Below are 60,948 nucleotides of genomic sequence, written 5' to 3'. Positions count from 1 at the left end.
CAAAGCCCACCCTTTCCAAGCAAGGCTGGGAGGTTCACCTGGATCAGACCACTGGTCTTTCCCAGAATCAGTGTGGCTGCCAGTCATCCCTAAGGCCCATCTTTGCAGATAGGGCAGAATGAACTTCTTCTGAGTTACAAGTGCTGCTTTTGCAGAATTGTTTACTTTCAATAAGGGAGAAGCTAGTGAAACCGGTTACCTGGACAAGAGGTGTACACCTAACACATAACAGCAGAGTCAACACAGGGAACCTGACAGCACACATTTATACACACACAGTGAGCTGTAGGAGGTGAGAGGAGACCACGGCGTGCTCCATCTGCATATCTTCTCACAGTTCCATCATTAGCACGTGCCATGCTTGGGTACGGGTGAATACTGCTCACTATACCTGGTCCTCTGGAAGACTACAGGGACCCTGGAAATAATCATTTCAGAACGTGTGTTGTGGGAAGTGGCTGGACATTGAAGAGAGTGGGGATGAGTTGTCTGTGCTCCTCCGTGTAAGATGATGACCCTAGGAATCTTCTATTGTATGACAGCATCTCCATTAACAGTATGCTGGCAGTATGCAATGGCAGAAGTAAGAATTTAGTTCTGGTTTTGTTTGTCCATACAGGAGAATTTAATTGGAGCGCTGGGAGAGCTATTGTTAGTTTCAAGAGCTTTCGTTGGATATTTCCAACATCCCACTCACGTGGCAAGGAAAGAGATCATTGGTTTTCTGAAATATTTTGCCTTTCTGGTCCTATCGTCACTTTTAAGAATATAAATTAATATATAAACTGTTTTTTTTTTCTTATGAAGCTCTACCACTGTCCTATAATGAGCAACGCAAATTCTGGGCATATTTCTGGACATGGGGGTGTATACCAGGAAACCCAGCACTTTAGGAGACTGAGACAGAAGGATTGTTTTATATATAGAAGGCTAGCCTGATCTATATGAGTTCAAGGACAGTTAGAGTTATAAAATTAGACCTTATCTAAGAGCAGTCATTACCACCACCACCACCACCACCACCACCACCACCACCACCACCACCCTATTATTGCAAGTGTGATGGCTGTTCTTGGTTATCAACTTGACTATATGTGGAATTAACTAAAACCCAAGCAGCTGAGTACCCCTGAGAGGATTTTTCTTAATTCAATCATTTAAAGTGAGAAGACCCACCTTTAATGCAGATCTTCTGAAATGAGGAAACCTCCCTTAATCTGGGCCACTCCTTCTGGTGGCAGCCTATGTAAAGGACATTGAAGAAGGGAGTTTTGCTCTTTCTCTGCTTCCCTTTCCTCTCACTGGCAAGTTGATTCACTCACTGGCATTAAAGCCAACTTCAGGATCATAGCATTTACCGAGACATCCAGCCTTGGGGACTGAAAAACTACTGGATTCATGAACTTTCCTCTGGTAGACAATTATTGCTATTGGACCATAGTTTATAAGTCACTCTAATAAATCATATATATGCATATGTATGCACATATATACAGATATATGCATATAGTTGTATAGTGAATTTGACAAAGAACTAAGTAAATGACACGAAGCAAATATTCCTACATCATTTTTATCTTTCTTGACCAGAATCAAATAAACATCCCACTCTGACTAATTACTTCACAGCAAAATGCAGTAAATAGATTTAGACCACCAAAAGGTAGATTCATTCTAGATTTATCCATTTAGATAATAATTAGAAACATGGACAGATAATGAAAAGATATGCCTATTCATGAAACAGTGGTATTAATATGAATGGATAACCAATCATTTTACGATTGAGTTTAAGGTCTGCTCCACAGAATGGCACTTTTGCTTGGTACTGTATACCCGGCCATGAACCCACGTCAGGGGAGGTCATAGACCATACAGTAAAACCTATTACTATTATTTTGCTAAATAGACATAAGATCATTTCTATAATAAATTCTTATGATAACCATAGATTAGTGCAGCTCTGAGATGTCGTCAGAGAAGCCTCTGTTTGCAGAGGATGTTAGTCAGTGCTGAGACACTTTACCGGTCAACGTTCGGAGAGTAAGTCATAGCGAAGGGCTCAGCTACAAATGAGACATCTGTACCACACTTCCTCAGAGAACACTGTGGAAGAGGCAGTAGAAAGACTGTAAGATCCAGACATCAGGGCCGACTGATGCAAAACAGTGTCTTCTACACATGACAGGGCCACAGCACTCACGAATGCTTGGCAGCTTTTAGGTGCCTGAACAAGACCTGAACAAAAGCAAGCCATTCAAAATCGCAGCATGCACCCATGCTGTACACAAGACAGAGTTCACAGCCCCCAATTCTAGCTGACTTTCGTAACTTATTAAGGCTCATAGCAGTTGTTAGCTGTTGGCTGTTGGGGAAATGAGAATTAGTTTTCTTCAGGGGTATGGCCCCTGATTGGCTGCTCATACTCAAGTGGATGGTCCTGCAAGCATGCTCGTACAGGCAGAACTAATTAGACTCGGTGAGGTAGGAACTTCTTTTTAAGTACATGAAGTTGGGTATTCCAGCCAAGGGTTTTTTGTTTTTTGTTTTTGTTTTTTTTCCCCCAGGTTTTGTTGTTGTCCTTTTTGTTTGTTTTTATCTTTTGTTTTGGCCAATATGTATTACTAACTCAACCATAATCATCTGAGTAAATTATGAAACTCATTTATATGCAATTCCTTCCCTTTCCTTTGCTTGTTTTGTTTTATTGTGCTGGGATCTACCACTGAGCTATAACCAAAACATATTTCTGTGAGTTTAAGGCCTGGTGGGTTACTTTGTGAGTTTCAGGCTAGTTACAACTCCATGGTGAGATCCTATATTAAACAAAAACAAACTAGAACATGAAATTATGAAAGTGGGAGAGGGACACAGTTTAGCGGGGGAAGGCTGAAGAGTTGGAAGAGGGCAGTGGAGGTAGAGATGACCTTGTGCACAGGTGTGAAGTTCTCAAAGAATAAGTATGTGTAAAAAACGTAAATAAAAAGACTATCAGAGGAAAAGGCACACACTGAGAGATCTGGAATAAGCAGGTATGAGTTTCTAGGTGTCTCCTAGTGGAGCCCCAGGGAATACACATAATTCCCGTAGAAATAATGTGTGACAACTCTTGCAAAACGTGACAAACTACAGGCGGTTCATCCTAGCTGTGACAGCCAGCATCTTGCTGGAGCTCACTTGTGTATCCTGCCAGCACCAGTAGGTTAACCACAGCTGTTCAGATTCGTATCCCTTCCCTCACCAGAGCAGTAGGCAACTTCCAGAAATACAGCTGGTCCAAGACTTCAGGTATGCAAAACACTTCACACTTATTTGGGTGGAGGACTCTGAGGGAGCCGGCTTCAAGCTGGTCTTCCTTTGAAATGTATAGAGTTCAAGAGGCTGAGGCCTGCTGAGTCAGTGAATGGGATCTGGAATTGGAGTACAGCAAAGCAGTTCTGTTGGGCAGCCGGTGACAGAATCTGAAAGGCTCAGGCTCCTCTTAACTTCACCAATTTTAAAAGAGTTAAAAGCCCATAGCACTCTCATGGAAGAAAAGTAAAAACAAGCAGCCAGAGGGTGGCACACGCCTGTCACTCTAGCACTTGGTGCTAGATGAGGTAAGAACTTGATTTCATGGCCAATTTGGGCTACACATCAAGGTCTTGTCAAAACACACACACACACACACACACACACACACACACATACACACACACACACACACACACACACACACACACACACTGCTGCTGCTGCTTTGGTTATAGCTCAGTGGTAGATCCCAGCACAATAAAACAAAACAAGCAAAGGAAAGGGAAGGAATTGCATATAAATGAGTTTCATAATTTACTCAGATGAGTATGGTTGAGTTAGTAATACACATTGACCAATTTAGATATTTAAATATTGTTTATTCGGTAAACATCCATTAGCTACTTAAAGTTTGATGGGGGCTAGAAAAGAGCAGAATGTTTAAGGATTCCCTTCGTGGAGTTTTGTATATATTTTTAACTGGTTGTGAGAGAGTGACAGCACCTGGGAGTCCATGTGGTGGGGTGGTGATGGCAGGTGCGGCTGAGTGACAGGCGTGGCCAGGTGACTGCTCATTACCCACTATTCCAGCCAAGGGTTTTTTTGTTTTTTGTTTTTGTTCCCCCCCCCCCCCCAGATTTTGTTGTTATCCTTTTTGTTTGTTTTTGTCTTTTGTTTTGTTTTGGTTTTAGTGGCATTTGTTTTGTCTCACCATGTAGCCCAGTCTTGCCTCGAATGTTCCCACATTGGGCAGGCTAGTTTGAACTATCCATCTGCTTGGATGCTCTGGCTTCCTGAGTACCAGGACTGTATTCCTGCATCACCACCCTATGCTGAGTCTATCCACTGGATTCATTCTAGTCAAGGTGCAGCAAATCGAAATTGCATGGCTCTATTCCTTCCAGTGCCTAGGGTTGAACCAGAGCTTTACAGAAGCTAGATAACAACTGTACTACTGAGCCACACACCCAGGCCCTCACAGACCACTTCTGAGTGGAGGGATAAGAACATGCATATGTTCTCCAGGTACCCTCCACCCTGTGGTGAAATAGAAACTCCTTGGGTTGCTGCTTGGCATGTAGAGGACAATTTGCTCAGGCAAATTTTTTTATGTGCTTGAGTAAACATTTGCACTATTTCAAATGTACAATGTCAGGGTCAAATTTACTATTAAAGTATGATTTGCCATGTCTGACTGGTACACTGCCTACCACAGACCTAGAAGTTGGGAAGGATTAGACTAGAAGACATCACATAATTAAACATATATCAATGCTATTAGATCAAAGAGTACTAGAAGGTCAATAGGAAGAGAGTTTGAATTTTGAAAAGCTTTGCATATCATATTAAGGAACTTTTATGTCGACAAGTGTTGTTGAGGACTTTAAACTAGAATGGCAATCAGGGTGAATTTTACTTTAAAGTGATCTTTTTTTGATCCCGAGTAGGGAATAGATGGGAGGAAATGAAAACCTTATCTAAGGAATAGAGCCTCTCAGGGCTGAAGGTGGCAGGCAGCAGACAAAGAGTATAAACATGTCTCTTACACGTCTCTTACAAGGTCTCAGAGGAGTTCTACAAATGTGTTTCCATAGTTCAATGTTTTGTGAAAATTTGCAAATATTGAGAAGGCTAGGCTGACTCCATGACAGGCTTCCAGTTGGCAGTTCAGAAAACTAGACTTAGTAACTGGGCAAGCCCAGACAAGTCAGTTACTAGAAAAAAAGCCAAAAAACCCAGGCTTCAGGCAGCTAGTCAGAAACTGCCCTGCCATCAGAAGCAAGGGTAATGGGGTCACATCAGTTTCCAGACCTCTCCAGCAAGAGTTTTCAGCCCCTATGTCCTTATAATGGTTCTGGAATGTCCTCAGAGATGGAGCAAGATAAAGGTCCCCACTGCTGGAACCCCCTAATGCCTTTTAAACCAGGCCTGGGAGCTCACTTGGTTGCCTCCATCATAGAATGGGAGACCCCAGTATGCTCAACTTCTGCAGAATAAAGCGCTCTTTGCTTTTACAAACTATTTGAGTCCAGGGTATCATTCTTCAGGCAATCATGGACCCTTACAGTATAAGGTTGTATGTGTGCATGCGTGCATGCGTGCATGTGTGCGTGTGTGTGTGTGTGTGTGTTATAAGCAGTTGTGGAAGCCAGCCAGAAAGATAAAGTTGAATGCCCTGTTCTTTCACCCTCCTGGTTTTTGTCCTTCCCTTCCTTGCTGGGTGTGATTTGGTCTGGAGTAGGAAAATGTTATACAATTAATTGAGTGATGTCTTGGAACATGCAATATAGAAAAAGCAAGACCACACCTAAGAAGCTCAACCACCATGATCTCTGTGCTAGGAGGAGACTTAAGTCATGAATGAAAAGCCACCATCTCCTATTTTAGCCCTCCTGACTGAGGTTTCAGGATAAAGCTAAGAAGCTATTTTGTTTACAGCCCATGAGAGCCTTCAGGCTTCTCTGACCCCAGCCTCTTTCTGATTCAGTGTTTATAACTTTATTTGGGGCTGGTTCATTGGTAGCAGTGAACGGCTAGAATAAAGTCACCACAGAGTTAATAACAGTGGCCACAAGCTCTGTTATAACTCCCAGCAAGAGGTTACTTCGTAGGAAATAGTGGAAGTGCTTAGGAGAATGAACTAGAAAGACTATGAGTTCAAGGCCAGACTAGGCTTTGTAACAAGACCTTGTCTCTAAAAGAGAGAGCATAGGAGGCAATGAAAAGGCTGGGGGTTGCCTAGCATGTACAAGACCAGTGTTCTATCCCTAGAAACTGCAAAAGTAAATAATTGAGGGCTACGATGTGGCTCAGTTAGCAAAGTGCTTATGTCACACACGCAAGGCTCTGTGTTTGATCTCTAGCCCTACTAAATTAAAAATAAAAATTGAACACATAAAAAAGTAGGGTTTTTGTTGTTGTTGTTGTTTGTTTGTTTGTTTTTGTATTTGTTTTTTAAAAGAGGTTGGGTCTATTTCCTCTCTTGGAATTTCGGCTGACCTATTGCCAGAAGTGGTAGGGGTCGACTGGAGGCACAGCTCCACACCACAGCCGAAGCCTGAGGAGTTGTTTTCAGAGATCCCCACTTAGGTAAACTGGATTCTTGACTTCACTGCAGAAAGGAATTTCAGGATGTCAGTATAAGATACAGTTCAGGCTTATTAAAACAAGTTTTTAGCATAGATTTAAACACAAGGGTTCATATTACCCAGGAAAGAGTAAGGCATTCAAGAACGTGAATGTGAGCTTCTCAAAGAAGTCGTCTTAACAGCCATATAGGATTTATATGAGGTGCTGAAGTTACTATCCTTAAAGTGTTGCTAAGAAATATGTGTGAGATCAGAAGGCAGCTGCTGAGGTAAACCTCAAAGGATTCCAGTTGATGAGGTCATTCCCTAGATCACAAGACTTGCAGGGAAAGTAAAGTTGTTTTTACTGTAAACAAAAGCTGACTATCTTGGTTGAGTGGTTCCCAGGAAGCGTCTGGGGAGAGCCGTCAGGGTGCACTGAATGTGGCATATGCGCAGGCCTTAGGCATGGATCATTTCCCTTTTAACATTTTCATTTGAAAGTATCTTCGTACTCAAGGGACATGGTTTCCATGGAGGCAGTTCTTATGGCAACCATTGATTGTGCTGGAATTCTTGATTCTCAGTTGGAAAAGGCTTTACCCAGACTTTGGGTGAAGGGTCCCTTTTTTTTCCCCCAAACCCTCATAATTTTCTGTACTGTGACTCACTCTGTCTATTTTGCCCAGTAGAATACAGAAGAAGAGATACAGTGTCTATGTTGTGTTTGTTTGTTTGTTTGTTTGTTTTGGCAGTCCCCCTTTGTGCCTTAGTTTCCTGTGTAGGAAACCCAAAAACCTCAATGGAGAGATCATATGGAGAAGGTTAGCCACACCATTTTGAAAAATCCCTCCATTTTCATTGAATGCTGACAGTTTCTTGAAAGTATAGTGATAGCATTCTATACTTGTTTTCCTCAATTCCTGTCACATATCTGTAGAGCCCCCTGGCCATAAGAAATGTTTATCATGTGATATTCTTTTACCACTGTTCTCCATTTGGGGATCACTCCTAGAAACAGCCAATCCTTGCCTAGAGAAGGGAAGTTTTCAATGTCCTTTCTTTCCCCTCCACTCTGTGTTATGATTACCCCAACTTGTAAGTCAATAGCAGGCTGTAGCTCTTACAGAGACCCAGCCCTCTGCAGGTCTGTTCCCCAAATAAGGGACAGAACGATTTGCCATTGCTCATTCCCTTGTTTGTCTGCCCTTTGCCTGCCTTGCAGAGAGGTTTTGAGAACATACGGATTTCATACGGGGAAGGTTCCCAGTCGGGCAGGTTTGACCTTCCGGACCAGCCTGGAGGTCACTTGAATACCTCTTCGTAATTGATAGGAAGTAGAACAAGTAGTCAAGTATTGCTGAAAATCAAGAGCGATCATAGAATTACAGTGTTAAGTTGTTAAATTTAGAGGTCATTGTAATGTAGAGTTAAATAATGAGACTTCCCCAAATTTATATAATGTTACCTAGAGAAACTGTGGCTCCAACGTGTAAGGCAGAAAGATAACCTAAGCTAATGGCCATAATTAAAGGGGCTGTGACTGGGGACGTCTTTCAGTGGTAGAGTGTAGATGCAAAGCACTAGGTTTAATTCCCAATACTGTAATAATAATAATAATAATAATAATAATAATAATAATAATAACAACAACAATACTAATAATTGTTAGCCAAAAATGGTGGCATATATCTGCAGTCCCAGTATGTGAGAAGCTGAAACGTTGCCTTAGTTAGGGTTGTACTGCTGTGAACAGACACCATGACCTAGGCAATTTTTTTTTTTTTTTTATTAACTTGAGTATTTCTTATATACATTTCGAGTGTTACTCCCTTTCCCGGTTTCCGGGCAAACATCCCCCTCCCCCCTCCCCTTCCTTATGAGTGTTCCCCTCCCCATCCTCCCCCCCATTGCTGCCCTCCCCCCAATAATCTAGTTCACTGGGGGTTCAGTCTTAGCAGGACCCAGGGCTTCCCCTTCCACTGGTGCTCTTATTAGGATATTCATTGCTACCTATGGGGACAGAGTCCAGGGTCAGTCCATGTATCGTCTTTAGGTAGTGGCTTAGTCCCTGGAAGCTCTGGTTGCTTGGCATTGTTGTACATATGGGGTCTCGAGCCCCTTCAAGCTCTTCCAGTTCTTTCTCTGATTCCTTCAACGGGGTCCTATTCTCAATTCAGTGGTTTGCTGCTGGCATACGCCTCTGTGTTTGCTGTATTCTGGCTGTGTCTCTCAGGAGCGATCTACATCCGGCTCCTGTCGGCCTGCACTTCTTTGCTTCATCCATCTTGTCTAATTGGATGGCTGTATATGCATGGGCCACATGTGGGGCAGGCTCTGAATGGGTGTTCCTTCTGTCTCTGTTTTAATCTTTGCCTCTCTATTCCCTGGACCTAGGCAATTCTTATAAGGACAATGTTTAATTGGGGCTGGTTTACGGGTTCAGAGGTTCAGCTCATTATCATCAAGGCAGGAAGCATGGCAGCATCCAGGCAGGCATGGTGCAGGAGGAGCTGAGAGTTTTACATCTTCATCTGAAGGCGGCTAGCAGAATACTGACTTCCAGATAGCTAGGGTGAGGGTCCACAGTGACACACCTACTCCAACAGGGCCACACTTCCTCATAGTGCCACTCCGTGGGGCAAGCATAGACAAACCATCACAGACATAAGATCATCAGATTAGGATGCAGACTCCACAAAGGAACAACAGTTCAGACAAGGAGGGTAGCTGCTGTAGCAGGCAGCTCAACCTGAGGATTTCAACAGGCAGACATAAAGTAAGTGTTCTGAGTAGAAAGCAGAAGCTGACAAAAGCCCCATGTATTGTATTCCTTAGGGCTTTGGAAATTTTGTAGTTTTCAATCACTTACTTGCAGACATTTATAATCTGTTGGCTTTTTCGCTAAGGTATTTACTTTTGTACCCAATCTTGGTTTTGTACATCTTAAAGTAAAGAATTTCTGAAAAATTCCAGAATTTTCAGTCAAAAACAAGATTTTGTGACTTTACAAAGAAAAAGGCAAAAAACTTAAAACAACAACAACAACAATGAAAACCCAGAGTATCAAATATCAGTTTCTTTGAACTGATAAAGAACAAAGCCTTTTCAGCTTCTAAGAGATAATTTCCAACCTAGAAACTAGGTAGACTGTAAAACTTTCAGTGAAACCAGGGTGGAGGCTAATATAGATTCCTCAGTTGTTATATAAGGCCTCAAAATTGTTGGTAAGCAGTCCATTTGGGCAAGTAATAAACAACATGTTCTAGTACACTTGAGGTTCTGTAAACAGGATATGATTGAGGGCTGATATTCTTTTATTTCAAAAAAAATGATGTTTCTCTGCCCTAGATTGTTAGACTGTGCCAAAAATATCACAAAGACAAAATTGGCATTTTGGTGGTATTTAAAAACACTTTGACAAAGGCCATCGACCTATGAAATTTCCTAGTAGACAGCTACTGTTCTAAAGAAAAGGGAGTATAGGAAACTGTCTGGAAAAACACAGGTGGTTTTCTTATTACTTTCCTCCAATAGCATTGTTTATATGATTCAAGACTCAGATTATTGGTACATTAGGCTGTAGATAATCCCTACCTGCCTCCTCCACATACCTATCAGCTTTCCCAGAGGAATTGCAAGGTGATAGCCTACAATCTCATCACCCAAGAGTGAACTCTAGCCCTTCCCTAGACTTAGAGGTTTCTAAATGTCCTTCCCCAACGAACATGCACTATTCTCTGGCCTTTAGTGGTCATCAACCTCTCACTGTTGTGAATAGTTTCATCATGAACAAGCTCATACATTACATGTCTTTGTATCTCTGGCTCCTTTTACTCAATTCCATGCCTTGCAAGACACAGCCAAAATATTGAGGTGGTGTGCTTTCTTGTTCCGGTACTATGTAGATTTTCACTGGGTGGATGTACCAGGATTTGACTAGCGATTTCTGCTGTGGATGGATATTTGAGATGTTTCTAGTTTGGAGGACTGCCAGTATACCAGGAGCTAATCAGACTACATCCACCTTACTTTTAGAGTGCTTAAGCTGTTCAGAGATAACAGGCAAAAAGATACATCTCTTCTAAACTATGCTTCTTAGTGGGTTTTTTTTTTCAAGTTTTCTTCAAAAGTTTGAAAATATTTAGCCATCCTTAGTCAGTGCCCCACTCACTTCTTTCTCGGACAGGACAACACTCTAGACAGACTCAAAAGCATCAACCTGATTGCGTTTTTCCCCCTCAGTTTTCTTTTTAAAGGCAGAGAGTGCAACTCATTGCATAGTCAAGGTTGCCTTTGAAGTTTCGATCCTCCTCCTCCTGCCTCTAGAGGGCTGGAATTACAGGTGTGCTCTATGACACAGTTTTCTGCAGTGTAGAGGACTGAACTTAGGAGTACATGCCAGGTATGGACTCTACCACAGAACCACATACCCAGTTCCTAAACATTTATTATTACTCTCTGTTACATGTGAATTAAGCTTGCATTATTAGCTTTTATATTAAAGAGCGCAGGTATCTTTTGAAGCTGCTATTGGATAAATGAATTTAATAAACATTAACCTACAATTTCAACAATAGAAAAAGATCTGGACAAGTAGTACATGCCTTTAATCCTACTAAACAGAGGCAAGAAGATCTCTAAGAGACTAGCATGAGTTACATAAGAGGTTCCAGACACGCCAACGGTACATCTTGAGACCCTGTTTCAAAATACTGAAAAAGGATGGGGGAGGAAGGGTGGAAGGGAAGTAAGGAAGGGAGAGAAAGGGAGGAAGGTATATATGATATATATATGGAGATATATATGTAGGGGGAGGGAGAAAGGGAGGGAGGGATGGAGGGAGGGAGGGAGGGAGAGAGAGAGAGAGAGAGAGAGAGAGAGAGAGAGAGAGAGAGAACTGGAGATGGCATTCAGTGACAGAATGTTTGCCTAGCATGCATGAAGCCCACAATTTATTTCCTAGTAATGAATTTCCTGGTAAGTCAAGTAAATAAATTAATAAATAGAAACAGATTCAGGTCTCAGAATTCAAATAGGGTATGTTGGTAGGAAATTATTTAGGTGTGGCAGAATGTTGAGGAGACTGTCAGCTCACTTGAACCAGTACTCTCACGAATGCACTGCTAGCATGGATAGGAAAGGGGGGGAAAGGAAGGTGTGGAGAGGACATAAAAGGAGTAAGCGCTTACCTGTTTTTCAAGCTGTCTCCCTTATCAAAGGCTCCAGATCAGTGACCAGGCTGGATTTGATTGTTCATGAAGCCAGACTTTCGAATTCATCCCTGGAATTGCATGTAACACTGCAGAAGTTACCATGTCACTAGAAACACTCACTCAGAAATTCAGGAGCAAGATGTGCACGCTGACATTATACAGCAAGATCGTCATCTACAGCAAGTACAACCAGGACTTAGCTCCACTGACATAAGGAGAGCCGTTTGCATATGATGAAAAGCACACACACACACACACACACACACACAGAGAGAGAGAGAGAGAGAGAGAGAGAGAGAGAGAGAGAGAGAGAGAGGAGAAGAAGAGGAAGTCTTGACTTTAAATTTGTGGCTAGAAGGAAAACATTTTTAAAAACAAAGTTCTGGATCGAAGTATTCTGGCATGAATAGTGAACCATGTTGTGTAGCAAAAGGAGTTAGAGCATTATTGTAAGAATGGGGAACGGGAACGTGTCACATTAAATTGCTAAAATCTGGCACAACATAGAAAAAAAAAAGGCTGGTGGACTGGAAGGATGTGTAAGTGGTTAAGAGCTCTTTCTGCTCTTGTAGAGGAAGTTCTGGGTTTCGTTCCCTGCACCCACATGGTGGCTCACAGCCATCAGTAGATAACTTCAGTTCTAGGACATCTGGTGCCATGGGTATAATATACTTTATACATTCATACACATACAATAAAATAAAAGGTCCACTTAAATAAATAAGTAAATAAGATTCCCAGTACCCACATGTGGTGGCTCATAACCTTCTGCAGCTCCAGCTGTAGAGAATTCAACATGCTCTTCTGGCTTTTTCAGTCACTGTACACATATACACATATAAATACACACATAATAAATCTCTTAAAAGTGGGCTAAGAAAACAGAGAAATTACACAAGATCTGGATGTAGAAAGAGAGAGACTTCTATCCTCTGTGTCCCACTGTTGGGCAAGGAAGTCCTCCCTGGTGTTTCACTCAATATGAAAGTCTGACAATCATCACAGAATGAACTCTGATAACCTTTTTTGTTTCCTTAGGAGACTATCATGGGAATAATGGGCCTCCAAATTGTAATGAGATTTGTTATTAGAAATAATTTAACCCTATCAATTGCACTTAAAACATCGAACCTATAAACATGGTAATTTACATAGTATTAATATTGTAAAGATTATGGAAATAGTACCCTGGGACTTAGACATGGCACAACAAACAATTTGAAGTTACTATAGCATTGACATGTTGCACGACTACAAATGGAATGTGAATAATTTTATGTTTATCTAGTTCTGTGTTCAGACTTCTGAGAAGCCTAGAAAGCATTGGAGTATCAAGTCTAGTTAGCACTGCGGGAACCATTTTGCTTAGCATTAATTAATTAACATGTCAGAGTGTATGTGTGTGTCTTAGTTAGGATTTTACTGCTGTGAACAGACACCATGACCACAGCAACTCTTATAAGGACAAGCTTTAATTGGAGCTGGCTTACAACAGGTTCAGAGGCTTAGTTCATTATCATCAAGGCAGGAGCATGGCAGGATCCAGGCAAGCAGAAGCTCCATGGTACAGGAGGAGCTGAGCATCCACCATCTTGTTCTGAAGGCAAACAAGAGAAGACTGGCTTCCAGGCAACTAGGGCAAGGGTCTTAAAGGCCATGTCCAACAAGGCCACACCTCCAAATAGTGCCACTCCCTGGGCCAAGCATATTCAAACCACCACAGTGTGTGTGTGTGTGTGTGTGTGTGTGTGTGTGTGTGTGTGTACATACATGGGTATGCATATGGAAATCAAAGGACAATTTGCTAGAACTGGGTTTCCTTCCGTAATGTGGTCCTGGGGTACCTAACTCAGCTCATCATTGGAGCAGGAACCTTCAATCACTGAGTCATCTCACTGGCTCTCCTTAGGGTGTATTGAGCAAAACTGAATCCTGATGTTGAACTCTTTAAAAAGAAATCACGACCAGGATGGAGAGATGGCTCAGCCATTAAAGGCAAGGTTCACAACCAAAAGAAATGCTTACCTTAAGCTTAAATTAATTATTACATTTTTCTGAGATCATGCTGGGCTAAAACGATAAAGTGCTTTTTAAGTAAGGATTATTAACACCTGATTAATCCAAGATTACAGATTTCTTTCCATGATAAAATTATGACAACAAACATGAATGAAGGTTTGAACTGTGGCTATATATACAGTATATAAACGTAGCATATATAAACTCTTTCTTTCTCTGGAAAATGCACTCTTCAGATCCACTGTGGGTAGCCTAAGGAGACAGATCCCATGCTCTCATATGAAATTATAGATAGTGCTGAGGTGACTTTTCAGCCGATGTCTGACTTATTTCACAGAGATGTGGGGACTTCTGAGTTTGGCCAAAGACATTCTGTTGGCCTAGGTATTCATTCATTTTCTGTTGTCAGTAGTACAACACCACAACTGGGTGAGTTTTAACAAGAGAGTTTATTGTGGTAATTTTATATATATCTATATAATAATATATATAATAATATATAAAATATTATATTAAGATAATTTTATATATATATATAAAACCAAAGTTATCATATATATATCCTCTTGTCCACCCTTTCTCCTAATGAACCCCTCAATTTTTTAAACAAATTGCCCTTCTACTTTTATGTCCTTTTCTTGCTAATATAGTGACTCACTGAGTTTTATTGTTGTTGTTGTTGTTATTATTATTATTTTGTTTCAGCTGACTTTAATCCAGACTTGTTTGTATGAACATGAGTAGTGGAGGTTTTTACCAGATCAAGACAATTTGCCATTGAATATTTTGATTTCCCCTCCCCCAGCAATCATCAACTGCCAACAGCTCCTGAGAGGGCAGTGCTACCTCGAAAGCCCATCCCCCATCCATGATGGAATGTGGATGAGGCCCCAGCATGTGCAGGTCACAACAGCTGCTGTGAGTTTATGAGTGCAGCAACCATGACACATCCAGATGACAGTGTTTTGCAGCCGTAACCCACCATCATTTGGCTTTTACATTCTTTTTGCCTGCTCTTCTGTGACAGTCCCTGAGCCTAGGCGTGGGTTATGCAGCTGTTTCCTATTTAGGTCTGAGTATCCAACAGTCACTTTCTCTCGGGTCTTTCACCAGTTATCAGTCTTTGCAGTAACTGTCACACACTGTAAAAAGCAGCTCCTCTGACCAAGGTTAAAGCAGCACAGTCTACTGTAAACGCACACAATGAAAAGGCAATTTGAAGTCATGTCCATTTAAGGAAACTACAGTTGCAGCGCCTCTCCCACTCTAGGGCCCATGACCTCCACAGCCTTATTTTGATCAGATAAATAACACTAACCGTATATTCCCTCCTATAGAAAACAGAGCCTGAATACCACAGAAAACATTTGTTTTCTTCTGCAACAGTCTGGCCTCAGTGGGCACACTGTCCACCTTGGCTGGCAGGCTGGTGACATAGCTCACAGAGACCACAGCTGGATAAGATGGTGGATGGCTTTTCTTCCCCAGTAGTGTACATAGCACAGTCTGGCTCTATTGAAGCTAACTAGAGGAGAGGAAGTTTTCTGATCAGCTGATCTTGAGTTCTTTATGTTCTGCAACCAAAGTTTCTCACTCTTTTGATAATGCCATTAAGGTTCCAACATGGTGGTTTCATCCCCACGATGCTATCTAATCTGAATCACCTCCCAAAGGTGAAGTTAGATTATATTTCCATCTTCTTAATACCTCACAATGGGGAATACTTTTCAGCCCACGGGGTCTTGGGGAGACACTAAATTGTATTCAACTATAGCTATCTTTGTAGATCTTAAACTTGTGCTACATTCGGACTTTCTTCCTTTCTTTCTGACCTGTCTGCCCCGTTCTTTCCTTCTCCCCGCCCTTGCACAGGCACACTTGTGTGGTGCTGGTCTAGCCTTCCCAGACTCCTGTTTTTTTCCTTGGGTCCCACACTGAGGTTTTCCTCTCCAATTAACCTCTTACACCTTTAACCCAGTCTTGGCATGTAGACTCTTGGAAGATCTGGAAAGATTCATAAGAATTTGTCTTTGCCGTGGCACAGAATCACATCCCAAACAGCTGGTGGGTGTAGCCCGTGTCTGAATTTGCAACACCTGGAAGAGGAGGCAGGAGGACACAGTCTGATGTTAGTTTGGGCTATATATGTAGATAGCTCTGACTCAGAAAACAAAATAAAAAAATTAATAACAACAAAAGCTAGACAGAGAGAAAAAACGAAGAGCAAGTGGGGCAAAGGGAGACAGTGAGGAAGGAAAAGGGGGCAGGAGGAGGCAGGAGAGCAGGTCTGGGGGTAGAAGTGGATTTAGCAGTCTCCTCCATCTACTGGGTAGGAGGCAATCACTTCAGTCCTAGTCTACTGAGGGTGGCATGAGGATTCAGTTCATTGATTTCTTCATGAAAGGATCATATCCTTCATACCAAAACACTTTTTATGAAGCCTGCCTCCATATCCCAGTAAAGAACTCGGCTGCTGTGATAGACAACAGTTTTAAGCAGTAGACAAACAATGACTTAAAGCAAGTTTTCCTTTTGGGTGTGTACATGCACTTAGGTGCGAAGGTGTCTGCACGATTATGTGCTAGAGCACGTAAGTGTGCGGGTGCTCAAGCCCATGTGTGCATGCATGAGGAGGCAAGAAGACAACCTGAGGTACCATTCAGCGGGCACTTTCCACCTACTTTATGACACAGTCTTAGTGGCCTAAGAGCTTGCTGCATATGCTAGAATGGCCACTGGCTGGCTGGTGAGCCCCAGGAATCTATCTGCCTGTCTCCACCTCCTCGGCATCGGATGTCTTTCCTTTTAGTATTTAAAAAGATTTGTTTTTTAAATTCATGCTATTTCTGGTAATGTGAATATATGTGCACTTGAGTGCAGTGTGCACTGAAGCCAGTGGCGATAGATTCCCCTGGAGTTGTGGGAGTAGATCCTGTCTTCTGCAAGAGCCACATGCAGTCTACTGCTGAGCCAATCTCTCCACGTTTGTCTTCTTTTCTTTTTTTTGAGATAGATTCTGTTATTTCATCTAGGCTAACCTCTGACTCGAAATGCTCCTGCCTCGGCTTTCCCAGGGTTAAGATTATAGCTATGTACTATCAAGCTCGGCTTCTAGATACAATTCTCTTGCCCATCCAAATCTTTCAGAATGTCTGAAATACAACGAAGTGTGTAGAAAAGAAAAGCTTGAGACTGAAGGAGCTACTTCCGCCCTAAAAAAATTGTTTACCCTTTGATAGGGTGTTGGTGCTGGATTTTCTTGTTGACACTTCTTTGTAAATGGCTTAGTTTATTTTCACTTATGTAGTTTAAAACAGTCTCCCTACACAGCTTTGACTAGCCTGGGACTCACAGAGATCTGCTTGCCTCTGCCTCCAGAGTACTGGGATTTAAGACATGCACCACTACACAGGTCTTTAAAATCTGGATTTTAGAAAGAAAAGTAGAGTAGTATAGTTTGGAGTGGAGGGTCGTTTCCCATACTAATTTTTAAAAAATGTTTCTGGGGATATATGCAAGATTGAGAAGGATTACAAAAAACATAAAATCCATGAGTGTTTGTATGGTGAGATTTAAAGAAGTATGAAGAGGTTGGGGTATTTGAAGAGAATGTATTTAAGTAACTTGTTTAAGTCAAATTTTTTTTTGACACATACATTCACCTAACCATGTGAAGTTTTTAGGCTCAAAATGGACAGTGAATTTGAAAATCTTTCTTTTTAAAAGATCTAGTTTAGTATTTTATGAGTGTTTTGCCTTCATGTATACGTGTGTACCATGTACAAGCCTGATGTCCACTGAGGTCAGAGGAGGGCACTGGATCCCCTCGGACTGGAGTTACAGACATCGTGAGTGCCATTTGGGTGCTGGGGTCCTCTGCAAGAGCAGTAAGTGCCCTTAACAGCTGAGCCAACATTTCAGGTCCTTAAAAAGCTCTTTATAAAATCTATTGGTAGGGGGTTGGGGATTTAGCTCAGTGGTAGAGCGCTTGCCTAGCAAGCGCAAGGCCCTGGGTTCGGTCCCCAGCTCCGAAAAAAAGAAAAAAGAAAAAAAAATCTATTGGTAGAATTTTTATTGGTAGAAAATACTATGAAATAACGAAGCCTTCTCTACCGGCTTAACAGTTGGAACACAGTAGGGAGTGCCTTAAAACACATCAACTGGACTGATCACATCTGATACAAGACTTTATTCTATGCTGGGGGGGTCTATCAAAAACTGCACGATATATTTCTAATATTCTTGTTAGAGGTGAGGAATCAGGATTTAAGATGCAGCAAGTAAAGTAAATAAATTAACAGAGTCTGCTATTGAAAGGCTTCCTAGCTCTTACTCATGCAAAAACCAGCCGCTGAAATTCAGGACCCCACTACAAGAATAAAGGTCCTTGATTTCTTTTGCACATATGCATTCATAAGGTTTATTAGTATTTCTCACTTGATCTTAGCCAAAAGGCCGAGAAGCGATTTTATTAGTATTTCTCAAACCTCTGTAGACTAAGTCCTCTTAATCTGAAATCTGTCACAATCACTGGTTACATTTCTTACCTATGTTGAGAGAAACGGGTTTTTATTTGCTCTTTTTAGTCTTTCACTTCTGTTTTTCCTTTCATTGCCTCCACCCTTGTTCTCTATAAATCCTTCTTATCTTCTTTCATTCAAACGAGGCCAGGTGCTTCGATTTGTTTTATCATCTCATTCAAAATGGTGCCACGTCACCCATAGGGCAAGAATGGAGAGAGGTGTTGTCATTTCTCCTGCCACCGTGGAGCCCCGCCCTCTGCTGCTCACCTAGGATGGGGGGCGGGGGATGGGGGGAAAGAAATGTCACGGAGGCCTCAGTCTCTGGAGCCGGAGGCTCCGCTCCCTCTTGACAGGCTAGGACCCCTCCTCCTCCTCCTCCGCAGAGGTCCCCGCCTCTCCCGGATCGAGGCCTGACGAGCGCATTGATTTGCATATCTCTACCTTTGTTCCCTGGCAGTGGCCAATCAGAGTGCAGGGCGAGACGGGGCGGCGGGGCGGGGCGCTCGATCGGCGGATCTGCTGCGGCCGCAGGTTGCAGAGCGGGTGGGAGCCGCTGCGGGCGCGGCACTGCAGCCCCGAGCCTGAACCCCGAACCGGAGCCCTGAGCCCAACCCCGGCTACAGGCCCAGAAGGCCGGGATCCAGCAGCTACTCGCCCAGCCCTTCGGAGGACGCCTCGACCCGCAGGCGCCCGCTAGCCCACGCGCCACGATGGTGTGCGGGGGCTTCTCGTGCTCCAAGAACTGCCTGTGCGCGCTCAACCTGCTATACACCGTGAGTAGCCCGCGCCCGGTGCCACCTGCGGGGGCTGTCGGCCTCCTCCGGGTTTGAGTATTCGCCTGTGCCCCATCCCGCACCCCTTGCGGGCTTCCCACGCCCCAGCTTCGCCCGCAGCCCCCGCCCGGGACCCCGAGCCTGCTTGTCGCAGTCTCCGCCCGTCCTTCATTGTGGCGCTCGCTCGCCCCTCGCCCTGCTCTCCGCAGCCCCTCACTTTCGGGTCCCTTCCCACTCGCCTAGTCCTCCCCACTCTCTCATCCCTCCCCACGCTCCCATCTCAGTCCCTCCAGCCGCACGCTCTGGGCTGGCCATCCCATCTGGAGAGTGTTCGGAGGCTGGAGAGCAGCCCTGGCTTAGGGGACAGGTTTGCCTGATAGCGTGGCCTGGAATGGACTAGGCGGCCTGTGGATGGCGCGCTTCTGGCTCAGCTCTGAGAGCTGTCGTTTGAATGGAGGCCATCGAGCAGGTTCACAGGATATCCGCGGCTTCCGAAGTTTGTTTCGTGCTTACATAAAGTCTCTTTGTTGATGTTCCTGCCAGTGAAGTCGCAACTTGATGCTTTTCCCATGCTATCTCCCTCCCCACCTTTTTCTAGCTCCATTTTAGGTGAAGTCCTTCAGTATATAATTCTCCACCCAAGTCGTTTTTATTTTTTTTTTTCTCCCTGCTTTAACGTGGAAAGCTCAGTTTGATTTTTTTGAAGCGTAATTGTGACTGGACAGCAGGAAGATGAGGTGATGTTTATTGAAAACCTTCAACACCCCAGCCTTTTCATTTGTCATTTTGTTATTTATCTGTGGCAAGCGGAGTTGTCTAAATTTTATAACGGTAAAGACCAAAAAGAGCTTTACTAAGTTTTCATAGCTGGTGTAGTCTGTGAGTCTGGGCTGGAACCAAGCTGTGGAAATCTAGACATTTCTACAAGCTGTCTACTGCGTGGAAGAAACTTCCTTTTGGTCATCTCATTCCATTGGAGACTTGTTCTCTTCTATAAATACACCTGGTGCTTGCAGCACCCACCCTGAAAACAAACCCAGTTTCCCCTGCATTAGCAGAGCCAGGCCATCTGGGCCAGCTTAGGTTACATCTGTGGACAAGAGAGGCCGCTTGTGGTTGACAAGCAGAGACACCAGGTCACGGGTCATTTTACCTTTTTTTTTTTTTTTTCCTGGTGTTTGTCTGGATACGATGGCAAAGCTTTGAAGGCAAGTCAGAAATAGGCATCGATGGCGTATGTTTTTTTTTTTTTCTGGTTAGTTCTTAGGAATCCAGTCAACATATTCACAAATGGTACACTTGGAAGAAAAATTCTAGAGCACAGGGTGAAACAGCTCCTTGTAATTGAAGATACATGTCAAGTTTCATACTGAAGTTCACCTGTCTGGTGGCAGGCATGCTTACCAGATTGCTATATTGTAAATTCCCATCGGTTCCTGAACTGTTTTCTCTTGTTAACATGAATGGACTGCTTAGAACGTCACATTCTGTTTTGTGCCTGAGTCCCCTCCCCCCTTCAGTGATTCAGTCGTCTGTTTACCTGATTCTCCATCTTTCAGTGTCTGCTTACACCCAGCACAACGTACAATGGCCGCTTCTGTGTTTCTTCGGTTATTTGTAGACAGCAATGTGCAATATATACAATTTCTTTTTAAAAAAAGAAACATTTTTTTCCAATCAAGTAATATTGCTCTCAAGATACATTATTTCTAGCTGTGTTTACAGCATGTCATGAATGCAAGGAGAAAGAAAAGTTGACCCTAAAGGATGTTAGGATTATTTAATATCTGTCCTAAACTATTGACCTCTAAAGTGTGTTTTATTGATTTTTTTTTAAATCAGGTATGCAGGAAAGCTTAATTAATTGGAAATTCGCAGGACTATAAATATGGTTAGGCCTTTAAAGCCCTGGACTGTTTTAGACAAAGGGACAGTAAGTTGTTATCTAAACATTTCCTCTTAAACATTGCAAATAGGTTATGATATAGTGAATGTGACATTGAGAGGTGAATGGAAGGTAAAGGTAGACTAGAATTTTATACATAAACATCTGTCTTTCCTGTCTCTTCCTCCACATTTTAAGATAAAAAAAAAAGGTGTGATTGCTAGCAGAGTTAAATTTGGGGACTAGGGGGTATATTTTTAGGACAGGACTAAAAAGATCATCTGTAGGTTCTGCTCTGGCTCTGGTAACTGCCTAAGTTCTCCCCAATGCTGCAGGATTAAAGATGAGGTCATTTCTGCAAGTGTTAGAACCGGGATTGCCGGTGGAAAGGCCGGTGCATGCCTGTGTTAGACTTCATCGCTGTTGGTTTGAAGCATTTCCTGAGGAACTTGGAGGTTCTAGCAACCAAGCTGTGTGCATCCTCAAGCGATCTAGCTAGCCAGAGATTTCTCAGTACGGCCAGTTTAGAAATTGAAAGTGGGTCCCTAAAACAAGTTGGGAGGAACATCCCCGAATTTGTCTTGGGAATTCAGTGAGCATATAGTGGTTCATGGTGGGTTTTTCTTTGAACTGAGGGAACCCCAGCACTGACATAACCTTGGGTTACGGTAGTGTGCGTAAACAATCTGTACGAGTAGATGAAAAGAGGAAGTCCCGTCAGTGTGTGGCAAGGCAAAGACCACTTGCTTTAGGACTTCCCGTATTTAGAGATGACAAGTTTCTTTAGTCAACAGTGTTGGTCGGAATGTGATGACACGAGTCTCAGCCTGGAAATGCAGTAGCAAACCAAACTGGACTGTGAACAGAGGTTTTGGTGAGGCTGTTTCTCGTTTACTGCATATGGTCTTGAGGACTATATTCTGCCAGTAAGCTTTTGTGTATCTTGTATGCTACTGAAATCCATGGGGAATGGATACAAATAGATGCTATTTTTTTGCCCTGTATGAAGGATCTAGTTGGGGGATATTAAATGATGTGTAAGGTCTTAGACACCATAACATTTAGGACTGAGTAAAATCTTTGCGGGTTAGGAATAAAGAAGGGTTGTTCGAATTGAGGACGTTTGGGGAGATGCATTGTGAGTCTCTTTCATCTCTTTAGGATACAAATATAAATTAAAATTAGTTTGGGAAATTAATTACTTTGTTTATTTTGAGACAGGTCTTGCCTAGCCTGGGCTTGAACTTCACTATGTAGCCCGGGCTGCCCTAAAACTTGGAGTCTTCCTGCCTTGGCTTCTTTTTTCCTTCATTATTTAGCAGTTTATTAAAATGGTTAACCGAATACATAAGTTCCTATTCTACAGAATCCCCAAATTTTAAGGGTAAAAGGATAAGTTTTGCTTTCAGTTATGAAACAGAATTATCACATATCTCAAATTCAAACTGGTAGCAGTTTAAAACTGTCTCCGGGTTTCATAGGAAGAGCCAGGGAAGGTTTCAGATATTTAACTATGGTGCCAGCCATTCAGATTTCCCCTGAAAACCGTTATTTGAGAATCCTCCGTATCTAAACTTCTGGATGCTTCATTTGCAAGTGATCTCAAAAAAGTCATCACTCTAGTGCTTCTTGTATTCCAAATCACTGACTTAGTTTCTTAAGTGCCAGGATGACAGAAATCCACCACCACACTCTATAATATGTTATATTTTTACATTAGTATGTTTATTTACATGTATGTGTTTATACATAAACATGTCTGTGTACCATAAGTACTCAGTGTTGGAAGGGGAGTGGGGTCCCCTGGAGCTGCAGTTACAGATGGTTGTTCCTGGACCCTCATGGTGGAAGGAAGTCACCATGTTGGATGCTGGGATTTGAACCTGTTCTGCAAGAGCAGCCAGAGCCTTTGACCACTGTCATCTCCCTAGCCTCTGAAAACATTTTAAGTAGAAATAGTTTCATCAATATTAATGTTAAAAGTAATGAAAAACTATAGTCATGCATGGGAAATCATAAGAAATGAAGTAAATGTATTAAAATATTTTGAAGTTTACTTTTTCCTTCTGGTCCTAGCAACTAATGCCAGGGCCTTTATGTACCGTTGTTGAGCATATGCTTCTTCACTGAGTTATGTTCCTAGCCCTCCATTTTGAAAGTTTATAGCACATTTTCTGTGATTAACTGCAAAAGAGAATGTGACTTAAAAAAAAAAGTATTCAGGGGTTGGGGATTTGGCTCAGCGGTAGGGCGCTTGCCTAGCAACCGCAAGGCCCTGGGTTCGGTCCCCAGCTCCGAAAAAAAAAAAAAAAGAGGTTTTGAAAAAAAAAAGTATTCAAATAGGTGATTTTGTAAAATAGAATCAAGTAGAAAAATATGACCAAAAATGTTCTTCCTGTACTCTGGCCTTTCAGCGTTGCCCTGCTGTGCTGACTGGAGGCAAAGGAAGGCACTATGACAACTGGAGTTAGCTCTCCTGGGCCCACATGGTAGGAAGAGAAAATGGACTCCTCCGAATTCTCCTCTCACCTTTATAGATATGATGTGATGTGTGCCCCTCATACACCCAGATACATAAATGAATAAACATTAAAAGAAGCTTGCACTGCCAGCTTCTGGGTGATGGTTCATTTCAGTTAGCACTTGGAAGGCTGAGGCAGGAGAATGGTCGCAAGTATGAGGACAACTTTAGCTGTATAGGGAGACTATGTCATATCTCCAGCCCCAAACAAAAAAGAGAATTGCGTGGCCATTTTATATCTATAGAAATGGTATGGCTTGTTAATAAACATTTTTAAATTTAAACTATAGTGAAGTGTAAATAAATATCCAATAAAAAAAGAAATTTAAACTATAGGCATGGTTTGATTTATAATAAAAATGTTTTAATATATATGAGCCTTAACTTCAAAAAATAATATAAAGTTAAAATCAGAAATTACTGTTTTGTGTGTGTATATATGTTCTTTTATCTAAAAATATTACCAGGTTTTCTTTTCTTTCTCTGAATCTGAGAATCTTCACTGTTTAGCTCTAGTTGGCCTTGAACTTGCTATCTTTCTGCTTCTTACCATGCCTAGCTTACTTCTTTTGCTTTCTTCTTTCCTTGGTAAGTTGCCCATTTTACAGTTTTTTTCTTCTACATAGTGGTTCCCACCCTTCCTAATGCTGCACCCTTTAGACCATTTCCTCATGGCGTAGTGATCCCAAACCATAACATTATTTTTGTTGCTACTTCATAACTGTAATTTTGCTACTTTTATGAATATAAATATCTATGTTTTCTTATGGTCTTAGGTGACCCCTGTGAAAGTTGTTGGACCCCCAAAAGGATTGTACCTCCTATCTTGAGAATCACTACTCTATATCTTTGCTTGCTTTGGGAAGAGTTCTCCTGAAATGTTAAAAGTTGCCCTGATCTCTATCATTTTAAGACATAAGTGATGTCTGTTTTAACATGTCTAAATATGAATGTTGTCTTAAGAGAATCCTAAGGCCTGAGCTCGGTCCCTGGACTCTCATGGTAGAAGGAGAGTCCTGTTTCTTGCAAGTTATCTAACTGTCACATGTTATGTGACATGTGTGGCATGTGTGTACCCACCCACCCTACACAGTGAATGAACAGATGCAATTAAAAAATAAAATTGGGATATATTTTATAGTAGAATGAAGAAAAGTTCATTAGCTGATAGAAAAATGTCCCTGGATTTATTCAGGAACTCAGCTTTTCCAACTCTACCCCTAAACCAAGCAGCATTTTTTTTTAAATGTACAGTCTTTTCATTTGCAAATTGATAATATTTTATTCTTCCCTCATGGGATTGTGGCAAAGATAAAATAATTTAGCCTGTAGAAAACACTTAACATGTTACCACAGAACTAGAATTAAGTCCCCACAGCTTCAAGTCTGAAAGGTAAAGTATTTGAAACTTTTGAATTATAAACCTGTGTGTTATAATCAAAGTTTTTCAAGCCATTGGGATTTTGACACATACAGGTTGCTGTAAAGTCAACGTGTTTCGGGAAAGAAGAGTTCATATCCACGGTAAAAACAATAGTGTTTTACTTGTAAGAAAATAATGACTGCCGGACAGTTGTGGCACATGCCTAGAATCCCAGCATTCATGAAGCAGAGGCATTTGGATATCTGTAGTTAGAGTTTTGGGTTCCTTAAAAACTCATTATGTTGTGCAAACATGTTTTTGTTTTAATCCCAGGTGAGAGCTATGAGGCTGCTTCAGATTATCCACAGCAGCAGATTATTTGCCTCGTGTGTGTGTGTGTGTGTGTGTGTGTGTGTGTGTGTGTGTGTGTGTGTGTATGTGCACAGTGACTTCTGCTAGTTGCAGATAGTTTAATTCTGAGGACTCTGGAGAAGTTATAAATGTCAAAGTCCAGAGAGGGATGAGAGTTCTGAAGAAGTAGGGATGGTGGGGGGCACTCAGAAGGAGAAGGGGAGGGAAGAGAGGAAGAAGAGGAGGAGGAGGAGGAGGAGGAGGAGGAGCAGCAGCAGCAGCAGCAGCAGCAGCAGCAGCAGCAGCAGCAGCAGCAGCAGCAACAGCAGGAGTAGCTGTTCCTCCCGTTATGCCTACTCCTGTGCTGCTCTTGTTGGTTGGAGATATCCTTCCTTAGATCACAAGGACACTGGACTTGGGGCATAGGTCATTGTAACAATCTAGTTTGTGAAGTTTCTGAGAAAGGGGAGCACAATTCTTCTGTAGTAGTCTGGATCGTGACGTCAAAATCTCTGGCTGTCAGCCTCTGAGAAACAGAAATCAAGAGAGTGAGAGGGATTTTCTTTTCTGATGCCCTTCTGTTTCCAAACCAGTCGTCTCCTCAGAGTGATAGAAAGACGTGCACACAGAAACACCGGGGGCGGGGCTGGGACTTACAAAGTTACTGCTGTAACAGAAGCTTGGGGGTAGAATGCTAGCCATAGTTAAAGAAACAGACACATTCTGGGCCTGTTTTGAGGGTGGGACCAAGATAATTTCTAATGGATTGAAAATGGGGTGCTAGAGAAAGAAGAAAATGGTAGATGGCTCATGGTTGTGGCCCAGTCCCCTGGAAAGATGGAATTGCCATTAACAGATCAGAGCAGGTTCAGTATTAGACAGGACGCCAAGAGATCCTCCGGCATGTTGTTAGCTAGCCTTGAAGACCAGCAGCATTGAGCTTCAGGGGAGAGGGCTACCAGGAAGTACCATTACGGCACCAAGTGTGTAGAGAATGTTAGCAGAGTTGTGGTCAGATGAACCAGTAAGTCAGTGAAAGTAGCTGGAGAAGGGCAGTGGCCCACTGACATTGCAAGGTCTAGGTAATCAGGTGGACTCTGCAAAGGAGCCAAGGAAGGAATATCTGTTTAAGCAGGAGAAGAACTTGATAATAGAGTTTGTCCAGGAGATGGGATTGAACCCATGTTTCAAGTGGTGCTGATTGAGGGATTAAGACCAAGTTAGCCGTTGAGTGCAGCTACTCCCCACCACCCCTGGGTTATTCAGCGTTGGGGACAGAACCCAGGGCTTGGTGCATGGTAGGCAGCTACACTACTGATCATGCTCATTCCCTGGGCACTGATGATTGGATTTAATATAAAGTCTTTGAAAGAAGCTGTTCTCTCCCCACCCCATCTTTATTTAAAACAGTAACGTCAGTAAGGACGATGTCTCCATTATTTTCTGTGCTGAACGTCCAGCATTAGTTATTGAGAGGCAGCTAAGCTTCCTCTATCCCGCTGGACCCTGTATTAGTTACTGGATGCAAAAGTCAGCACAGGAGGTGTGCCAGTAACCCCACCTATGTTTTTTGTAACTGCTGCGGAAGAAAAAAGGGTGTGGGACTTCATCAGCGGCCATAGTTGCCACTTCAAAGTAATGGACCCTGGAAAACGGTTAAGTCAAGGGTCCCTTTCCTTTCCCTTTTATATAATTTCATTACAGGAGTCAAATGCGTTGTTTTTGTGCCCCCTAAGCAAAAACAATGGTCCTATAGAGAACAACCCCAAGATATGTGCAAAAGCACTTCAGTCTGTGTCATTCGAGAAATCACAATGCAGAACACTGGGATTCTGGCTTTATACTAAATGTGTGGCTGTTTAGCAATATTTGGATTATTCATGGGCTTTTCACGTCTTCAGCCTGGTGTTCTGCCTTATAAATATGTCAATGCGCTTGATTTTTGAAATCACAAGTTCATGCAGAATGGTTGAAGCCTTAAGGGAGGTTGGCTTGAGGCCTTCGCTTACTTAAAAGTCATGTTCTGGATGGCACTGTCCATAGTACTGTCCTACTCTCAGAATAATATTTTAAGGTTTATTGCCTGATACTTTACCAGAACTACTACTACTACTTGTTTATTTTGAGACAGGGTCTCACTGTGTAGCTCTGGCTGACCTAAACTTACTGTGTAGAGTAAGGTTGGACTCAGACTCAAAGGAGATCTGCCTGCCATTGCCTCCCAAGTGCTGGCACTGAAGATGTGTGTCACAATGGCAGGCTGGCTGGCTGGCCTCTTTTTCTTCCTTTCTTTGTATTTTATATTTTGGTGTGTGTGTGTGTGTGTGTGTACCTCATGTGTGGAGGAGCCTGTGGAAGCCAGAATAGGGTGTCTGCTCCCTTAGAACTGGAGTTATAGAGGGTGAGAGCCAGCATGTTGGTGCCAGGAATCAAACCCAGCTCTCTGGAAGAAAAGCACGTGCATTTAACCAATGACCAATGTGTCACTGGGGGTGAGTCTTAAGGTTCCAAAAGCCCTGCCTGTTCTCATATAGCTCCTACTTTTTTTTTAAAAAATTATTTAAAAATGTAATTTGTTTTTATTTTATGCATGTAGGTATTTTGCCTGCGCACCATGTGCAGCATGTCTGGCATCTGAGGAAGTCGGAAGAGTGCATCAGGTTTTCTATAAGTGGTTTGGACCCTTCATGCGGGGTACTGGAACCAAATCTGGGTCTTCTGCAAGAGCAGCAAGTTTCTTTAACCACTGAGCCATCTCTTCCATTCCCCTTCCCCCATTTTTTAAGATAGGGCTCTGTTAGGTAACCATGACTGACTTGGAATTCAATATGTAGACCAGGCTAGCATCAAGTATATGGTGCCTGTCTTGCCTCTGTCTTCCAAATTCTGGGATCGCATGTGCATACTTGCTCATTTTGTTCTCGAATGGTGTGGATATTTGAGGAAACAACACAACTTTATGTATTACGTATACAAAGAGTAGGCTGGAGCATGGCTGGACTGAGATTCTTTCCCTGAAATAATGTATAGATGGGAGTATAAGCATTTCCAGGAACCGTGAGAACCCTTCGTCCAGCCGCTGTACTGACCACCTCTCCTGCTCTAAGCATTTAGCCAAGTGCCTGGAATAGAAATCAATACCTGCATAACTGCAGGCACCTGAGGTGTATAGGCTCCTCTAAAGAAGACAGAGATGGCTGAGGCTGGGGAGTGATAGTTAATGACTCACCTCTAGGCTGTTCACACCTTGGAAGTTAAGACCAGAGGAGTACAGACTTAAAACAAGGTTCGAAGGATGCCACCATGGGAATGAGCTAATTGTCCTGGCTTCAAAGGCCTTAATCCTCACATTAGTGCCTATGGTGGTTTGAGTGAAAATGAGTCCCTAGCTGGTAGAACTGCTTGGTAAGGATTAGGAGGTGTGGTCTTATGGGGGAGAGGTGTCATTGGGGTGGGGGTGAGCATTGAGGTTCTAAAAGCCCTGGCTATTCTCAGTTATCGTACCCTTTCTCTCAGCCTCCTACTTGCCAATAAGGATGTAAACTCTCAGCTGCTACTTTAGTGCCATGCCTGCCTGGTGGCGGCTGTAGTGCTTCCCATCGTTGCTCATGGGTTCACCCTCTGACCAAGTAAGCCCTCCATGGGCTCTTATGTTTTTCTACAAGTTGCCTTGGTCATGGCGTCTCATTGTAGCAATAGATGAGTAGCTATGTGTTGCTTTTGTTACTGTGTATCTTAATCCATTTCATGTTACCCTAATAGAGTATAACAGACTGGATAATCAGTAAAGAAAAGGTACTCCTCACAGTTCCTGTAGGGTGCAACGTTTGAATCAAGGGGCTGACACGTCACTGTATCATATGGAGAAAGGTCTCACATGGCACGAGAGCAGTGTGCAGCTCAGGGCCCTTCTAATCCATCATCCAGAGCTGGCCTCCAGGACCACATCTCACCTGAAGCCTTCAAAAGCCACTCTATTTCCTTTAGGTCTCTGACTGGGCACTGTGTGTGGTGCTGTTCTTTGGCCAGTGCTGTCCTGAGCCTTAGCTGAGAACGGCTGTGTGCCTTTGTGGTGCAGTAGCCGTGTCACGGCTTAGTCCTCTCAGGATTTACCCAGGGGAAGCAACGCTGGATCTGGACACTTGCATAATCTTGCTGTTGTGTGCTCTTATAACTCACTCTTAAAGCTCTCTTTATATATCAAGTTTTCTTTGTCTTAAAGAGCAAACAGGAAAGGCTGGTGCTTCCTGCTCATAAAAACACAACCCTCAAGGAGTTAACAGAGCTATAATCTGTTTTTATCATCATTCGGCCTCCCAGAGGAAGGAAACTATTTGTCATAGGTCTAAATTTACATGCCATTACAATTGCTTTCATAAGAAAACTGCTATTATTCTTTAACAAAAGAATCTTTGCACTTGCTTTGTCTACCAAGGCCCAGTGACAGGCTGAGACTTTTTAATTATGCAGCTAGGATTCATTTCGTCTGAACCCGTAATTTTTAGATTACTAACTTGGGACATATCATCTCCACTATCCTTAAAAATTGTAAACCATGGTAACATTTAATTATCACTGCTAAGAAACAACTTGTTTCATTATCGAAAAGTCTCCTTTTAGTAAAAGTTAAACGTGATAATCCTATCTTATAGGTATACTAAATATCTTTAGGTATTTATATTTTCTCATTATATTTATTAGGCATTAAATTAGACCTAAATATATTTAGATATAATCGCAACATTAACCGTGATTATTTGGCACATTTCAATCATATGTTACAAACACCAGTTTCATACATAAGCATGTACATTGTTTTCAGATCATTTAAATTAAAAGTCTTTAATTTATTTGGGGTTTCTGGTTTTCTTTTTTTTTAAAAAAAGATTTACTTTTATTTTTAATTGTATGTATGTATAAGTGTCTGAGTTTATATCTGAACATTCACATAGAGGCCGGAAGAAGGCATTGGAGCCCTGGGCCTGTTGTGAGCTGCTAATATGGGTGCTAGAAAGTGAACATGGATAGGAACAGTATTGACTCTTAATGGCTGTGCCATCTCTTCAGCCCTTTTTTTTAAAAAAAGCTTTTTTTTTTTTAAATTTTTACCCTATATGTATGAGTGTTTTGTCTGCATTTGTATATGTGTATCCGCTTACGAAGTCCAAAAGAGTGTGTCGAGCCCTTGGAACTGGGGTTACAGATGGCTGTGAGCTCTTACATGGGAACCAAACTTGGGTCCTCTGCCAGAGCATCAAGTGCTCTTAACCGCTGAGCCGTCTCTCCAGTCCCTGTTTTGGGGTTTTAATCAGATAAGTTGATTCGTTCAAATTAAGTTCATGTTCATGTGTCTCACTGTTTGCAGGGATAGATGCGGAATTTGGTTTGCATTAGAGGGATCGAGTCCACATTCTTTTTGGGAATATCCTTTGCAAATGATGATGCGGATTTGTGTGTTTGTGCCGGTGTGTGCATGGGAGGGGCCTGGGGTGGTATCTCGGTTCACATTTCAGACTGTTCAGGTATGATGAACGGAGGGGAGTTCATTTGTTTGTTTGACAATCTAACTCAGGGCCTTAAACACTCTGGGCAAGCACTTCCGTTGAGCTGTCCGCTACACCTGGGAAGTGCTTTTTGACTCTTGGAGAGTCAGGAAGCTATTGCCAACGGCATTTGAGTGCACATCCCTTGTTTGCCAGCTTTCTTTCCTCTTTCCTCACTGGAAGTGAAGGAATGTGGATGGTACTTGATGACTCGTAGTGGGATCGACAGAAACTATTTGAAAGATTAGTGGAAATATTTTCCCTGAAGTGGTGGGCTTGGGAGGCAGTAAGCGCTGAGGCTGGATGAGGGAGAACGGTCTAATTTATAGGAGAAAGCAAAGTGGAAGTTATTAGAGCTGTCGCCCGTAAAAGAAGGTGCCATTAACATTTCAGAGTTTCCTAAATTGTCTCTCCATGTACACAGAAGATAACATGGTAGAGTCCTGTGAACTTAGCAGCCGAATTGAACAGATTTGTAACAAGCACAAGGTAGTTTGTGTTGATGAAGGTTGCACAGTGCACGGGACCCCTTTCAGAAATAAGGACAGTTCTGATCATGGAGGTAAGGCTTGAAAGGGAGGTAAGCAGCTCAGGACTTGGGGGATTCAGGTGAAGGCTGGCTCCATGGAATAGTGAAAGTATGATGACTTTTTGTTCTGGGTTTTCTTTACCAGGGAAATTTTGTGGGATTTACTTTATTCTTCAAAATTAATGTGTTTGGAGGGTGCTATCTTTTCCTTCTTCTGAAAAAAAATCTTTGTCCCTTTCGCTCGCTAGAGTCTCTTGGAGTACAGACAAGTTGATTACTTCATTATTTTGTGTTTCCTTTAGCTGAGGATGACCTTCAACTCCTGATCCTTGTACGTCTGAAGTCCTGGGACTGTAAGTGTGCACCATCATAGGCACGCTCTTGCTTTGACCCACGTGTCTCCTCCTGATCGCTATTTTTAAATTCAGTTTTAAAAATTATGTTTATTTATTGGGTATGGGCATTTGTGTTGGTGTGCATGTGTGGAGGTCAGAGGACAACTTGTGATTCTTGGTTCGCTCCTTCCACTATGTGACCCCCAGGGATTGAAACCAGAAGCCAGGTTGTCAGCTTGGTCACCGTTACTCACTATCCCCCCACCCCACCCCCATCCTCTCCTTTCTTTTGCTTTGATGTATTTGACTCCTTTTCAAGTCTACATCTATAAAATATGACCCCCCCAAATTTGTTTTTTTTAATCCCTTTAGTTAAATTTTGTTTTGGGGCTGTCCTGGAACTCACTGTGTAAACCAGGCTACAGAGCTCTGCCCGCCTTTGCCTGTCGAATGCTGGAATTAAAGGCATGCACCACCGTGCCCAGCCCTTGTTTAGATAACTTAAATGTCTTGCTCTGTTGCAGCTGGTTCTTGGGTGCACTAGTACTGTGTGCCTTTCTCGTAGATTTCCTCTTTCTAAGGTGTTTTGAGAATTTTGACTGGTAACAGTTAAGCTTGTCATTTTAAAACCTGGGCCTGGTTTGGGGGTTGGGACTTCTGTATCTCTCAGGAGTCATTTTAGTTTGCTTCTCTGAGCTTTATTCCCTTCACCCCTCAGTCAGTACAGCTGGTAGTCAGCATTTGTCTGAATTGTTTGGCCTGCAGATTCCTGGGTGTGTGGGGATTCGGTGCCTAGAAGGCTCGATGTTTCTTTTTCTCAGATAGCTTTTGAGGATCTCCAGAAATCTCTACAGTCTTCCACAGTACTTTACCGTGAGAAAAGAGCTTTCTGGAGTTCCCAGCTGTTCCTGGGTCTCAGTTCCACTTTCCAGTTCTGCTTGGGCTAAAACCAGAGTCTCCTTCCCACTCTCTGCTCTTATCAGTCCCCTGCCTCAGTCAGCTGTATTCTGCCAGCTTGGCCAGGGCAGTGAAGGCTTTCAGTCCTTGCTTTGGGGAGGCCTGTGGGATTTCCTGTAGTTTCTCTGAGTGTACTCAAACCTTCTTTTTTTCATCTGTTTGAAATATATTTGAGCAGGAAGAGCTGTTGCTTGATTTTAATCAGTTAATCAGTTAATTGACATATGTTTATGATGCAGTGTGAGTGTGCTCAGGGCTGTTGTGTTAGGAGGGCCTTTGAGAGTTTTCTCTCTTCATCATGACTCCCCGGGGAGTGTAGGGATTAAGCTCAGGTAAGAGCTTTTAACTGCTGAACCCACTCCCACATCCACCCTCACCTCTAAAAATGTTTTAGTTAATCAATTAATTTATTTTTCAAATGTTTTGCTGGCCTGTGTGTCTGCATACCACACATACATGCTAGGTGCCCCTAGAGGTCACGTGTGCATTGAAGATCTCCTGGACCTGGACTTACAGATGGTTGTGATCTGTCATGTGGATACTGGAGAATCAAACCTGGGTCCTCTGGAAGGGCTGCAGTGACTGTGAATGAGGGAGCCATTTCTCCACCGCCATCCCTTTCTTGTTTTATAAAGGCAGGGTCTTATAATGTAGGTCTGCCTGTTATCAAAGGAAGGAAAATGCTTTGTAATACATGAAAATTGATAAAGAATTTACAGTGTAAAAAGAGGTGTTGATGGTTGGGTTGGCACAAGCATCTTGGGAAGCGAAGACAAGAGAATCATGACGTTGAGCTAGCCTGAGCTACCTTACCTTATCTCCATCACTCTAAAGCCCTTCCAACAAAGATGAGGCTAACCCTAAAACAATGACAAACAAAACAAAGCAAACAAAATGTCAAGACTTCAGCCAAACAAAGCCTATAAACAGAAAAAAGATGAGGCAGCCCTGCTCATTCCATTTGTACCGGGTGTCTCCGGTCTGTGTACAGTAGCAGAACAGGTCGTGGCAGGGGCTGTGATGTACCCAACCAGGTTAAGTGACAAGAACAATTTCTGACTTCCGTTGAGACAGGTATGTGCTGTCTTTAACTTACTGTTTAAAATTTGAAGTTTACTAACTTAATACCTAAGAATATTTAACTTTCAACATTCTTTTTTAAAAAAATATTTATTTATTTATTATGTATATAGTGGCCTGCCTGTATGTATGTGTGCCTGAATGCCAGAAGAGGGTACCAGATTTCACTCTAGATGGTTATAAGCCACCATGTGGTTGCTGGGAATTGAACTCAGGACCTCTGGAAGAGCAGCCAGTGCTCTTTGAGCCATCTCTCCAGCCCCCCCAACTTTTTGACATTGTTAATGTTTAAGAATCCCATTATTGTAGTCAGGATTTGGCATGATTTTGGAAGGATTCTTTAAAGCTTATGTGCACACACACATATGCTACCCGGTGTTCACGTGGAGACCAGAGGATTGGTTTCCACTTTCCACCTTGTTGACTTGGTGTCCGTTTGGTTTCTGGTGCTGTGCGTGTGTACCAGGCCCCTTGACCTGAGCCCTTCCAGTCCACCCTCTTGTCTCCTGTCTGGTGTCTCCTGGTACGAGTGCTCAGATTACAGCTGATGCCAGTGAGGGCAGCATTTTACTGGGTTCCAGGATCAGATTTGGGCGGCAGGCTTGTGTGGCAAATCCTTTTACCTGCCGAACCATGTTCCTAGCCCAGAAGGATTTGTTACGTTAGGTGAAATGCAGACTGGTAGTCTTGCCCCATGAGTTTACTTGGATTAGTAAATGAACCTCTCGTCCAGAACTTGATGTTGGCAGGTGGGATGTATAATCTGAGTTACCATGGACACAGGGTGCCGTGATCCTCAGTTGTTTTGGTCAAATGCTAGTGTAGATACTGCTTTAAGGGTGTTTTGTACTATAACCAGTAGTTACAATCAGTTGATTAAGACTATCCTCCATAGTGTGGATAAGAAGCTTTACCTCCACTGAAGTTTCCTTAGGAAAACAGGTTCTGCTCACTTTCCAGTGTTCTGGGCCCTGCCGATCCTAGTTTGTCTTGAGCCTCATTTTCTTTTGGGGGGTGTGTGTGTGTGTGTGTGTGTGTGTGTGTGTACACAAGCTGCTGTGGTGGTGTCACCTGAAACTAGCTCTGTGGTCCCACAGATGGTTTGTTTCTTTCTTCTTCTTTTTTTCCCCCCTAAGTTTTGGTTCTTTCACCAAGACTCAAAAAAGAAAATGCTTTTGGGGGTTGGGGATTTAGCTCAGTGGTAGAGCGCTTGCCTAGGAAGCGCAAGGCCCTGGGTTCGGTCCCCAGCTCCAAAAAAAAGATCCAAAAAAAAAAAAGAAAATGCTTTTGGTAAAAATAGAAATAGATGCACAATATTTAGCAGTTTTGTTTATATCTCAATACATGTAAATAACTTTTTTAATCAGTGCATATAAACCGTGTTTAATAATTGCTTTGCACATAAATGGGGGCACATATGAGCAGGGACAAAGTTAAATAGTAATTTATATGTTTCCAAACAGAGTTTACCAGGCCTTTCAGCAGTGCGATGCTAGAAAAATCTCGTTTTGAATTTTGTTTTTTCCAAATTGGGAATTACACTACGTCATTTCTCCCCGAGATGTTTGACCACATGTACACGGAAGGCACTCAGAACTGTTCTGCTCTATAAACCCTCCTCCACCCCTTCTCTGAAACTATATTAAGCCTTCTGTGTCTACGAGGGTTAATTATAATCCCTATGTGGTTTGCCATTTATTTGTGTGTGTGTGTGTGTGTGTGTGTGTGTGTGTGTTTTTAAGTAATTATAGCTGTGAGGTTTGCTAGCCCTACCTTACACACAGGCGTACTAGCTCTTTAGGTAGTGTTTGATAAATCTATAAATAAAATTACTGGAACAGGACATGATTTCTTCTTGATCAGCTGCCATTTCATTTCAAGTAGCAACCTCTCCTACCCTATTTTAGTTTCGATGGTTCCAATGGTCTCTGGCCCGTCTATGGTTTTACATACTGGAAACAGTTTTCAAATGTTCTCCAGGGCTCATGCCCCGATAAGTTGCAAAGATACAGGGAGTCTAACCGCTTACATTCAAATTGCCTTTGGCTCCTGGAGAGCCAGAGATAGGAACAGATTGTAGTACAAGGAAGGAAGTAATAGCTTCACATCTGAGGGACACAGCTTGTTCGGTGAGGGAGGATTGGCTCAGGCTTTTGGGGAGCGGGAGAACAGAGGGGGCTGCGGCTGACTGGGCTGTAAAGCAAAAGGTAATTTTCATAGGAGCACATCAGAATGGTGGACGGCTGTGCTGCTGCCTAGTTTTACATGTGCTGGTCCTGGGCTAGCTTACAGTTGATCCTGTGTAGGCGTCGTAGTCCAGATGACCTCTGAGACTGCATGGTTGCTTTCTGGGTTATTGTTAATCTTTTTTTTTTTTTTTTTTTTTTTAGCAAAAAAAGCATAATTGAGGATTACTTTAAATTTATTAAAACAGTGTCATCAACTGAGCCTGTGGGCTTTAGTCAGCTTTCTCTATGTATGGGTTTCACATTCATGCATTTAACCAACTGGTTCAGAAATTGTTTCGTTAGCCAAGATTTTTTTCTTGTCGTTCTTCCCCTGACAGTTTGGGGTAACATTGCAAGGCAATTGGCCTTGACATTGCACTGGCTAGTCTAGGTCACCCAGAGATGGTTTGAAGCTTAAAGGATATCAGCAATTATATACAAATACGTCACCACTTGGATGGGGTGCACGTGGCAGGTTCCACAGCTGACACCCTAGGGATCCTGAGGGACTCGTGTGCTGAAGGAAAGATGCTGAGATGTAAATACCTGAATAGTGGCTCTGTAACCCCGAACCTCTCCCCATCTCTCCACAGCTGGTCAGTCTGCTGCTCATTGGAATTGCTGCTTGGGGCATCGGCTTTGGGCTGATCTCCAGTCTCCGAGTGGTGGGCGTGGTCATCGCTGTGGGCATCTTCCTGTTCCTGATTGCCTTGGTGGGGCTGATTGGAGCTGTAAAACACCATCAGGTGTTGCTATTTTTTGTATCCTTTTAAAAATCAGACTTTTTTGTTTTTTTAACTTCAATCAGGTGAAGTTCTCATTATCGAATATGTGATTATGTTTCAATGGTAGCTACTAATTTAATATTATCATTAGGAAAGCAACTCCTAGAAAGACAATTTAGGAATACCTGTAAAGCTAAAGTCTTATGTTTGTTTGTCCCCAACCCTTCCTCATCACACCCTAACCTAGACGGTTCTACAAGTCAGGCACAGATCTGATTTCCTCTTGCAAATTCAGAGTTGAATTGAACTCATTTCATGACTTATCTAGGCCTTCCTAACACGTTAATCTCTGTTTGTGATTTCTACAGTGTATTCTCTAGTCTTAGTTTTGAGAAAGCTTATACATTTGTCTCTATCTTTTATTTTTCAGGTATCAGGATTTGTACTTCATTTTGGATGTGGGTTTTTCAAAATTCAATTATCCGTCTACTTCTTTTGTTGTTGTTTTGTTGTTTTGTTTTGTTTTTGAGACATGGTCTCTGTAGACCAGGCTGACCCCGAGCTTGGACAGTCTCTCTGCCTCTGCTTCTTAGGCAGATTACAGGTGTCACCCTCCATGCCTGGTATAGTCATCATTTATATTTTTCTAAATGGATTTATAGTTATCATATTAGCAAAATAATAATTAAGTGTATCACTTTGACCGTTTGGTAACATTGTCTAGTTTCGGGTGAATTGCTTTGAGTGTACCTGAGAGTTGTGTCAACACTCTTGCTTTATGCTCTTCCAGAACGTTTGCAATGTCCCTGGCAGCAGGTAAAGATACTTGCTGCCAAGTGGGATGACCAGAGTTCAAGCCTCAGTACCTACATGGTAGTAGGACAGAACTGACTCCTGAAAGTTGTCCTCTGCATGAACACCATGACACGTATGTACCCTAATGCACAGGCATATATACTCACAATGCATACCCCCAACCCCACACACATGCACACATACAGCGAATAAATAAGTGTAATAATAAAAAAGTCCTTAACTGGTCACTCTCAGTATATGATCATTCTCCTACTCGTATTTATTGTCCAGTTTTCGGTATCTTGTGCTTGTTTAGCTCTGAATCGGGAGCAACAGGTAAGTAAAGGGTTTTTTTGCTATTGTTTGTTTTGGTTTTGAGATAGGGTCTTCCCGTGTAGCTCTGGCTGTCCTAGAACTCACTATGTAGACCAGGTTGGCCTCAAACTCACTGAGATCCACCTGCCTTTGACTCCTGAGTGCTGATATCAAAGGCCTGCGCCACTATGCCCAGCTAAGTGACATTTTTATTTGATTCTACTTTATTATACCACAGAGCATGAATATGAAAATGTTGGGCAAATGACTAGAGAATAAAACTGTTTCTTCCTGTCAAGGATGCCATTTTACTCCCTTTGCTAAGTCTTTTACTGCTAAGTGGCTGGTGGAAATGATTGCAGGGAAACATGACATCGGGTCTTGGTAATTTGTATCCATAAATAAGACAACTCTCAGTGAGTAAACTTTACTGTTGTTAAAAGACAGTTTCTGTCTTTCCCCACCGCTGTGCAGTCACTGGAGGGTCTGTGGTTTCCTTCTATCAGCTACTCCTTTCAGACTCTTAATTTATAAAGAAAATATGAGTTTCTGTCTCAGAGCAACTGAAACTCTGCCTTGTTACGTTTATGCCTTTGAGCCAACTACGTTTTTAAATTGGTTGTGGAAACCGGGACCTCTTCATTTGTAGGCTAGAAATAGTACCTTAACTTTTTTCCAGATCAAGAGATAAGCTTTTAAAAAGCTGTAACAGTTGCGAGGCTACTGATTTTGTACATGCTCTACTACTAGCTGCGGGCTCGCCTCTGTATTTTACATAGGGATGCCATGCTTTAATTCCGTAGGGTCAGCTCCTGGAGGTTGGATGGAACAATACAGCAAGTGCTAGAAATGACATCCAGAGGAATTTGAACTGCTGTGGCTTCCGAAATTATAACCCAAACGACACCTGCCCGGCTGTGAGTCCAAAACCTTTTACATACAGTTTAATAATGTTTAACACAGAAGTGATCTTTCCGATGCTGAATTATGTTTCGAAATTGTTTGGCATGTGCCTCTGTTATATTTTTCACATGTAGTCCTGCCACATTTGTTCATCTGTGTCCACTGAGACACATCATATTTACCTTTTTTTTTTGCTTGTAAAAATACACTGTTAAACAAAAAAGCACTGCACCAGAGGCCTGTCTCCAGGTGACTCTAGATTTTCATCATGGTGGTCGCTGACAGTGCCTGTCCCAGCAGAGTCAGTGGATTCTGAAATTCACCCAAGGCTTGCTGACCTCCACCTTGGTTGGTGGTTTTTTGTAGACCTTGACTCGTTGCAGTAGGGTTACAAGCCCTGTTTGCTTAGTGGCAGTCAGCTGGCGTCTTGGTGACCATTAGTTGTCACCAATTAACCAGCATTGCTGTGAGGAGACACTGTGACTGAGACAACTCTTGCAAGAGAAAGTGCTTAATTGGGGGCCTGCTTGCAGGATCAGAGGCTTTCTATTGTCACCACAGAAGGGAGCCACAGAGCATACAGGCATGGTGCTGCAAAAGTGGTTGAGAGCTACATTTGGATCTACAGGCAGTGTGTGTGTGTGTGTGTGTGTGTGTGTGTGTATGCACAAGCGCAAGAGAGGGAGGGGGAAGAGGAGAGGGGGGAGGGGCACAGGGAGGAGAGGGGCAGAGGGAGAGGGAGAACCAACCCATGGACTTTTGAAACCTCAAAGCCCACCCCAAGAGACACATTTACTCAAGCAAGACCACACCCCCTAATCTTTATAATCCTTTCAAACAGTTCCGCTTCCTGGTAACCAAGCATTTAAATGGGGTGCCATTCTTGTTCAGATCACCACAGCTGGGCATCTCACTGAACAATGCAAACATGTTAGCATGAGAATCCCTGTTCCTTGAAGGAAATCTTACACAGGGCCATCTAGACCTCTACCAGTCTTTTCCCAGTCTCTAGAAGGGGATGGGCTGGTGGATCCTACAGAGCACATACAGGAAAGGACCATCTCAGAAATTTGCACACAATTTAAAATTCATGCCGGAATTGGATGGAGCTTACTAGGCCTCAGTTTTGGCTGTGTTTTAGGAACTCTGAGGTAACAAATCTTTTGTTTTCTTGATACAGAGCTGTGCTAAAAGTAACCAGAAGTGCTCCTCGTGTGCCCCCATAATCGGAGAGTATGCTGGAGAGGTTTTGAGATTTGTTGGTGGCATTGGCCTCTTCTTCAGTTTTACAGAGGTAGGTGGCTGGGCTTGGGCTACTTTGTGGGTGATTCTTTCTTGCACCCCCTTTTCACCCTTTCAATCCCCCAATACTAGATAGAAGAGGAAAACAGGTTAGAGGGGAAAGGGGTGACTCTTTTCAGACCTGGGACAAGTTGACGGAGGTGCATATTTTACATACCAAAGTGGACCTGACCTCCAGGTTCTCCCAGCATCCCTCAGGCCCTGTCTGTTACTGGACTGACTGATACCCTACCTTCTATGCTGAACTTTCCAGCCCAGGGCCTAGGCTTCCCCCAGAAGCTCTTCCTTATATAATTTAGACATTCTTCCTTTCCTCCCTTCCTCCCTCCCTCCTTCCCTCTCTCTCCCTCCATCTTTCCCTCCCCCCCCTCTCCCTCTCCCTAGATACCCCCTCTCCCTATATTTGCTCTTGCTTTATCCTTTCTGTCTCCATGGCGACTTCCTGGCCTCATTCCTTGGGACTGATGAACCTGCCTTTTTTAATTCAGTTTGAATTGGCTCATTTTATCGGAGGAGAATACCTATCAGCGACATTATCGACATTATCGTTAGACTACTTCCTGCTGATCAGGGTGTCAGTTTCCTTGGGGCAAGTTTGATCTTTGCCCTCAGGATGTCTAATTTTTTTCTTCTTGTCATTCCTTTGTGCACAGCTACATAACGAACCACAACCACAGCAACCAACAACCCACGCTGCCTCTCAGGGCCCTAGCATTTATGTACCCTCTGTAAAGTCCCTAGAATTCTAAATGTCATACACTCCCAGAAACCGTCTGCAGCTGCAGGTGGCAGGATCATGCCTCCTTTGCTAGAGCAGGAGGTAAATCACTGTCAGCTGCTGCAGACAGTCTGAAGCGGCCCCATGTCCCACACCTGGGATTAAACTCATAGGGAGTCTGTATGCCTAGAAGACATAGCATTGTACTTCAGCATAAAACATGATACTCGAAAGGTACCAGTGCTCATTTTCCTTGAGGTCATTTGATGTGATGGGAGTAGCCTTAGCTCAGAATCAGAACATCTGACAAATTTGGCATGAACTTTATGATGAGGTGACATTCTTGATCTGTTTGGACCTGTGTAAATTATAATAAATAAAATCAGATTAGCGTAGAATAGTTCTGGACTTTTCTTTCTAGAGTTACACGATAAATTATAGTTAAGTTTTGTTTATGGAGAACATGTTAATATATGTTGATATGTTATATATGTTAATGTATAATGTATTATATATGTTAATATATGTTAACATATAATACACACACCATGCATGTGTGCGTGTAAAAATTCACTTTTAAGAATTGCCTTTGTTGCTGGGCAGTGGTGGTGCACACCTTTAATCTCACCACTCAGGAGGCAGAAGCAGGTGGATCTCTTGAGTTAACACCAGTCTGGTCTACAAAGCAAGTACCAGGATAGCCTGGGCTACATAGAGAAACCCTGTCCTACGAAATAAAAGGCTGGGAGCTGAGGAAGCTGGGAGCAGAAGAGGTGAGGTGAGGTGAGGTGATCTTTCCCGGAAAAAAAGTACACTAATTGGTTTTCCAATACCAAATGGCAGCCACATCCCAGAAAACATCCACAGAAATAATATTATGCGGACCAAGAAGGGTCTATTTAGGAATATACATGTATATATTTGTGCATGCCGTAACAATGAATGTAAGAAAATGCCATGAATTTGAAGTAGATAAGGGAGGATTTGGAGAATGAAAAGAAAGAAAAAATGTTGTAATTATAAAATATTAATAAAGTAAAATGAAAAGAAGTATAAAAATACATTACTGTCAACATTAAAAATGGGCTCTGAAATCATCCCCATTTTCTTCTCACTACCTTTCTAGAATCTGTATATAAGTACTGTTATTATTTGTGTATGTTTATATCCATCAGTATATTTATACTAATGAGTAGACTTTTATATATTTGTAAGCAAAACCAGAATGCTACTTTTGTATTCTGTATTAAATTTTCAATACTGGGTTGGTAATGTGTATCAAGAGACGTTTTTATTTTTGAGATGGGGTCTGACTATGTATAGCCCCTGCTGGTCTTAGATTCCCTTTGTCTTAGCCTCCTAGGTGCTAATGTTACAGTTGTGAGCTGCCATGATGGTCTAAAAATTCTGTTTTAACTAAAAAAGTTCCATGTGTATTCATTTCATGGAAATAGTTGTACAACAACATAAAGTGGATACACAAAGCTGTTTATAAGCAACTTTTAAAGATTTATTTTTAAAGAAATATATGTACGTGTATATATATATGTGTATATATACATACATATGAATATGTGTCTATTTGTAGTATGTATGTGCACATGAGTATGGATGTTAGGGGAGGCCAGAAGAGGGTGTGAGGACTTATGGATCTGGATGTGTAGATGGTTGTGAGTCACTAGATATGGGGACCAAACTCCAGTGCTCTTCAGGAATAGCAAGTCCTCTCCTAACTGCTAGTAGTCTTTCTAGCCCTCAAGACATTTATTTTTATAATAAATATTTGGGTCCCTTTTACTTCTTGACAATATGCTGGTTGGGTGAGATGTGCGATGCAGGAGCGAAACATGAAGCAGGGTGGGAAACTGAGCGCACTTGCTTACTAATTGTGTCCTCTGGGGACGGTATTTAATCTTACTGACCCTCGCACATCTCCTTCAAATCTTGTGTCTCACCCTCTGAGAAGGATAGCAGCAGGTAGCTGCTCTCCTGTGTTAGGACTAAGGAGCCAGTGCCTGTAAAACTTGGAATGCTTTGAGCAGTACTCGATATATGGGGGGGTTTAGTTATTGAATGTAGCCACTGATGAATATATTAATATATGACATATTATGCCCTATTGGAAAAAGACAGTGGGTCTTATTATTGACACATGAGATGTCCACATCACACTTCTGTAAGCAGGTAACAGGAATATGAATCAAATAATTCTTTCAGCAGAGTTTGTATGTATAGCCATAGAGGCCTAAGAGCAACAGATGTCCTTACAAAATTGGGAAAATTCTGTATTTTATATGGTTAGAATTTAACCATAGCTGGGATCACTTAATTTGTTGACCATTTAATTTTCTGTTTTAAAAATTACATTTCTTTATCGTGTGTGCGTTGGGGGGCAGCATGCCTGTGCCATAGTGGGCGTGTCAGGAACACAAGGGCATCCTCTGGATCTGGTTCTCTCATGCCCCCCTTATAGTTTCTGATCGGTAAACTCAGGTCATCAGGCTTTGTGACACATGCCCTCACCTTCCCAGCCACCTCACCCAACCTTTTCAAAAAGTTAAACTTGCGTATTTACCTTGTGTGGGTGCACTTGTGCCATGATGTACGTGTGCAGGTCAGAGGACAACTTTTGGGGAGTCCTTATACCCTGCGGGTCCTGGGAATCAAGTCAAAGAGCTCAGGCCAGGAGACCCTAGCAAGGACCTAACGCCTGCTGAGTCATTTTGTCAGGCGTATCTCGTAATTCCTTTTAATGTGATACTATTTATGCATGGTCATTCCCATCCACCCCACCTTCCCCTGGGATGCATTCAGACATGGTATGGGAAAAGCCAAGAGATTTTGATATGCTGGGGTTGCTGCTGCACATCTTATTCATGGCACTTTAGAAGCAGAGGCAGGTGGTTCGCTCTGAGTTCTAGGCTAGCCTGGTGTACATAGTGCATAGCCTGGTGTCACACACACACACACACACACACACACACACACACACAACAAAACAATAAATTAAATTCTTTCATCTGAGAAAAATTTACCAACATTTGATTTAATAACTAGCTCTAGATATTTTTGTTATTAAAAATATTTGACAGGGTCAGGGATTAGTAGTTTCTGTTGCTTAGGACATCATCCCGTAGAGGAAAATTGAGGTTCACAACCCAAATTTAGTTTCTAGCACCCAGGCCGGGTAGCTCAGTCACCTCTCAGTTACCTGTAACGAGGGGCTGCAGTGCCTCTTGGGGGCACTCCTACACACGCACACACACGTAATTAAAATCAATAAAGCTAAATGCGAAAGCCACGCAGAGTTCACATTTGGCTATTTCTCAAAATAGAAAAGTCAAGCTTCTTGCTGTTCTAACTTCAAATCCAGCTGTCTGTGGGGAACCTGCAGTACTTGCTCGCTCTTCTTGCCTGGTCAGCACACCTTATCTCTCTGTCTCTCTTTGCCCACGTTGTCTCCTTATCAGCACCGCAGAGACTGCACCTTTGAGCCCCCGGGATAACCTCTCCCTAACATAACCACGCCTTCAAAGGCCTTTTACCTCCTGAAGAAACAGTTGCAGATTCCAGGCTTCTTCGGGGAAGGAGCGTGCCTTCTAACACCTAGCACAGTATTCAAACCAGATCTATTAGTGCCTGTCCTTTGATGCGGCCGAGTCTCCTCTTTGAACAAAAACCAGGCAGAAGTAGTTCAGAAGTTTCATTTATTCTGTTGAGTAACTGAATCAATTCAAAACTTGTTTTTCCCTCTTTTAATTCCAGATCCTGGGTGTTTGGCTGACATACAGATACCGGAACCAGAAAGACCCTCGCGCCAACCCGAGCGCTTTCCTTTGACGAGAAGACAAGGAGAGGCTTTCCTGTGATCTTGTTCTCTTTCTCCAATCTCAAGTTAAACTAAGTTGTTCATATGACGAAGGAAATGGTATTTGAAAACCACATTATCAATGAGCGAGTTAAATATTTTACTCTTAAGTTTCTCCAAACAGTTTGTTCTTTCCATTGCTGAAAAGGCAGTTGATGTCTCCAGTGTTCCCTGACCCTCAGTGGTCCCTGTAACCCTACTGTTGTCCGTTTCTGGCTCTGTCCACTGTGGCCTTTCTTAGCATTTTTACCTGCTGTAATCTGTGTATGACACCCCTGGGTAGATGATATTGTGAGCCCAGATCTTCATCTCACCGGGCTAATTGTCCAGAGTGCTGTGCGGGCAGCTTCACCCTAGACAGTTGATGGTTTTTGAAGCCAGAAAGGAAGAGACTCTGTTGTGTTCGGTTCATTAGGAGAAATCTAAGTTCCCAATCCTTTTTGTCTTTTGGGAACGCTACATTGTAGTGAAAAGTGTTAGCACAGAAGTAATAATTTAGTTCTAGTAGTCTGTCAGTTACATCCATGTATTCTAGAGATAGCTGTGTCTTTAGGAAAATGAAGTTCAGTTTTTGATCTTTTTAGTCAAGGGCAAAGAAATACCATTTGGGAAATGTTTTGTTGTGTAACATTTATCTTCAGCTCTCAAAATGGGATGAATTTGAGGAAGAGAGAGTATATATCTACATAATCTGACATTTTTTTTTTAAAAAAATAGGAAGTTCAAAACCCTATATATGTAAACAACTTTCAGTCAATACATTGGCCCAGGCCCATGTAACAAATAGATATTTGATTATCTTTAAAAAAGTAACTTTTTGTTTCAAGACAGGGTTTCTTTGTGTAGCCTTGGTTGTCCTAGAACTAGCTCTGTAGACCAGGCTGGCCTTGAACTCACAGGGATCCGCCTGCCTCTGCCTCCCAAGTGCTGGGATTAAAGGCACGTGCCACCATCACCTGTCAAAAAATAACTTTTTAATAACATTTCTTGGTATTGTGACAGCAAGTTGTCATATCCAAATATATTTGAATGTACTACCTCCCATAAGTTGAGAGAGAAATGATGTTTGTGGCTCTGTATACTACATTAAAAAATAAAAGCTGAAAACCTTCCTTTGTATATAGATGTTTGAATCAAAAGAAGGTAGAAACATTGACAAGGTAAGAAGGCATCTTTCCTTCTGGTTTTCCCTAGCCTTTTATTTACCTTAAGATGGTGTTTAACTAAGCCTTGGAAATAAATTCTCAGCAATGATGTCTGTTGGTAGTTATCCCCACATCCTTTCTTAGGTTAAAAAAATAAATATGGGGCTTGAGAGATGGCTCAGAGGTTAAGAGCACTGTCTGCTCATCCAGAGGTCCTGAGTTCAATTCCCAGCAACCACATGGTGGCTCACAACCATCTGTAATGAGATCTGGTGCCCTCTTCTGGCCTGCACATGTACATGTAGGTGCAACGCTGTATACATAATAAATCTTTAAAAAAATAAATAAATATGTGTGTGTATGCATGTAGAAGTGTGTGCGTGTGTGTGTGTGTGTGTGTGTGTGTAGGTCCGAGGCAGTTTGTAAGAATTGGTGCTCTACTGCTACAATATGGGTCCCAGGGATCCAACTCAGGTCATCAGGTTGGATGGCAAGCCCTGTCACTTCTGAATAATCTGCTGGTCCCCAAATGCTTTATTGAACAATTTCATTGGTTGGTGTTATGTTCATGATGAGAAGGGTGTTTTTATTTATTTGAAGTGGCCATTTGTATTTATTTGGAAAGAATATACACATTCTTCTCCATTAGTGACAGTTAATTTCTTGTCTTGGTTCGGAGTAGCATGTGAAACATTATTGGTGATTGATAGTTTATCCTAAGAGGTCGGTAAATGGTCAGTGCACAGAGGAGTGCGCCTTGGGACATTTTGTTTTTCTGACTTCCCATGACTCTGCTGCTGGCAGTCTTGTACAGAAGCACAGCCTGCTGTTCCTAGGGTGTCATGCCGAACACCAAGGCCACCTGGGCAGAACCGCTTATGCTACAGAATGGGAGAAGTGACTCATGAAAGGGGAGTGTGAATTCTGTCTTCTTTCCTGTATTTCTGCTGTGTACTCAGCTGCAGATGAAAACCCGATGAAGTCTGGAATCCTAATGTACTCATCTTGGTACAAATGACTGCAAACAGAAAGGTGGTTGCCCAGAGAACCCGACTATAATTTGGTGTTTGGTCTGATTCCAACAGCTTTATTGGAGTCAGACAGTTGAAAATCAGGGTCTGGGGGCTTGGAGAAATGGCTCAGCTGTTAACAGGTCATGCTGCTTTTGAGGAGGACCTGAGTTCCTTTCCCAGTGCACACATTGTTCGCTAACCATGGTCTGTAACTCCAGTAGCTGCAGGGGGATCTGATACCTCTGCACACCTGTGCATAACCTCTGACACACACACACACACACACACACACACACACACACACACACTCATACACATACGCACACACATACACACACACACACACACACACTAAATTTGTTTTTGTTTTTTAAATTTTAAATTAGGGTCTGGGCATGGGGAGTATATTTGTTTGATTTGGCCTCTATCTTTTGAGACAGGGTCTTCCCAGGTGTGCCAGACTTATTTTGATCTCTTTTGGCCCAGGCTAGCTTCAGACCTACTGCTGGAATTTCCAACCCCAATAATCCCATATAAAAAACATACAATCCAGTTATAATTATAAGCTATATGCCTAGATTGGGCAGATCGAACACTATACTAACTTATTCCCCAGCTATGAGACCCCTTGCTACTTGTGGTTTCTCCTGGCCATGTGGTTCTACTCCATCATGGCTTCCTCCTCCTCTTCTATCCTCTTTCCTTTCTCTCTCCATCTGTTTTCCTCTCTAAGACCTCCCGTCCCACTTTCCTCCTCCACTGCCCAATCACAGGCTCTAGCCTTTGTTGACCAGTTAAAATGGGGAGAAGGTTCACAAGAGATCACCTGAGTACATGATCGACTGCATATTGGGGATAACCCCTCTTGAGGAAGCAGAATTAATAACAGAACACAAAAAGCATCAGGGCAACCCCCAATATTCCCCTCTTTTGGTCCAATCAAAAAGGCTCTTTCAGATATAAATTGAGCATAACTATAACAGTTATGCAAATTATAACATATTATACACTTAATATCCAGTTTGTCATATTTGTCAGTTTACATAAAGCACTCTACCATCTATCCTAACTTTAAGGAGTCTATAATTCCGTGCCTGAGTTATGTTGATTTTAACTTGTGTTACCATCTGAAATCCATCCTTTCAAATCTGGAACTTTTTTAATGCTAAACAACTTAAGTTCAGTCAAGAAACTATAACTAGTCTTCAACCCCATCAGAAATCTGAGAAGGTATTAAATATTACCTGACTATATAGAAAGCACAAAGACCTAGCTTCCAAAATTATACAATTTGTAGAGACAGCTGACTGCCTGGACGGTCCCTTAACTTCATATAATAGCATATGTCTTCAGCCTTCTGACCCAGAGCCATCTGTCAGACCTTAGGTGAAGCAGGAATTGTGAAAGACTAGCATATCCTGTCTTGGCAGAGGGTAGGAGTCGACTATCCCACCTCTGCTTGTCCTGTTTTGGGTAGTATTTTGTCTGTAAATGAATTAGGACAGTGGCCTGCTTAGTGAATCTTGCTCAGTGGCTGCTTTGCCACAGCTGAAGCAACTGCACCTGGAGGTAACGATGCGCAGTATCTTCCTTGAAGAGGAATGGGGGCTCTGTCAGGAGCACACATGCTCCATAGTCAGATGATCTTTATTCATGAAATAACATTAAATGCTGTATTCTGTGGATCTCTGACACTTTTGAAAACTATATATGATATGTACAACACATATATCATAACATAATTATCAAACATTGATTATTCTTAACTACTTACTATTTACCCTTGAAAATGCTTGTTGCAACTAACTAAACTAGAATCCTATATGACCATGAGTTTCACTATCTCACTATTAACTTGCATTCCTAATCACCCTAAATCATTTGTAATAGCAGTTATTAAAAGGACTGGGTCCGAGCCTTGTAATCTTAAGTGAGTTGCATAGGCACAATACCTATCTAAGACTAACAAAAATAATTTTATATTTTGTATTAGTATACAAAGATTTATACCAATGAAAATTTTGAATCTGCATCAATATAGATTGTACCAATATAAGAAAACAAAATTTCAATTTTGCACTAAATATAAAGACTTCTACCAAGGTAAGATTATGGCTATACTATGCTTTGTTTAAGAATAAATTTAGTAATCCATTCCCACATATCTAATTTCTTATAATATTACTCTATCCCTCTTTTTTTCTTTCAGCCCTCTTCCCTTTGCCTCAGAAAGAAAGGATAGAGAAGAGGAAAGGAAAGACAGAAATCCCCAATAATTATAAAATAACTGTAACTAGACATTCAGACCCAAGAATAGGGATGATGACTCTCCATGGCTTTCTCCTGCTGAATAGGGGCAATGAATTTATATATGTGTGTGAATATATAAATGAATGTGTGTGTGTGTGTGTGTGTGTGTGTGTGTGTGTGTGTGAGAGAGAGAGAGAGAGAGAGAGAGAGAGAGAGAGATATTTTAAGGGGTGGGAGGAGTAGGAAAACTGGAAAAATCAGCCTGAAGACTTTAATATCAATTATCCAATCCTTCTATGCTTAAAATGTTCAGGGCTTGACTGAAATTCTGGCTGCATTTGTCTGAAAGGCTGGGTTCATCACCAGTTCTAACACACCCATGGGTTGCCATTGGAATTCCTGATAATTCTATGGATGGTCATTCTCTGCTGGTCTTTATTGCAAACTAACCTAAGGTTTGTTGTATACAGACCCAAGGTGATTCTCCTACTCATGTGCTCACACACCCCAGGGTGAATCGTTAGGACTCTGAAGTTTCTGGGTTATTTAAGTGAACAATAAATGATTAGCCAGCAAGATGCACATTTTCAAGAGCTGGGGCTTCTCTGTCTAGCGTGTCTTCTTTTTGCCTAGGGTCTGAAGGTGGTAACTATCCTTTGATGCTGCTGGAGTCCCTGTTTGTCTCTGATTGCAGACACAGATCTGCCATTTCATGGTGTCTTGGCATCTACTGCAAAGCCCTCTGAACAGGTGCATTGCATTCTATGTTCGGCCCAGCCCTGAGCCTGCGAAGCTTGGCAAGGGTCCTGATTGCAGGGTGGGTACTCCCCATTTGGACAAGATTCTGTCACAGTGTGTGATGCCCGAGGTGGAGGAGTGGGGAATCTCAAGCTACAGCAAGCGGTTGTACAGCAAACCCTCTGTCCCGTCCATCCAAACCTTGTAACTCTTTCAAGAAGGAACTCACTACTGAAGCAGTTCTCTGATCCCCTGTTTACATGTTCCATTGAGAGGAATGTTCTTAGAACATTTGCTCAGTCAGCCTTGATGTTAAAGGTGAAATTTTAGCTTGGGAAAATACAGCTTGTACAAAGGAGAAAGGTTTGGCTGTAATCTTTCACATCTGAGCTCATTGTGGGTGAAGTTCATCTCTGATACTCTGTGCTCTTGTGGGCAGCAGAGTGTTTGCTATAAAAACCAGTTCTGCATGCTCAACCTGGAAAATACACTGCCAGATGGAATCTTCCAGAGAGGGAGAGGAAGCCAGGCATTTCCTTCTTAGTTTCTTTGGGCCAAACCCATGTTTGGCCCTCCTATGTTTCTAAATATTTGTTTAACCCTGCCTAAGTGTATTTGTCCATTTATAAATACATTAAATATATACAACTGTTTTACTTGTTAAGCTGAGAAAGTAACAACATGGGAGCTCATAACAGAGCTATAACAGAGGAGGTTATAGAAGAAAGCACATTGTAACTGCATAGGCACAACTGCTCATGTAGGAATGGTTTTGCTTTATTGGATATGACAGAGACATTAAAGACCAACATTACTAGGCTTCTGGTTAGTAAGGGGTGTTTGAGGAGAAGAGACAGCAAAAGGACAGGGCTAGTCCTGTGGCCATTTTCTTTTAATCTTTAAAAATAATTTTTTAACTACGTATATGTGTTTGTATGTGGGTGATGTGTAGGTCACTATAGAGCCCATGGAGGCCAGAAGAGGGTGGAGATTCCCTACAGCTGGATAACAGACCGTTCTGAGCTGCCTGATGTGGGTACTGGAAACTGAACTTGGATCCTTTTCAAGAGCAACAGGTTTCCAGACTTGAATTACAGCTTTTCTTGAATGTTCTCTCATACCTGGACTCAGCAGTCCTTGAACTATTAAGTCAGCTTCCCCTACTGTGTATCCAGCCATTTCTCACTACTCTCTTTAGGAAACCTAGTAGAACTTCATTCTCAAATGAATCCCGAGGGAGTTGCCGGAGTTAAAATATATCACGGAATGGACCTTGCCATGTGTGGTGGGTGAAATTGCTTTTGCTTACATGCTCATCCTTTCCAAAGAGGTGAGGTCATACCTTGGCAAGGGGCCTTCTACAAGCTCACTTGATCACAGCTTCTTAAACCGAACAAAGAGAGTTCTGGTCTTGCTTAGGATTTTTCCATTGCCCCTGTCTGCCATTCTCAGAATGGGAAGACCTCAGTTGCTACGTAAGATTGCAGAGCACAATGGGGAAAACAAAAGCCAACAGACCCAAATCAAAAAAGTCTTAGATGATTATTTGAGAAGATCAGTTCTGAGATACATTGACTTATAGCTGGTCTGTGTTATCAACTTCTTTTTTTTGAAACAGTTTTTTTCTTTTCTTTTCCTTTCTTTTCCTTTCTTCTCTTCTCTTCTCTTCTCTTCTCTTTTCTTTTCTTTTCTTTTCTTTTTTCTTTTCTTTTCTGTGTATCCTTGGCTTCCCCAGAATTCACTGAGTAGACCAGGCTGGCCTCCTACTCATGAAGATCTGCTTACTTCTTCTCATGTGCTGGGATTAAAGGTGTACCCCTCTTCCCAACCAACCAGTTAAAGCCAGTTTTCTTTCTGCCCCTCTCAGTTATGGAGTCTAAACTAAAACTGGAAAAAATGTTTGTGGCAGCTGGTTGTGATAGTGCATGCCTTTAACCCTAGCACCTGGGAAGCAGAAGCAGGTGAATCTCTTGAGTTTAAGGCCAGCCTGGTCTACAAAGTGAGTTTCAGGACAGCCAGGGCTACACAGAGAAATACTTTCTTGAAAAAAACAACCAAACCAAACTATATATCTATATCTAATATCTATCTATCTATTTAGTGGCACATATACAGTATAACATTTTTAACCATTATAAACATATAATTCATGACATTATTAACATCTGTCTTAGTTACTTTCTTATCGATGTGAAGAGATACCAGGACCAAGGTAATGTAACAGAAAGCATTTCATTGAGGACTCGCCCACAGTTTCAGAGGGTGAGTCCCAAGCATCCTGGCGGAGAGCAGGGTACCAGGCAGGCAGGCATAAAGCAGTAGGTGAGACCTCACATCTTATCCAAGAGCTGGAGACCAAGAGAGACTTGGACTGGCACAGTCTTAAGAAACCTCGAAGCCCACTCCAGTGACGCACCTCTTCTGACAAGGCCACGCCTGCTAACCCTAAACAGGTTCTTCAACTGGAGACCAAGCATTCCAACCTACTAGCCTCTGGGGCCATTATTGTTCAAGTGAACACACTGTCCATTCATTTCCACAACATTTTATCTTTGCGGACTTGAGATACCACGTCCATTGCATAGTAAGACCTCCCCATTTTTTTGCTCATTCCCCAGGCCCTAAGACCTCCCCATTCCTTTGCTCATTCCCCAGGCCTTAATGACCAGACTTGCTCTCCCCACGAGGAGGCTCTAGGCACCTTGGTGGAATACTGGGATTCCACTTCCTTTAGCTTACACGGCATCTTCATGCTTCTGTCATATGGTAACCCAGGCGCAGGTTTCTTTTCTCCTGACCACTGAACAGTGCCCCATTGTGTGTGTGAGCTGTGCTTTGCTTATCCCTTTGTCCACTAATGGACACTGATGGACATTTGGGTTGTTTTCATCTTTACCTGAGTAGTGCTGTGAGCGTGGGCACACAGCTATCTGTGCCCTGCTGTAGTTCTTTTGAGCACATACAGATGTGGGTTGCTAGGTTGGTTTATTACTGCATGCTTAGTATTTTGAGGCCCGCTGTCCCGTTTTTCATATCATTTTGCACTCCCATGGCTACGGACATTTTCTTCAGGTTTTAGACATAAAAGCTTGGCTCCAGTCTTGGGGTGATCTGAACTGTTCTGTCAAAGAAGTAGTCTAGGTACATTTATACTTGGCATTTCAGCACAACGGGAGATTGTGGATGCCAGAGTTGGATTTGGTAGAGAGAGCAGACGTAGTTAATGTCTCCGTGAATGTAGAACAAGTGCTTTCAGAGTAAAATCTCCCGCTCCTTTAGGTCCTGCGTGCACACATGCCCTGTAGCTATAAATATAAGACAGAAATTCTTCTGTTCTTTTAATGTGATTGCTCCTGGTTTCCTATACTCATTACTTTCAAAAGAATTTCAAAGACTTATTTATTCTTACTTTATCTGTATGAGTGTTCTGCCTGCATGTATAGGGTAATACACACACATGGATGGTTTACCCTGTATGTAGGTATACTATGGGCATGCTCAGTGCTCATGAGGACCAAAACATCGTGAGATCCCTTAGAACTGGAGTTGGTCTGTTGGGAGCTACCTTGTGGAACTAAACGTGGGTCTTCTGCAAGAGCAGTAAGTGCTCTTAATCTCTGAGCCATCTCTCCAGCCCAAACACATTTCTCTCTCTCTCTCTCTCTCTCTCTCTCTCTCTCTCTGTCTCTCTGTGTGTGTGTGTGTGTGTGTGTGTGTGTGTCTGTCTGTCTGTCTGTCTATCTATCTATCTATCTATCTATCTATCTATCTATCTATCTATCTGCAGGCCATGGCTCACATGTGGCACTCAGGGGACAACTTGTAGACACTCATTTTCTCCTTCCACCGTGTGGGTCACAGGGATTGAGATCCTTAGACTCAGCAGCAGGTGCTCTTACCTGTGGAGCCATCTTGCCTGCCTGCCTGCCTGCCTGCCTGCCTGCCTGCCTGCCTGCTGCCTGCCTGCCTGCTGCCTGCCTGCCTGCTGCCTGCCTGCCTGCCTGCCTGCCTGCTGCCTGCCTGCCTGCCTGCTGCCTGCCTGCCTGCTGCCTGCCTGCCTGCTGCCTGCCTGCCTGCCTGCCTGCCTGCTGCCTGCCTGCCTGCCTGCCTGCCTGCCTGCCTGCTGCCTGCCTGCCTGCCTGCCTGCCTGCCTGCTGCCTGCCTGCCTGCCTGCCTGCTGCCTGCAGCTTCCTGTAGGAAATGCTTTCTCTTTTTCAGCACATGTCACTTTCCGGCTTGTGAGAGGCAAGATGATGCCCATGTGATGCTTTAGTTTAGGCTTTGTGTCACCAGGTCACTCACATGTGCTCATTCTGACTTGCCAGAATCACCCGTGTGATACATAGAAAAGCATCCTGGGAAAAATCTGCATTGTCAAAGCATCTGTTCAGAAAAGGAGCTATACAGTTAAGTTACCTACACAAGATCATCGGGGGGTGGGGGGGGTGGGGGGGTGGAATGTGGTAGAAAGTCCACCTGCTGATTGCATGGGATTTAATGTGGATAGGCAGAATAAAGTCAAAGTAGGCAAACCTGCTTCTCTGCCAGATGCTGTGCCTTGTCACGTCTCCAAACAGCAGTGACCTCTGACCTCTGCCTCACCCAGAGGCTCTCGATGCCCTTTGCTTCTTCTCAGTCACATGTAGATAAAGCAGTCTGTCTGAGTCCACTCTAAGCCTGGTTTCTGGCTTCTGAGATTTGTATCTGGACAGGGGCACTTCCTGGTTTCTCTAAGGTGTCCTGAGAGGTGCAGGTGATCTTTAGATGACTGTTCTAAGGGAGACAGCCACCTGGTGTGCTACAGGCTTTCTCTGAGATCACTCAGTGAGGCAAAAATCTGCATACAGTAGAATTACTAATTATGTGCCTTGGAGTTTCTAGCTAGTATGGGAATGGCTGTTTCTACTGAGATGTTGGTGTATGTGTGTGTGTGTGTTTGTAGGGGGAGGGCACTTCCTGTATAATTTTTTACACTAAAGCATAATCTATTTAATGCTTCTACAGGTTAAGCTCATGCCTGTGTCAGAAAGACACTATAGTGTGTCAGGATGACAGCAACAACCTTGACAACCTGTTTCCATAGTTTGTCTTGTTCCCCCATGAGCATTGTTTGTGTGTCCAGTGTTGCTGTTTCGTGAACAAACCATAACCAAATAGCTTCTTCTTCCCCTTTTCTTTCTCTTTTAATTAAAAGACAGCATCTCACTCTAGCTCAAACTTGCCTCCCATTCAGGGCAATGGTTCTGGGTCAGTACAGGGATGGCAGCCATGGGCTGCTATGCTAGGCTGGTCCAAAGAACGTCTTTATGAAAAACCAACAGAAACAACACCCTTCGGCTGGAGTTCTCACAAGACTTTATTTTCTAGAAAATCATGTGTCTGTAGTAGATAATAATATTGTTTCCCCACACGTGGGTGTTTAAAAAATACATTTGTTGTAACATTAAACTGTAATGTCATCGGCAGGTCCACAGTGCTTCTGCCTTCCCGGCTCCTGAGGCACTGTACAGTTGACTCTACAACTCTGTCTTCAGCAACTTGAGAGCTTTCTTCATGTTGTCGTGCACTGATGGGCAAAAAAGTTAGGACAGTCACGTTACCCCTAGGAATGGCATTGCGGTTTGAAGGAGAATGTCCCCCATACACTCAAATATTTGCATGCTTGGTCCCTGTTAGGGACCCCATTAGGTTAGGAGTAGGAGGTGTGGCCTTGTTGGATGTGGGCAGGTGGCTTTGAGATTTCAAGAAGCCAGCCAAGCCCAGTCTCTCTCCTGCCTCCTGCATATGTATCAATGTAGTTCTCAACAATTTCTCCAGCACCATACCTGCCTGCCTGCCTGCGTGCTGCCACACTTCCACCATGATAATCAGGAGCTCATCCTCTGAAACTGTAAGCAAGCTGCTAATAAACTATCGTAAATGGCCTTGGCCTTGGTGTCTCTTAGTAGCAATAGAAAGTTAACTAAGACAGAGACCAGTGATATGTTAGACGCAACAAACATTTAGGGACTGGATTCATTGTTTGGCGGAGTGCCCTATAGCCTTAGGGTGAATAGTTAGTAATATTATTCTTTCTTTGTAGAGGTGAGTAAAATGGATTTTGTTGGCAACCCAGTTCTCAGTTCTTCTTTATCAGTTTCTCTTTCAGTTTCTCCTTCCCAAAGACCATGCACAAGCTCTGTCAGCACCGAGCCACTGTGGCTAAAGCAGAAGCAAATTTTAGTTTTTAATTTAATGAACTATTTTGTGGGACAGACGATCACCCTGTACTTTTGGCTGGTCTGGAACTTGCTATGTAGACTAGGATGGCCTTGAACTCACAGAGATCCACCTTTTGAGTGCTGGCCCACCACACCTACCTAAGAAGCAGATTTAAAATCATGTTCATGAGGAATATTGTCAGGTGTGGGCAGCTGCTGCCGGTTAGTTTAGAAGGTGACGGGAGTGTGAGTGGGCACTGCCAGTCCCCACAGAAACTGTTTGTCTTTGTTTCTTAACAGTGGGTCGGGCTCAGAGAGGCTGAGTTTTTAATGGAAACCACACAGCTAACAAGTAATGAAACTACTGCTCCAGAGCCCAAACTTCTAGATTATTATTAGCAGCACCACCAACTGGTGAAGCAGAGAGAGGCATCTGGGGGAGGTACAAGCAGCGGCCTATCCACGTCTACAAGTAACTATTAAGTTTGGAAGGCATGGTGATCTTACCTATATAGAAGACCACCCCTTAACGAGTTCCATCTTATAAGACGTACCCTGAATCTCACAGATGCCCTTTGCCCTGGAGGCGCTTCCTGGAGACGTTGCTAACAGAGCACGGGAGTTCTCCTGTTCCCTAGGTCCAGGCTTTCCTCCACAGTGTAATTACTAACTCAGCATAGTCCAATAGAAAGTTCCGTGGTGATGAATGTATCTCGAGTGTGCGCACTGAGTAATGTGGTTGGAGTGACTCCAAAACCAAGGTAGCATATGGGTAATGGCTAGGGTCAGATGGGTTCTAGGAGTCAGTGAAAGTTTCTAGGCCTGGTCCCAGGACAAAATCTAATTTCTTTTCAGAAGAGCTCATCATGTGTGACAGCCTTCAACCAGTCTGTTTCTGACTCCCTCTGTCTCTCCCCTCCCTCTGGTTTGGCCACTGAGAACGTGAGGAGTTAGCAACTCTTCAGATCATTTGCCTGTGTCCTCAAACGGAGCCTGAATTTAAGCACAACAAAATGGGCCGAATTGTTTCCCTTTTCATTATATGGGGGAGATATTTGAAGCAAGCGTGTTGTGACAACGTCTGCCGCAGTTCTGTGGCAGAAGGGTTTGTGTGCTGTTGTGCAGGGAGAGAATTGGAGCGGTAGGCAACAGATAACCTCAACTGAACCTCCGTCCTTCATTGAGATGCTTACAAAATGGGCGACGGAGTGAAGCACGTGATTTGCAGATGGGCAAAACGTTAGTCTGGGTTAAAGTGATTCTCTGGCACCCCTGGGCAGAGATCTTGCCCAATCTCAGTCGGGGCTTCTCCCTCATCACTATAGCAATAGGTATCGCAGTCATCTAAGCTAGAAGCAACACTTACGCAGAGCTGTGTCAGAAGGTTCGTAAGCGTAGAGACGGTTTGAGTATCTTCCGGTGATGTCTGCCCTCACCGTCAGGGAAGGGTCTGCAAAGAGAAAAGTACAAGAATGGAACACCTTTGCTTCCAGGGAGCCTATATCATGTGTGTTGAAGCCATGGTCTCTGGTCTCTATGCCCTGTGGAGCTCCGTCAGTCAGTTCTGCTATCTGGCCCCTCAGAGGGAGTTCCTCCCATCCCCCACCCCCAGCAGTCTAGACCAGAGTAGAGAAACCTTCAGCAGCTGCACGGTGATGATTGTGGAAACGATTTTGAACCCTGGTATCTTATCTTAAGTGCCCTGAAAATAAGACAGCACAGATTTTGTGAGTTTTCTTTGTGAAAATATGTCTCCTTTACTACAGAATTACTGTGAGATTTTTAAGTGATTCTGTTGCCCCTGAAATAGAACAGCCTCGGTATTTGGATGCATTTCATGCTGGTGTTTGACTATGATTTCTCCTCCACTGAGTTGTTTGAAAAGTGAGGTGTGGAATAAAGCATGTGATTTGCCAAGGGGCAGACGGGGAGGGGCAAAAAGATAGCCAGGCTCCGGCTGACTCTCTGTCCTTTTGGCGCTTTTGTTTTTTTAAATTGTTTGTTTTTGTTATCGTTTGTGTTTGCTTGTTCGTTTTGGATTGAGTCTCCCTCCGCAGCCCCGGCTAGCAGGAAACTCACTGTGTACCTCAGGCTGGCCCTGAACTCATTACAGTTTTCCTGCCTTGGCCTGCTGAATGCTGGAATTTTAGATTTGAGCTACCATGCCCAGTTTACACAATCTGGCAACCAAACCCAGGGCTTCCTCCATGCTGGCTGGGCACTCTGCCAACAGTGCCAACTGTATCCTAGGTCCTCTCTCTTTCTTCCTTTAAACAAAGGAATGCAAGTCCCTAAGCACAGGAGGGCCAGATAACTACAGACACATGGTACCTTCCACTTTTATTTGTTAATATTTTATGGCTAATCAGCTGCACTTTAATAATAGAAATTTACAAAGTCCCCTTTTACCTATCTCTAAATACTCCTCTAGGCTTAAACTCATCTATCTAGCTGGGCATAGTGATGCACGCCAGTAATCTCCGTGCTTGGAGCCTGGACGGAGAAGGATCAGGGGTTCAAGGTCCTTGTTGGACACATACGAGGGTTTGAGACTAGCCTGGACTACGTGAAACTTTGACTCAAAAGGCAAAAGATAACAAAGAACAAAACCCCCGAACAAATCCATTCTGTCTTACTTTTATGCAAGTTGAAGTTATGTAATTAACGAGAAAAAAAGGGGGGCACTTTAAAGATGGGGCTCATCCAGAAGAACAGTAAGGGGGTAGATAGAAGCTTAATTTATGTATTTATATATGTATATTTTATAATAGAGGTATATATAGAGAGAAGGATAATGAGACACTTGTCCTACAAGGGGTGACTGAGGTCTAAGGTGGAGTTTTACAGCAGAGTGTTGGTCAAGGTCTTGAGCTGGATTCTCAAAACTTACAGGAAGGGTGGTGGTGGCTGGGGCCTGAAATGAATGTCCTGAAGTGGGGAAGTGACGTGTGAGAACGGCTGGATGTTTGCAGCCTGTCACATCCTGGAGGGGACGTCTTTGTCACTTCATAATGTTGGACCCGGCCCAACCTTACCAGTTGCAGACATTCATTTGTTCAACAAAGACTCAGGGGTGTGGCCTCCACAGGAACAAATACTAAGACACAGTTTAACCTTCCTGTTACATTAGCACGAAGCCTTTAGACACCCACTCTCACTCAGACTGCCCGAAGGCTCTTAGAAACCGTGGCTTCCTGCACCCCACCCCTGGAGAATCTGATGTCACAGGTTCGAGGAACAGCGAGGGTGGCCAGGTTTTTACCCTTCAGTGATTCTAGCATGCAGCTAGCACGGAGAACCAGTGAGCTTCACAAGTTAGTGCCTCAGGGTTTGTACTAAGGCTGAAGGCAACAAGGGGTGGACACGCTCAGAAACTTCCAGGAGAATTTTAAGTAAAGTTCCCCGACACGGAACTGCTAGATGACCTCAGATTGCCTTCGGTGCTAGACTCCTCAGCAAACGAGGGCTCTAGCTCAGCTCTTGTTTTGCCCCTGTCTCTGGCTTCTCCCTGCTCAGCCTTTTACTTTAAAAGCAGTCGATAGTTGCCCAAGTTGCCCACTTGATGAGCCCTGCTAGACAGTGGGCTTCATTACCATTTAAGTCAGCATGACTGTTAAAATCAAGCTTCATATGTTAATGAATCCACTCAACAACACATGATGGGAACCTACTATTGGCCCGCACTGGGCCTGCTGTATGTAGTTGGTGGGCAGAAAAACATGTGGCTCTGCCATGTTAATACGTCATCCCCCAATAAGGGCCGGGCGAAAGCCGAGTAACTGATTGCGGCAAGGAGGAGAACATGGCACTCCCTCTGCAGAAGAGTTTGGAGCAGAAGATGGGCGTTAAAGTGAACAGAAGAGGAAAGAAGTCATTTGCAGACATAGTAGTTCACACTTTGCGGTGAAAGTATATTGTGAGACTTAGGTAACACCAAGTCCCACCCAGAAAGGGATGCCCCTCGATAGAGGTAGGTGACCTTGGTTGCCGTGAAGCCCCTGTGAGGTTGGGGAGATGGATGGGGAGTGTGATGTTGTGAGGAGACAGGGCGGGCTGAACTGCATCATCTTCAGTGTGTCTTATGTCATTGGGACCTCCACTTACCCACAAACACAATTCTGGGGACGTACTGGCCATCAGGAGAAAGGTGCTTGTCAGTTGTTTCATACTGAAATTAAAGAAACAAAGCAGAACAAAACCAGAAACAGCTGTTAGTTTATTTGGGGGATGTTGAAAGAGAGTCATAGCATATATAAAGAGAAGGAGGGCCTTAGGGGTGAGCAAAGCTGAGGTTGGAGGCAGCAAAAACAAATGCACGTGACAGTGCCACGGTGGGATCCATTACTTTGCATGCTAATTTAAAAAACTAATCAGAAAAGGGGACGCATCTAGAACTGTACCGTGGGCCTCGGAGTACTGCCAGGGAATCTCTTCCGCAGAGTTCCCCACACAGATGAGAAGTGTGGAGAGGAAAGAGCAGTGTGTGAAGCGGTCCATGAGGCAAGCAGCTAATGAATGTGATAACCTGAAGTGCAGGGTAAGACCCTTTGTCACAGAGCATGCGCTAAGGCAGGAGAAGGGTTGGTGATGAGGAAGTGAGACAGCAGGTAAGAGCAAGCAAAAAGTACAAGGCTCACGGGTAGAAAGTGACAGCCAGAGCTCTCCTCCCAGGGCAAGAGAGGACAAGGATTAGGGAGCCAGGATGGTAGGGAGATGGGGGAAGGCAGTGATTTGCAAGACACAGAAACCAGTTACCATGGCAGCATGGAGATCTTGACCACTGAGGTTTATTTTCAGATAAGATTATTAATTATCACACTAAAACTCTAGTGTGCCACATAAATTACTAACCAAGGGCTAAGGATGTGGCTCAGTGGTAGATGATTCCCTGGCATGTGCCAGGTCCCGGGTTCAATACCAGCAATGCAATTCTTTTTCTAATGATCATTAAGAAAGTAAGTGTTTTTGGCTTCTCGTCCATATGAAGGGACTTGGAGGAGATTTTAGTTAGTGCAGCATGACTTAGACACAACGTGGGAATGACAGCGAGGGGAACTTACGATCAAGTTGAG

The 60,948-nt window shown here is 43.0% G+C and overlaps 2 protein-coding genes and 1 long non-coding RNA gene across 4 annotated transcripts in view; 1 reads left to right on the top strand and 2 right to left on the bottom strand.

Annotated features, from left to right (window-relative positions):
• Positions 1–14,246: 14,246 nt before the first annotated feature.
• LOC134479367 (uncharacterized) lies at positions 14,247–18,500 on the bottom strand. The gene is made up of 2 exons (XR_010052637.1): positions 18,364–18,500; positions 14,247–15,912 (listed from the first exon to the last, which is right to left on the bottom strand). It is a non-coding gene; the product is annotated as an uncharacterized LOC134479367 (long non-coding RNA).
• Positions 18,501–18,888: 388 nt separating this feature from the next.
• Positions 18,889–45,642, top strand: Tspan13 (tetraspanin 13). The gene is made up of 6 exons (NM_001013244.1): positions 18,889–19,112; positions 36,498–36,665; positions 37,680–37,760; positions 38,543–38,656; positions 39,823–39,936; positions 44,428–45,642. Exons 1-6 carry the CDS (start codon positions 19,050–19,052, stop codon positions 44,500–44,502), a joined length of 615 nt encoding a protein of 204 aa, NP_001013262.1. The 5' UTR covers positions 18,889–19,049; the 3' UTR covers positions 44,503–45,642.
• Positions 45,643–55,014: 9,372 nt separating this feature from the next.
• Positions 55,015–60,948, bottom strand: part of Agr2 (anterior gradient 2, protein disulphide isomerase family member) — a 20,771-nt gene continuing 14,837 nt past the window's right edge. The window contains exons 5-8 of one of the 2 annotated variants that reach the window (XM_006240041.5): positions 60,937–60,948; positions 59,981–60,044; positions 57,243–57,326; positions 55,015–55,242 (exon numbers count right to left, since the gene is read on the bottom strand). The exon at positions 60,937–60,948 is cut by the window's right edge and continues 62 nt beyond it. In XM_006240041.5, the coding sequence (XP_006240103.1) occupies positions 55,193–55,242; positions 57,243–57,326; positions 59,981–60,044; positions 60,937–60,948 (210 nt within the window). In that variant the 3' untranslated portion in view covers positions 55,015–55,192. The remainder of the gene's footprint in view (positions 55,243–57,242; positions 57,327–59,980; positions 60,045–60,936) is intronic. The other variant, NM_001106725.1, reaches the window with a different exon arrangement.

Source organism: Rattus norvegicus, chromosome 6 (genome assembly GCF_036323735.1).
Source record: "Rattus norvegicus strain BN/NHsdMcwi chromosome 6, GRCr8, whole genome shotgun sequence".
Taxonomy (NCBI): Eukaryota; Metazoa; Chordata; class Mammalia; order Rodentia; family Muridae; genus Rattus; species Rattus norvegicus.
Note: the sequence above shows the minus strand (reverse complement) of the source record. Positions and strands in the feature narration are given on the sequence as shown.

Bases quoted from the DNA above. Each gene is read 5' to 3' on its own strand.
- Tspan13 (NM_001013244.1), top strand. From the start codon at position 19,050: ATGGTGTGCGGGGGCTTCTCGTGCTCCAAGAACTGCCTGTGCGCGCTC. The intron at 19,113-36,497 runs GTGAGTAGCCCG...ATCTCTCCACAG, and splicing joins CGCTCAACCTGCTATACACC to CTGGTCAGTCTGCTGCTCAT. The intron at 36,666-37,679 runs GTATCCTTTTAA...GGTCACTCTCAG, and splicing joins ATCAGGTGTTGCTATTTTTT to TATATGATCATTCTCCTACT.